This window comes from Rhinoderma darwinii, chromosome 11 (assembly GCF_050947455.1).
Source record: "Rhinoderma darwinii isolate aRhiDar2 chromosome 11, aRhiDar2.hap1, whole genome shotgun sequence".
NCBI classification, from domain to species: Eukaryota; Metazoa; Chordata; class Amphibia; order Anura; family Rhinodermatidae; genus Rhinoderma; species Rhinoderma darwinii.
In genome coordinates, this window is record NC_134697.1 from 8,430,841 (window position 1) to 8,502,929 (window position 72,089).

The window sequence follows — 72,089 nt, forward strand, 5'->3', positions numbered from 1 at the left end:
GTACTAAAAGAAACGGCAAATCCTCCCGCAAAAAATAAGCCCCTCACACCGCTCTACTGACGGGAAAATAAAAAAGTTATGGCTCTTGGAATGCGGAGAGTGAAAAGCGAAAATTAAAAATTAAAAAATTGCATTGTCCCTAAGGGGTTAAAGAGGTGAAGCTAAATGATGCCTAAATCCAGACCTAGACCAAAGGCATTGCCTAGTAACACCCAAACACAGAGATAACAGAAATGATTGATTAGCAGCAGTCCTGCCGCTATCCGTAAGGCTGGGTTCACACGAGCATGTCCGGTCCGTAAAGGACGGAACGTATTTCGGCCGCTAATCCCGGACCGAACACAGTGCAGGGAGCCGGGCTCCTAGCATCATAGTTATGTACGACGCTAGGAGTCCCTGCCTCGCTGCCGGACAACTGTCCCGTACTGTAATCATGTTTTCAGTACGGGACAGTCAGGATTAGAGATGAGCGAACCGGGACAACCGAACCCGATTTCGGTCAGAATATCGGGAAAAGTTCAGTTCGCAGCGAATCCGAACTTCACCGAACAGTCACTTATTCCCAAGCACTGTGGCGCAGCCTTATATAGTGGATCGAGCGGGTTCCCCAGCAGCATTTAAAAGAAACAGGATCCTGACCTGTCCACAGAGTTTAAGGCAGCACAGAGTATTTCAGGAGATGAGCGTGCGGATCTTGTTCGAGGTGGTGACTTGCCAATCATGTGAAGGTGTTATTGAGGATAGGAGTGGAGGAGAGGTAACAGACTGAGAGCTACGTAATGGTAAGAGCAGAGTTCACAGCAGCACAGAATATTTCAGGAGAGGAGCGTGTGATTGGCTGCAGAGGCCGCTGCAGCCTGTGATTGGCTGCAGAGGCCGCGGCAGCCTGTGATTGGCGGCAGAGGCCGCGGCAGCCTGTGATTGGCTGCAGAGGCCGCGGCAGCCTGTGATTCACTGCAGAGGTCGCGGCAGCCTGTGATTGGCTGCAGAGGCCGCGGCAGCCTGTGATTGGCTGCAGAGGCGGTCACGTGACGTGCGTGACCGCCACTACAGCCTGTGATCGGATGCAGCGAGCGGCGACATGGATGAAACGTCATCGCTGGAGGCCAGACAGGCGAAATGTAAGTATGAACGTATTTATATAATTTTTTTTATTACATTAAAATTTTATTTTCCGCACGCCGAGCATGTACTGTCAAGGTTGCTGAAAGGGTTAGTGCAGCCCATTAACTCTTTCAGCACCCTGGACAGTACCATGCTCGGTGCACGGAAATTACAGGTTCGGTCAGAACTAGTTCGGTCCGAATCGAACTTTTTCGTGAAATTCGGCGAACTAGCCGAACCGAACTTTTCATAAGTTCGCTCATCTCTAGTCAGGATATTAGGAGCTCTGCCTGTTGCAAAAATATAATAAATATTTCATCATGGGACAATCCCTTTAACTTATTAATTTCTCTGTAAGATCAGGCAAAACATAACAATTTCTTAATTGGAATCAATAAAATAATATCCCTGTGTTTAGATCTTGCCGTTAGATACCTGTTTTGGCGCCCCCTAGTGTCCGTTTGATTCCTTCTCCGGACAGCATCCCCTGTATTCAGCACAGAGTATTGGACCTAAAGATAACATGGGGCTAAGCGGCGGAGGCTCACTTTATAATAGTTTTCTTGTTTTATGTTTTGTAGAAGGAGAAGTCCTGCAGTTTTACAATACACTTTGTATATAGATTCCTAACACTTTTCAAGATCTCTGCTTGCTGTCGTTGTATGGAAACCCTCATTGTTTTCTTTCAAAGGGAGAACAATCTATCCTGGTCATGTGATGCTAAAATAAAACTCTGATACATTGTATTGTAATTGTAACACCTGTGTGTCCATCACATGACCAGGACAGACTCTGATCCCCTGGAAGTATACAAAGAAGGTTTCCACTTAATGACAACAAGCAGATATATTCAAAATCGTGAGGTCCAGTGTTTTAGAAAACGTACGATTTTTTTTTATTATAGAATTTTTGTTTTCAAATACTCCTTTAAAACTTGCAAATGTTAGATATAGTTTTATTTGAAATGATGTCCCATGTAATAGACTGGTATGATGTAGTGTTCTGCGGCCGTCACTGTTTTACGGGGCCCGTCATCTTTTCCATACAGAGATGAATTTGTTATTTAACTAATCTTCTCAGTTAAGATAATGATGTAGTGAAATGCTGTGCCATAGGATAAACTCAGCTCTGCTACATCTGTATCATATTGCTGCTGTTATGTTTTAGATGTAGGATGATGCACCAGCAATTATTTTACTAAGGACCATTCTGAAATCTATTCATCAGGCTACGGACAGCTGTCAATCACATTTGCAGTAAAATTGTGTCCATCAACAGGCAAATTGTGTCCCTTCTGTCCGGAAAATGATGCAAAATGAATCCCCAAGACCCCGCAATGCAACAATGTCTGATGTCACCTTCTCAACAGGGTCATTTCTATACATTTATCCTATAATAGCATGGCGCCCGCAGAGGAAGAACTGTGCAGATGTGTAAAAATAGGGTCGGGTTCAGCACCAGAAGGACCCGGGCAGATGCTTGGCCCACTGGACTGGAGGGGCCCATGACCATCGAAGTGAACATGCTTTGTTACAGGACACCCAAGGGTCCACATATACCATTCTTGCCAACATTTCTATCCTAAATTGTAAGTCACACCCTGTCCCGCCAAAAAATTCCCCCAAAATGGTCCAGGAATGGCCCTATTAAGGCAAATTTGTATAAACCCACACATGGATCCCCCACCCCAGTAAGAATCGGTATTGTGGACAAGTGTGAATATACCTGGAGCCGGCCCTCGGTTCAAAAAGTTAAAGGAGCCAGATCCAACTCCCCCACGCATGTTAGCGCTTAGATGTCATATGACCGTGTGGTTCTGCCCCCTGATGTAAATGTAAATTGCATAAGGATTCTGACACAAATGTTCTGGGAATGGGGCCTCAGCAGACAGTATCACACATGATGGGCTTAGATACAGGGCCTCAGCAGACAGTATCACACATGCTAGGCTTAGATACATGGATTCAGCAGACTGTATCACACATAATGGGCTTAGATACAGGGCCTCAGCAGACAGTATCACACATGATGGGCTTAGATACAGGGCCTCAGCAGACAGTATCACACATGATGGGCTTAGATACAGGGCCTCAGCAGACAGTATCACACATGATGGGCTTAGATACAGGGCCTCAGCAGACAGTATCATACATGATGGGCTTAGATACAGGGCTCAGCAGACAGTATCATACATGATGGGCTTAGATACAGGGCTCAGCAGACAGTATCATACATGATGGGCTTAGATACAGGGCTCAGCAGACAGTATCACACATGATGGGCTTAGATACAGGGCCTCAGCAGACAGTATCATACATGATGGGCTTAGATAAAGGGCTCAGCAGACAGTATCATACATGATGGGCTTAGATACAGGGCTCAGCAGACAGTATCATACATGATGGGCTTAGATACAGGGCTCAGCAGACAGTATCATAAATGATGGGCTTAGATACAGGGCTCAGCAGACCGTATCACACTTGGGCTCATCAATAAAGAAAAAGATCGAAGCAGCACTAAAAAAAACTTTGGTTTATTCATCCAACATACAGAGCCCGAGCAGTCAGTATCACACATGATCGGCTTAGATACAGTGCCCCAGCAGACAGTATCAGCAGACAGTATCATACATGATGGGCTTAGATACAGGGCTCAGCAGACAGTATCATACATGATGGGCTTAGATACAGGGCTCAGCAGACAGTATCATAAATGATGGGCTTAGATACAGGGCTTAGATCGGCTTAGATACAGTGCCCCAGCAGACAGTATCAGCAGACAGTATCATACATGATGGGCTTAGATACAGGGCTCAGCAGACAGTATCATACATGATGGGCTTAGATACAGGGCTCAGCAGACAGTATCATAAATGATGGGCTTAGATACAGGGCTCAGCAGACCGTATCACACTTGGGCTCATCAATAAAGAAAAAGATCGAAGCAGCACTAAAAAAAACCTTGGTTTATTCATCCAACATACAGAGCCCGAGCAGACAGTATCACACATGATCGGCTTAGATACAGTGCCCCAGCAGACAGTATCAGCAGACAGTATCATACATGATGGGCTTAGATACAGGGCCTCAGCAGACAGTATCATACATGATGGGCTTAGATAAAGGGCTCAGCAGACAGTATCATACATGATGGGCTTAGATACAGGGCTCAGCAGACAGTATCATACATGATGGGCTTAGATACAGGGCTTAGATCGGCTTAGATACAGTGACCCAGCAGACAGTATCAGCAGACAGTATCATACATGATGGGCTTAGATACAGGGCTCAGCAGACAGTATCATAAATGATGGGCTTAGATACAGGGCTTAGATCGGCTTAGATACAGTGCCCCAGCAGACAGTATCAGCAGACAGTATCATACATGATGGGCTTAGATACAGGGCTCAGCAGACAGTATCATACATGATGGGCTTAGATACAGGGCTCAGCAGACAGTATCATAAATGATGGGCTTAGATACAGGGCTTAGATCGGCTTAGATACAGTGCCCCAGCAGACAGTATCAGCAGACAGTATCATACATGATGGGCTTAGATACAGGGCTCAGCAGACAGTATCATACATGATGGGCTTAGATGCAGGGCTCAGCAGACAGTATCATAAATGATGGGCTTAGATACAGGGCTCAGCAGACCGTATCACACTTGGGCTCATCAATAAAGAAAAAGATCGAAGCAGCACTAAAAAAAACCTTGGTTTATTCATCCAACATACAGAGCCCGAGCAGTCAGTATCACACATGATCGGCTTAGATACAGTGCCCCAGCAGACAGTATCAGCAGACAGTATCATACATGATGGGCTTAGATACAGGGCTCAGCAGACAGTATCATACATGATGGGCTTAGATACAGGGCTCAGCAGACAGTATCATAAATGATGGGCTTAGATACAGGGCTTAGATCGGCTTAGATACAGTGCCCCAGCAGACAGTATCAGCAGACAGTATCATACATGATGGGCTTAGATACAGGGCTCAGCAGACAGTATCATACATGATGGGCTTAGATACAGGGCTCAGCAGACAGTATCATAAATGATGGGCTTAGATACAGGGCTTAGATCGGCTTAGATACAGTGCCCCAGCAGACAGTATCAGCAGACAGTATCATACATGATGGGCTTAGATACAGGGCTCAGCAGACAGTATCATACATGATGGGCTTAGATACAGGGCTCAGCAGACAGTATCATAAATGATGGGCTTAGATACAGGGCTCAGCAGACCGTATCACACTTGGGCTCATCAATAAAGAAAAAGATCGAAGCAGCACTAAAAAAAACCTTGGTTTATTCATCCAACATACAGAGCCCGAGCAGTCAGTATCACACATGATCGGCTTAGATACAGTGCCCCAGCAGACAGTATCAGCAGACAGTATCATACATGATGGGCTTAGATACAGGGCTCAGCAGACAGTATCATACATGATGGGCTTAGATACAGGGCTCAGCAGACAGTATCATAAATGATGGGCTTAGATACAGGGCTTAGATCGGCTTAGATACAGTGCCCCAGCAGACAGTATCAGCAGACAGTATCATACATGATGGGCTTAGATACAGGGCTCAGCAGACAGTATCATACATGATGGGCTTAGATACAGGGCTCAGCAGACAGTATCATAAATGATGGGCTTAGATACAGGGCTTAGATCGGCTTAGATACAGTGCCCCAGCAGACAGTATCAGCAGACAGTATCATACATGATGGGCTTAGATACAGGGCTCAGCAGACAGTATCATACATGATGGGCTTAGATACAGGGCTCAGCAGACAGTATCATAAATGATGGGCTTAGATACAGGGCTCAGCAGACCGTATCACACTTGGGCTCATCAATAAAGAAAAAGATCGAAGCAGCACTAAAAAAAACCTTGGTTTATTCATCCAACATATAGAGCCCGAGCAGTCAGTATCACACATGATCGGCTTAGATACAGTGCCCCAGCAGACAGTATCAGCAGACAGTATCATACATGATGAGCTTAGATACAGGGCTCAGCAGACAGTATCATACATGATGGGCTTAGATACAGGGCTCAGCAGACAGTATCATACATGATGGGCTTAGATACAGGGCTCAGCAGACAGTATCATAAATGATGGGCTTAGATACAGGGCTCAGCAGACAGTATCATAAATGATGGGCTTAGATACAGGGCTTAGATCGGCTTAGATACAGTGCCCCAGCAGACAGTATCAGCAGACAGTATCATACATGATGGGCTTAGATACAGGGCTCAGCAGACAGTATCATACATGATGGGCTTAGATACAGGGCTCAGCAGACAGTATCATAAATGATGGGCTTAGATACAGGGCTCAGCAGACCGTATCACACTTGGGCTCATCAATAAAGAAAAAGATCGAAGCAGCACTAAAAAAAACCTTGGTTTATTCATCCAACATACAGAGCCCGAGCAGTCAGTATCACACATGATCGGCTTAGATACAGTGCCCCAGCAGACAGTATCAGCAGACAGTATCATACATGATGGGCTTAGATACAGGGCTCAGCAGACAGTATCATACATGATGGGCTTAGATACAGGGCTCAGCAGACAGTATCATAAATGATGGGCTTAGATACAGGGCTTAGATCGGCTTAGATACAGTGCCCCAGCAGACAGTATCAGCAGACAGTATCATAAATGATGGGCTTAGATACAGGGCTCAGCAGACAGTATCATACATGATGGGCTTAGATACAGGGCTCAGCAGACAGTATCATAAATGATGGGCTTAGATACAGGGCTCAGCAGACCGTATCACACTTGGGCTCATCAATAAAGAAAAAGATCGAAGCAGCACTAAAAAAAACCTTGGTTTATTCATCCAACATACAGAGCCCGAGCAGTCAGTATCACACATGATCGGCTTAGATACAGTGCCCCAGCAGACAGTATCAGCAGACAGTATCATACATGATGGGCTTAGATACAGGGCTCAGCAGACAGTATCATACATGATGGGCTTAGATACAGGGCTCAGCAGACAGTATCATAAATGATGGGCTTAGATACAGGGCTCAGCAGACCGTATCACACTTGGGCTCATCAATAAAGAAAAAGATCGAAGCAGCACTAAAAAAAACCTTGGTTTATTCATCCAACATACAGAGCCCGAGCAGTCAGTATCACACATGATCGGCTTAGATACAGTGCCCCAGCAGACAGTATGAGCAGACAGTATCATACATGATGGGCTTAGATACAGGGCTCAGCAGACAGTATCATACATGATGGGCTTAGATACAGGGCTCAGCAGACAGTATCATAAATGATGGGCTTAGATACAGGGCTCAGCAGACCGTATCACACTTGGGCTCATCAATAAAGAAAAAGATCGAAGCAGCACTAAAAAAAACCTTGGTTTATTCATCCAACATACAGAGCCCGAGCAGTCAGTATCACACATGATCGGCTTAGATACAGTGCCCCAGCAGACAGTATCAGCAGACAGTATCATACATGATGGGCTTAGATACAGGGCTCAGCAGACAGTATCATACATGATGGGCTTAGATACAGGGCTCAGCAGACAGTATCATAAATGATGGGCTTAGATACAGGGCTTAGATCGGCTTAGATACAGTGCCCCAGCAGACAGTATCAGCAGACAGTATCATAAATGATGGGCTTAGATACAGGGCTCAGCAGACAGTATCATACATGATGGGCTTAGATACAGGGCTCAGCAGACAGTATCATAAATGATGGGCTTAGATACAGGGCTCAGCAGACCGTATCACACTTGGGCTCATCAATAAAGAAAAAGATCGAAGCAGCACTAAAAAAAACCTTGGTTTATTCATCCAACATACAGAGCCCGAGCAGTCAGTATCACACATGATCGGCTTAGATACAGTGCCCCAGCAGACAGTATCAGCAGACAGTATCATACATGATGGGCTTAGATACAGGGCTCAGCAGACAGTATCATACATGATGGGCTTAGATACAGGGCTCAGCAGACAGTATCATAAATGATGGGCTTAGATACAGGGCTTAGATCGGCTTAGATACAGTGCCCCAGCAGACAGTATCAGCAGACAGTATCATAAATGATGGGCTTAGATACAGGGCTCAGCAGACAGTATCATACATGATGGGCTTAGATACAGGGCTCAGCAGACAGTATCATAAATGATGGGCTTAGATACAGGGCTCAGCAGACCGTATCACACTTGGGCTCATCAATAAAGAAAAAGATCGAAGCAGCACTAAAAAAAACCTTGGTTTATTCATCCAACATACAGAGCCCGAGCAGTCAGTATCACACATGATCGGCTTAGATACAGTGCCCCAGCAGACAGTATCAGCAGACAGTATCATACATGATGGGCTTAGATACAGGGCTCAGCAGACAGTATCATACATGATGGGCTTAGATACAGGGCTCAGCAGACAGTATCATAAATGATGGGCTTAGATACAGGGCTTAGATCGGCTTAGATACAGTGCCCCAGCAGACAGTATCAGCAGACAGTATCATAAATGATGGGCTTAGATACAGGGCTCAGCAGACAGTATCATACATGATGGGCTTAGATACAGGGCTCAGCAGACAGTATCATAAATGATGGGCTTAGATACAGGGCTCAGCAGACCGTATCACACTTGGGCTCATCAATAAAGAAAAAGATCGAAGCAGCACTAAAAAAAACCTTGGTTTATTCATCCAACATACAGAGCCCGAGCAGTCAGTATCACACATGATCGGCTTAGATACAGTGCCCCAGCAGACAGTATCAGCAGACAGTATCATACATGATGGGCTTAGATACAGGGCTCAGCAGACAGTATCATACATGATGGGCTTAGATACAGGGCTCAGCAGACAGTATCATAAATGATGGGCTTAGATACAGGGCTCAGCAGACCGTATCACACTTGGGCTCATCAATAAAGAAAAAGATCGAAGCAGCACTAAAAAAAACCTTGGTTTATTCATCCAACATACACTACAACGTTTCACCCTCCCTATGAAGGCTTTTTCAAGTCAAGTGTGTTTAACCCTTTAATACCGAAGGTATTCTAAACCTTAAAGACCGAGCAATTTTTTAAACTTTTTCCATCGTCGCATTCAAAGACCTATAACTTTTTTATTTTTGCGTCGACATAGCTGTAAAAGGACTTTTTTTTTTTTTGCGGGACAAGTTGTCATTTTTAATAGCACCATTTTGGGGTACATATAATTTATTGATTAACTTTTTACTAACTTTTTTAGTGGGGTACTGGAAAAATAACAGAAATTTTGCCTTTTTTTGCGTATTAATTTTACGCCGTTTACCGTGTGGTATAAATAACATAATAACTTTATTCAGCGGGTCGTTACGATTGCGGCGATACTAAATTTATATGGATTTGTTTATGTTTTCCTACTTTTACCCTGTAAAAGCAAATTTCTTTCAAAATTATTTGCTTTTGCGTCGCCATATTTCAAGAGCCATAACTTTTTTATTTTTCGACCTATGCAGCTGTATGCGGGCTTTTTTTTTGCGGGACGACTTGTAGTTTTTATTGGTACCATTTTGGAGTAGATGCGACGGTTTGATCACTTTTTATCAAATTCTTTTAAAGGCAGGATGAACAGAAAACAGCAATTCTGGCGTTGTTTTTTTAATTATATTTTTTACGGCGTTCACCGTGCGGGTTAAATAATGTAATCGTTTTATAGTTGGTTTCGTTACGGACGCGGCGATACCAAATATGAGTAACTTTTTACTTTTTTTCATAATAAAGTATTTTGTAAGTGGAAAAAGTGGTCTTTTTTTTTTTTTTTTTTACTTCTGTTTTTTTAGTCCCACTGGGGGACTTTACTGTGCAAACTTTTGATTGCTATTATAATACACTGCAATACTTCTGTATTGCAGTGTATTATGCCTCTGGCACGGCCTTACAGGCAATTACTTAGGGCAGACCTGGGGGCCTAACAAAGGCCCCCAGGCTGCCATAGAACCCATCGGCACCCCGTGATGCACGCGGGGATGCCAGTGGGGTGAGAGAGGGAGCCCCCTCCCTCTAAAATCACTCAGATGTGGCGCACGCTATTGAGCGCCGCATCTGAGGGGTTAAATATGATCGGAGAACACTGCTAGTGGTCTCCGATCGTTGTCCTGTAGCACGAGGCTGTTACTAAGAGCCCGGGCTTCAGCAGCACCACGCACGATGCGGGGAAAGTTCTTCTGAAGTGCCGATGTGGAAACGCGTCGCTTCAGAAGATCTACCCTGAACAGCCGACGTAGAAACACTATACGCCGGTCATTAAGGGGTTAAACATACACGTGTATAAATAGGGGGCAAAGCCCAGACAATCAGTGTCACAAATCAACACAAAATAAATCGAAAAATGCTAAAATACACGATTATAAATATAAAGTGACCAGTGAAACAAATCTCATACTCATGTCCACAGTATTTGTTTCACTGGTCACTTTATATTTATAATGTTCGTGTATTTTAGCATTTTTCGATTTATTTTGTGTTGATTTGTGACACTGATTGTCTGGGCTTTGCCCCCTATTTATACACGTGTATGTTTAAACACACTTGACTTGAAAAAGCCTTTATAGAGAGGGTGAAACGTTGTAGTGTATGTTGGATGAATAAACCCAAGTTTTTTGGAGTGCTGCTTCGATCTTTTTCTTTATTGATGTGCATTATACAAGGGGAGGTCACCCCTTGTTTGGAAGCGTCGCACCGGCCTTATCAGGCGTTAACCACGGTGCTGCCTCTATCATTGACTTTTCTATACACCTGATGGGCTTAGATATAGGGCCCCAGCAGACAGTATCACACATGATAGGATTAGATACAGTGCCCCAGCAGACAGTATCACACATGATAGGATTAGATACAGTGCCCCAGCAGACAGTATCACACATGATAGGATTAGATACAGTGCTCCAGCAGACAGTATCACACATGATAGGATTAGATACAGTGCCCCAGCAGACAGTATCACACATGATAGGATTAGATACAGTGCCCCAGCAGACAGTATCACACATGATAGGATTAGATACAGTGCCCCAGCAGACAGTATCACACATGATAGGATTAGATACAGTGCCCCAGCAGACAGTATCACACATGATAGGATTAGATACAGTGCCCCAGCAGACAGTATCACACATGATAGGATTAGATACAGTGCCCCAGCAGACAGTATCACACATGATAGGATTAGATACAGTGCCCCAGCAGACAGTATCACACATGATAGGATTAGATATAAGGCCCAGCAGACAGTATCACACATGATAGGATTAGATACAGTGCCCCAGCAGACAGTATCACACATGATAGGATTAGATACAGTGCCCCAGCAGACAGTATCACACATGATAGGATTAGATACAGTGCCCCAGCAGACAGTATCACACATGATAGGATTAGATACAGTGCCCCAGCAGACAGTATCACAAATGATAGGATTAGATATAAGGCCCAGCAGACAGTATCACACATGATAGGATTAGATACAGGGTCCCAGCAAAGAGTATCACACATAATAGGAATTAGATACAGAGCCCGAGCAGACAGTATCACACATGATCGGCTTATATACAGTGCCGCAGCAGACAGTATCACACATGATAGGATTAGATACAGTGCCCCAGCAGACAGTATCACACATGATAGGATTAGATACAGTGCCCCAGCAGACAGTATCACACATGATGGGCTTAGATACAGTGCCCCAGCAGACAGTATCACATATGATAGGATTAGATACAGTGCCCCAGCAGATAGTATCACACATCATAGGATTAGATACAGCAGCTCAGCAGACAGTATCACACATGATAGGATTAGATACAGTGCCCCAGCAGACAGTATCACACATGATGGGCTTAGATACAGTGCCCCAGCAGACAGTATCACATATGATAGGATTAGATACAGTGCCCCAGCAGATAGTATCACACATCATAGGATTAGATACAGCAGCTCAGCAGACAGTATCACACATGATAGGATTACCCAGTCACTGCTCCTGAGTTGGGTCCTTTTCACCTCCGGGGGCAGCACTGGCTCCTGTTGCTATTCAGCGCCAAGACGCTATCTGCACCATGCATACAATGTCCTGACGACGGAAAGGCAGCGCTGCACCAGGAGGTGAAGAGGACCGACAGGAGTGGGGAGGGTAAGTATATGAAGTGACGGCAGCGGCGGCGACAAGTGCGGGACCTGGGATGCATTGGCCCCGTTTGACCCCCAAAGGACGGCCCTGGTAACAGTGAATACAGGGGGCACCAATATTTTCATATGAGTTTTTGACTTTTTACTGGCGGGCGCCTTTCATTTATAATTTCCTGTTTAACGTTCTACTTCATCAGAATTTCAGACATGTCTATGGCTCTGCCTAATGCTCCAATTGTTAAATCTGCTCCGTGTAATGGCAACGTATTTGTTCTCATCATTCGTTCTGCCCCAGGTTTCCTTCCATAATAGCAATATTACCCAACGCCCGGGGAACATTATTTTTCTTAATTTAAATATTAGGAACATTTTAATGTTTAATCTTTATGCACGACAATGGCTGCAATTGATAAGCTGCTGTATTTTACATGGGGCACCCGTTCTTTATTAATTATGTCCAAATAATATTTTTATCTTCCAATTAACTTCTTGGTCTTTTCTAGAAACCTTTTGTTGTAACTGGAGCTTTGGGAAATCAAATCAAATAGAATCTATGAAAGTCTCTATTAAAATGTTTTTTATCATTTCCTCTGAGAAATTAAATTGATCTAACTATCCAAATTCTAATTTCACATTAGAGTGCGCATTGTGACTGTAGTACATATTCCTATCACTAGGTGAAGTATTGTGCCTAAATGAAACTGCTTTCTGCTCTGTTTTGCTCGTGGACACATTTTATTTTTATAGCACACCCTGTGGTTAGGCATGGTACTGCAAGTAAAATTGTCATCAGATTACAAAAAATCAACACAGATTGCAATTAAAAACTGAAAACTGCTGCTTGCATAAAAATGGAACCCCTTTAAGGTAATATTTCATAGAACCACCTTTTGCTGCAATATCAGCTCAAAGTCTGTTTGTTTATTTCTTACTCGTTTTTTTTACTAGTTTTGAACACTATTTGGGAGTGATTTTCTCTCATTCTTCCTGGCAGATCACGGTACTTTTAGGGGGCCAAAAACCGCATGGCAAAGTTGCAGCAATTCGTAGTAAAATCGTGTGCATTTTTGCCGCACGGTTTTCAGCCACCCAGACAATACCGCCATACGGCCGCTGCGTGTATTGGCTCCCTAATAGCATAAAAATACTTGCTGGAACAATATGTGAAAGTGTCATTTATAATCCAGACAAATCTGATGACTTTTTAGGGGGTTAATACTTTTGCAAGGCACTGTATCTGTAGTACTGTATGTGTTTTTAGGTCTTGCCATATCATACAAAACTTTTTTTTAGCAGCTGTTTTTATTCCAATTCTCCAGAATATATTTTGATAGCCTCAAAATGTCATGAAATTTAATTACGTGTTTTCAAAGCACTGAATGGAAATGGATGGGGATTTTGGTTAAATAGGCCACATAATTAATATCGCACAAGTAACATTAACCCTCCTGAATTAAATGTGAACTTTGTCTAATACAGAATAAATTTAAGAGTAACTAAATATTCAATAAACTTCTGACGTCATAGGGACATGTCAGAAGATAGATAGATAGATAGATAGATAGATAGATAGATAGATAGATAGATAGATAGATAGATAGATAGATAGATAGATAGATAGATAGATAGATATGAGATAGATAGATATGAGATAGATAGATAGATAGATAGATATGAGATAGATAGATAGATAGATAGATAGATAGATAGATAGATAGATAGATAGATAGATAGATAGATAGATAGATATGAGATAGATAGATAGATAGATAGATATGAGATAGATAGATAGATAGATAGATAGATAGATAGATAGATAGATAGATAGATAGATAGATAGATAGATAGATAGATAGATAGATAGATAGATAGATATGAGAGAGATAGATAGATAGATAGATAGATAGATAGATAGATAGATAGATAGATAGATAGATAGATAGATAGATAGATAGATAGATATGAGAGAGATAGATGGATAGATAGATAGATAGATAGATAGATAGATAGATAGATAGATAGATAGATAGATAGATAGATAGATAGATAGATAGATAGATATGAGATAGATAGATAGATAGATAGATAGATAGATAGATAGATAGATAGATAGATAGATAGATAGATAGATCTTTGAGTTTTATATATATATATGTACTGAATTGTTAAACATATGGAGTAATTGAACATGAGGTCGAGCAGATGTGTTACACCTGATAGTCTAAATCTGGAATGATCCATGTTATATATGGAAATACTGAGTGTGATGAGCACAGAGCGTTTAAGTGATTAGCATGTTCACTTGGAAAAAAAGATTAGTAGACTCTGCATTAATCCCCACCTGTGCCCACCGCTGTATTTGCCGTATTTGCTGTATTCGCTGTATTTGCTGTATTTGCTGTATTCGCTGTATTTGCTGTATTTGCTGTATTCACTGTATTCGCTGCATTTGCTGTATTTGCTGTATTCACTGTATTCGCTGTATTTGCTGTATTCGCTGTATTTGCCGTATTTGCCGTATTTGGCAGATTAGCCGCTATGAACCTTTCCTTGTATCCAGTAACATATGTGAAATGCACGACTGTAAAATTATCTCTTATACACAAACATGAAGCAAATATTGAATTCTCCAAATTATATGAAAAATAGATTATTGAAAATGACAAAGAGGAGAAGCAAATAGTAATGATGATCATAGGACAGGGCGAAGACTCTTCTCTCCACGTTGGAGCTTCTTACATATTGCCGTCACTTGTTTGCTTTTTATCTATTCTCGTTTACTCCTTTCCGGAAAATTCTGTACATTTACGTCATCGTCTGACAGCTATTGTGCCCACGAGATCACCAGCGTGAGTAGCTTGTCCAAACCTGGCCATTGAAACCCCTGAGGCTCCCCCTTGACTAAGAGACTGAATTTGTGCCCCCGCAGGACTGGAGAACTTTTTTGTATGTTGCTTTATTGTGGTGTCATTCAATGCACACACATGAATACCCAATGAGCCAATATTTTTTTTTTTTACTTTTTGCATAATTTACCTCTAATAAAACTTAAAAAAGGAAAAAAAAACTATAAAAAAAAGGTATTAAAAAGTAACCCATGTGTCACTTTAAAAAACAAAAAACAGCACAATAGTTACTTTATTAGCTCAGTAAATAAAAATAGTTAGGGACGTTACACCACAACGTGCGCAAAATCACTAAAAATTGTCTGGTCGTTTAGCACCCAAAAAAACTGGTCATTAAGGGGTTAAACAACAATAGCAGCAAGTCTATGAAATGGTCGATTCAATTGCATGGGTCCTCCTAACCATTATATGTAACAGGACTAAAGAATATATAAAAGATACATCTGCTTGTTCAGCTAGAAAACAACCTATAAAGAGATATTCAGTAATTGACTACAAAGTAACAGAAATGAGAAAGTGAAACACGCTAAAGTGCAGGGTAGGGCATTCCATGCTCTAACTGTAAAGAACCCTTTCATATATTAATGTCCGAAGCGTCTTTCCTCCACACTTAATGAATGTCCTCTGGTTCTTTGAATAGTTTGTGGCATTAATAAATCATGTGTCAGTTCTTTGTATTGACTATATATATATATATATATATATACATACACATACATACTCGTTGAAGAGACCAGGCACTGCACGTACATCCTACATCCAAAAAGTTCTGCCGTTTTTACGCAATACTCATCAATAAAACTGCACCAAAAACTGCACGTGTGATTCCAGCCTTAGCGCTCATGCACACATGCGTATTACAGCTCCATACAATCTCCACATTTTATGGAGCTTTAATTTGGAGCCCATGGGCTCTATGATATCTCCAATACAACTGAGAGTTTGGATAGAGCTGTAATACGACGAGTTATATAAAGCCTAAATACAGAGTCTTAGAGGACCTCCGTATGCCATCAATTTCGTACAGAGGTATACACGTTTTTTTCTGTTGGATTGCATTTTAACGGCAAAAAAAACTTGAGACATGTTCCATCAGAAGGACATAAGAAGGCATTGCAGCTAGCGGAAATATCTCCATACATGCAGCACCCCAACAAAGCCTGTAAGGCAGCAGACGGAGGCTGTGCAGCTCCATACTAAGGATCTATATGGTCTCCATTCACTGCCATACAGACTCAGCCGGGTGCATTAACCCTCTTTGCCTGGACTCAGAGGGATATTTGAATGGGTGATGTGTAATGCTACATTTACATGTACCAATGGGTGGCTGCCCGCATTCTCCACCACGATAATATCAGCTGGTGGTTTTTACAGCTGGACCCACTCAACTGATCACTGGTAAGGGTGGGATAGAGTGGAATCTTTAGAGGAGGGGTTGTCCTGGTGGGATGGTCCCTTTATTAGTATTATCACAGATTAGAGACACTCTTACAATATTTCTATGGTCAGAAAGTCTTCCAGCAGCAAGAGCTTCCATACATTTATGTGTAGACCCTGGGAGAACTCAAACACAGTACAACCCAGACTAATTCCGCATCACAATCACCGTACCTGTCACTTTTCAGAAATCTGTATATTTTTTTTCCCTAAAATAAATTCTTCAGACTACCGTCCTACGTCAAACATCCGTCATGTCGTAGCAGTAAACAGACTGTTCAGGAAAGTGATTGATATTCTGCTTTCTGTAATAAGTGTAAAGTTAGAAAAGGAGCCAATCCCATAGCCAAAATATAAAACCTAGTTCTTCCTCATCCTGTCACCCCACAATACAGATAAACTCATCACAGACCTCATTGTAAGTTACCAGAGATTGGGCTGAAATACTTAATGTCGCAGGAGGCGGCACGTGTGTACGGAAGAGCAGATAACAATGGAATAGTTGAGGACGTTCTCCTAAATTCAGACACTTTTACCATTTTCAAAGAAAAAAAAACCTAAAAATTTCAACTTTTTTATATTTGACCTTTATGTATCTTTGCTGCCTTTCTATGGACACAGAGGTGAGACACGTGCGCTGCTGGAGGTCCTGCAGCTCCTTCTTTGATTTTCCACCTATTTGTATTATTTTCTTCACACCAGGATGTTAACTCTGTCACATGCAGCTCTGTCCTAACCAGCATTATTACATGGGTGGACAATGCCCTCCGTCCCCGTCAAGAAAACAAAATCTGCACACTCCTCTCCTAAAATACTCTGTACTACTGAGAGACCCACATTATGTAATGTTCATTCTCTAACCTCCCACAAGATAAGCTCATTTCTCTCCTGAAATACTCTGTGCTTCTCTTGATGGATCTGTTTGGTTACATAGTACTTTGTACATTTTGAACGATATACTAAAACCTAGCTTACTCTACCTGTAACTTCTTATAATGAACGTAAGAAACTGATAGATTAAAGAGGATCTCTGCTTTGGACAATCCCTAATTGTAAGAAGGGTCCCTTGACAATAAGCAGATCACAAAGTGTCCCCCTGCTGGGACCCCCAGCGATCGGTTGTCATCTATGGGGGAATTTGGCAGTAAGTGTTCAGTTTCCCTGCAGCGCCACCACAGGGGAAATTAAGTATTACACAGTGTGCATTTATATGAATGTGTTGTCTGTGTAATACAGGACAGGACAGGTCCTCCAGAGAGAGACGCTCTCCACTCTGACCAAGAGATGAGGATCCTGAACAGAGGACCCCCCTTTATTAATTCAGAGTTTAATAATAGGGTGTATGAAAACCAGACAACCCCTATAATGCATCAGCACATGGCAGAACCATGTGCAAGAGTCTGTATGGTAACACAATGTCCAGAATGGCTCAGTACTAAGGGGCCACAGTTATTTCATGTTACTCCCTCCCATGCTACATCAGGCACTATATGCTTCCAGGGGAGAATACCTCCATCCATATGACCTACCTTGGAACGTGCCATAGAGAGGTTTTTTCATTCATCCTAAAGCTGAAAACATGTCCTGCTAACACAGGATTTGTAGCAGATCTCTCTCTTGTGATGATTAGGACAGGTTTTTAGCCTCCACATGTAAACAAGTTTGTGTTCATTCATTGACAGCAAGCAGAGATCTTAAAAAACGGTAAGCAATTGAAACACAAAGTATATTGGAAAGTTTCAGTAAATTGTAAAATAGATTAACGTGTTTCATGACACAAGTTCAACACTTTCTCTAAGTTCCTGGCGGTATGTATTAACTCTTTATTGCCTGCTCCTGAAGAATAATGTCTGGAGGAGTTCATATAAGAAGGGCACAGTATAAGCAGAGGTTATTTTTTAGGATTACTGTACTCCTTTATCTGTGTTTAAAGACTGTCGGATCACAGCGGACCCGCAGAAAAATCCCCAGGATGGCTTTTCAAAATGAGCTTTTAGATTGATGTTCTGTCAGAAACTCAATAAGGGAGATGTCATCTGACACTATGAGCCATTTGGCAGGAGGAAAAGATTCACCTGGACACAGACAAAATCAAATCTTAAGAAAATCTATTTGGCCAGATGTCATCAATCATAGGAAGGAGTTCTCTATCATTCCTCCAGGTTTAGGTCTTTGTGTTATAACCAGAATGATAATGACAGCTCAATTATTAATTACACGCCGGGGTGGACTAATCATATATAGCACATTATATACAATAGTCACAATGACATATAGTCAGCCACGTGTTCCTGGGAATATAAAGAATAGAGGAAACATTGGGAGACGCTCGCCGGTTATATTACCACTGACCCTCAGACCCCACTGTCACCGGGACTGAATACCCTCCTAATGGCAAATTCTTTTAAAGCAGGTGACTCATGAAGACAATCCCTCTTATATACCCTATATGGGGCTATGGAAATCATAGAGGGGGTCAGCACCCCTCACTATTAGTCAGAGAGGAGATCTGCTCACCGGTGGTGGAGTTATAGGGGTTGCAGCGGTTCCAGTTGCGACCGGGCCCTGAAGCCGGGGACACCATGTCCGTCCAAAGTTACTGTAATCGGGTTCTATTCGGCTTCGGGCAAAGCGCTGGGTCCTGACATTCAGCGTGAGGACGTTGTGCCGCACACATAGCGTCATGGCGTCAAGATCCAGCACTGTGCCTGGAGAGGACTCGACTGCTGGGGCCCTGTATCTAATCCTATCATATGTGATACTGTCTGCTGAGCCAATGTATCTAATCCTATCATGTGTGATACTGTCTGTTGGGGCCATGTATCTAAGTCTATCATGCGCGAAACGGTCTGCTGAGTTGCTGTATCTAATACTATCAAGTGTGATATGGTCTGCTGAGCCAGTGTATCTAATTCTCATGTGATACTGTCTGCTCAGCCACTGTATCTAATGCGATCATGTGTAATACTGCCTGCTGAGCTGCCGTATCTAATCCTATCATGTGTGACGCTGTCTGCTGAGCTGTGTATCTAATCCTATCATGTGTGATAGTGTATGCTGATCTGTGTATCTAATCCTATCATGTGTGATACTGTCTGCTCAGCCACTGTATCTAATGCGATCATGTGTGATACGGTCTGCTGAGCTGCCGTATCTAATCCTATCATGTGTGATACTGTCTGCTGAGCTGTGTATCTAATCCTATCATGTGTGATAGTGTATGCTGATCTGTGTATCTAATCCTATCATGTGTGATACTGTCTGCTGAGCCGCTCTATCTAATCCTATCATGTGTGATACTGTCTGCTGAGCCGCTGTATCTAATATTATCATGTGTGATACTGTCTGCTGAGCCGCTCTATCTAATCCTATCATGTGTGATACTGTCTGCTGAGCTGCTGTATCTAATCCTATCATGTGTGATACTGTCTGCTGAGCCACTGTATCTAATCCTATCATGTGTGACACTGTCTGCTGGGCCATTGTATCTAATCCTATCATGTGTGATACTGTCTGCTGAGCCGGTGTATCTAATCCTATCATGTGTGATACTGTCTGCTGAGCCACTGTATCTAATCCTATCATGTGTGATACTGTCTGCTGAGCCTATGTATCTAATCCTATAATGTGTGATACTGTCTGCTGAGCCACTGTATCTAATCCTATCATGTGTGATACTGTCTGCTGAGCCACTGTATCTAATCCTATCATGTGTGACACTGTCTGCTGAGCCGCTGTATCTAAGCCTATCATGTGTGACACTGTCTGCTGAGCCGCTCTATCTAATCCTATCATGTGTGATACTGTCTGCTGAGCTGCTGTATCTAATATTATCATGTGTGATACTGTCTGCTGAGCTGCTGTATCTAATCCTATCATGTGTGATACTGTCTACTGAGCCACTGTATCTAATCCTATCATGTGTGATACTGTCTGCTGAGCTGTGTATCTAATCCCATCATGTGTGATACTGTCTGCTGGGCCACTGTATCTAATCCTATCATGTGTGATACTGTCTGCTGAGCCAGTGTATCTAATCCTATCATGTGTGATACTGTCTGCTGAGCCGCTCTATCTAACCCTATCATGTGTGATACTGTATGCTCAGCCACTGTATCTAATCCTATCATGTGTGATACTGTCTGCTGAGCCAATGTATCTAATCCTATCATGTGTGATACTGTCTGCTGAGCTGCTCTATCTAATCCTATCATGTGTGATACTGTCTGCTGAGCCACTGTATCTAATCCGATCATGTGTGATACTGTCTGCTGAGCCACTGTATCTAATCCTATCATGTGTGATACTGTCTGCTGAGCCGCTATATCTAACCCTATCATGTGGGATACTGTCTGCTTAGCTGCTGTATCTAATCTTGTCATGTGTGATACTGTCTGCTGGGGCCTTGTATCTAATCCTATCATGTGTGATACTGTCTGCTGAGCCCATGTATCTAATCCTATCATGTGTGATACCGTCTGCTCAGCCAATGTTGCTAATCCTATTCAGTGGCATAACTATAGCGGTCAGTCTTATAGATATACTGTCTCCGATAGCTATACAGACAGTACACAGTATAGAGACATTGCACTATATACTACAAGTATACACTACACAATATAGAGACATTGCACTATATACTAGGAGTATACACCACAATATGTATGTATATATATAGGTGTATATCAGGTTTACACTCTTCATGCTACAGTATATTTCCAGGAATGGAAGAATTGCCGCTCTCCATGGTGCTGAAATATTTCTGGTTCCTGAAATGGAATTTCTAGAGTTTCACTGGATAAAGTCATAAAACGCTCATTATCTGGCGACAGCTCCAGACAGGACGAGCCTTCAGATATCTAATCCCATTTCACAGATCACTGTACCTGGTTGTGTCGGAGATCCAATGTTACAGGAAATAACCTTCAAGCTTTCCTCTGCAGAGGCCAAAGATCCAGCACCCGTAGGACAATATATATATATATATATATATATATATACACACACACACACACACACACACACACACACACACACACGTATACATACAGACATTGTACAGCTATAAGGCTGAGATTCTGCGCTCATCATTACCTCCCTGCCCCTTACTGGAGATCACTATTTCTCTAAAGGATTATAATGAGCTCCATCCCCTTCCAGCAGTCGGGGTTAAGGTGAGTTAATGGAAATCGAGCCCATATTCTCCATTCCGATTCCTAAACGGCTAAGCAATGCTGCCAGTTCCAATTAAGGTGTAAATCAGACCAGGGAGAGAGCGCTGGCAACATCCCATCATCATTAAAAATTCATTTTAAATTCCTTCTAATAGCCGCGATCATCGTACCCCATTTAGCCGCTACTCTGGAGAAAGTTGCAAGTTTTGCTTTAAGTGCTCCAATGGAACTTGTATTTGGTAACGGAGATGCGGAGAATGAGGAGTCCCATCATTGCTGACTGCAGGGTGATCCATGGACGAGGCTTCACGGGGCTCTCGTTCCTGATGATGATTTGGGAACATTTTCTCGTTACTGTTTACTAGATTTGACATTTTTGTTCCAAGCTTTGGATTGAGGATAAGACTTCTGTAAGAATGCGGAGAGATCCGGTGGCTTCATAATACTCAGAACTTGTCCCATTGGGAATACGCAGTTTATTGCAGGTGGATCATTCTTTCCAGTCCTTTCCAGTTACCAAATACAAATATTTTCCTGCTCTATAACTACAGATGAGCAAATTTCCTGAAAAATCGTTTCGGGTCCAATCCGGTTCAATCGCCTGTCCAATTAGGTCTTGTTCACAAACGGCGTTTATTTTAGCACCGAAAAACATCACATTGACATCAATGGAAAAACGCATTTCAGTGCATACGACGCGTTTTTTTTTACGCGTGCAAAAAAAAAAGCGCTTTGCAAAAAACGCTAGCGTTTTTGACACGTTTACACATCGGGGTTTTTTAGCCCCATGTGAACAAGGCCTTACATTTGGTTCAAATTCACCGCAAATCGTAAGTACCTCGATTGCCTGTATATGACACTCTGAGGTCTACTAGGACTGTATCTAACCCCTTTCAAGATGTATAACGCCAAGCTAACTAGTAATGTCAAAGTAACAGCATCATATACAGATGTAGCCATCTTTATCTTGACTTCTAATGCTCATCTTTATTTGTAACCAAAATTCTGTGTTGGTTCATTTTTTATTTTTTTTTAAAGAGATTTTTCAGTTGGTCAAAGCTCCATTTTTCTGATACAGAGCTCCAAATCCAAAGTTTACAAAGCTATGGCTGCATGTATCCACCACTAGAGGGAGCTCAGGAGCTGACCATATACTGATTATGTAATGAAAAATAAGTAACTGGAAACCTTCCTCTGAGCAGATCATGGGGAAAAAAAGTCCAGTTAAAGGTTGTAATTCTTTCTGCTACCACTAGTGGGAGCTGTCTACATATGAATTTATTATTCAGTTCAATAAAATAAATATCCCTAGGCAGTGAGCTCCCCTAGTGGCAGCTGCAGGAAGACTGAATTTCATCATGTTACACTTTGGATGAGTGAAGGGAACTAAAATATTTGAAACTTTTTACATAAAAAAAAAACCAGAAACCGGAACTTTATACAAATTCTGAATCTATTTCTTTAAAAAATTAGATTATAGCACTCTTTCCTGCCAGGATCCCCACAAACTCCTGCACCATCCTAAACAATTTAATAATATAATGAGTTAAGTGTTAACCATTAAAGCACCATAGACCTCCAGAGATATTAGATATTAACGCCCATCCACCATGTATAATCTACATCAATACCCCCTAGACCACCAGGAGAATGGCATGAAATCACTAACCCCTAAGACCCCCCCATGTAAGAGGGTATGATGTCATTTACGTAGTAGGTTGGCATAGTCGGTGTAATCTGGGGTGTTTTGCGGTCTTCGATGTTTGCCCCTGTGTAGGAACACACCCTATTGTCAGGTGGTGTGGACTTTATTGATACATTTACAGGAGGAATAAAAGAGGAATGGTACAAAGCAGAGTTCTAAGAAAATGGTTATTTTGTGGGGAATACAAGGATTTACTAAAACAGAAAAGTCAGGGAAAAAAGAAAACACGTGTAATTTTCCACTACATGTACGACCGTATCATGTGGCTCATGATCCAGCGCTCATTTCACGGACCCTTTCTAAACATTTATCCTTCAGAATATTTAATAAGGTTGTAAACAGCGACCCCATTAAAGATTAGAAGAATAAATCTACGTCTTATCTTATGAATGGCAGTTATCTTGTCGAAAACACACTCAATCCCGCTTTAATCTCAGCGCTCGTCTTCCTTTGTAAATCACAACATGTTTATAGCGTATAAAAAGGATTTTACAGTTGCAGTTTTATGTGGTGTCTGTGCTGCACCAACGCTGCTACAATACAGGAAAGAAGCGTCTTGTGTGTCACGGTAATTTGCTATAGACAGCGGCGGACTCCACATTGACTAATGAAGAAATGTTTTTATTGTTCTCTGCAGAATTTCAAGGCAAGGATTTCGTTTCTCAATTCATAAAAGAGACCATGGAGTCTGTTGATGGAAAGGAAATCCTAGAAGGGGCAAACAGGCGTCCGGGAATCCTCGGTCCATGCGTCAGGGGCTATTAAGAGGATGGCGGATGAGTAGTTGTCATTGTTGCTATATCACGAGTGTTACATTGTTTCTACAACGTTTCACATGGATAAATATGACGGTATTTGTGACCCTATTGTAACCCTGCACTGAGATGGGATAAATCCAGAGGGTCTCAATAACTCAATCCTGAAGGGATCATCCCACAACAGCAAATTATACCAATCCACAGAATAAGTGATGTTTGATCGCTGGGACCCCCACCGAATGCAGGAACGAGGGTCTCGAGTCTCCTGCTGGAATGGAGCGAAGGTCACGCTTGCACGCTGATGCTTCATTCATTCTCTATGGGACTGACGGAGATAGCCAAGTACAGCATTGCTCCATTTATACAGGACACTCGGGACCCCCGTTCTCGTGATCGGTGGGACCACAAGCAATCCAACACTTATTTATTTTGATGATGAGTTTTTATGGTGGGACAACCCCTTTAATATCACTATAACGTATACTCCACAGCAGCAAAGGGCTTCTCAAAGAATTTCTGTGCCCCACTAATACAACCAAAATCCCCCTCCCCACAAACTCCTGATGGCAAAGGGGCTTGCGGGAATTTAAACTGTGGAAATAAGAGCCAAGCAAGGAAGGGCACATATTGTTTTCAGGGCAGGGGGTATAACCATACAGTCTTTGTGATCGGAAACAGGACATCATGAGCACTCTATGAGATCGCCAAGGAAGGGACGCGGGGGGGGCGGATGTCTATTGCTACCAAGTCCCTTTGATTTTCAGATGCCCCAACGCAGGTCTTCTCCACCACCTTTATGGATGGTCCTAGAACTAGGACATAGCAGTTCTATCGGTTATAATACAATAAAGGAGCGATACCAACTGGATGACTCCCTCTCCGAAGACCACGGTGGGTCCAGCTGCTGTAACTTTAGGCTGTCATTGCTAAGTAAAGTTACGGGTAACGTTCAGCTCCTGCAAAGTCTGTAAGACGACCCCCGCCTACCCTGTGTTATGTATAATACTGGTGTCTTCTTACTATTTGTCGGAGGGGTCTTTGAGCTCTCAATATCTAGGAGGGAGATAAAAGAGAGATACACGGCGCCACATGGTGCAGGTCACCAAAGCAATATTCGGAGACAAGGTAGAATGGTGGCAGATGCACGCACCTGATGATGTTGTGCAACCTCAGGGATAACCTTGGTGTGGGCAGAAAGCAATGTATAAATCAGCTGCAACTCAGTCCCGACCGGTAAAAAAAACAAAAAGCACCACAAAAACAACACATTTGGTGTATGATTGGAGCTCCTGATGAAGATGTCGATACAGAATCGAAACGCGTAGGCAGAATAAAGTTCTTATTACATTACTACCACCTGGCTTTTGTCTTATGTCAGTAGCGCTTTGCTTGGGTTTCTATTTTCTACCTCAACTTTGGGCTCTCTCCGGCACTTGAGTGCGGTGCGACTACAGCTGCGCCCCTGCGGATCTTGTAGAGTTTTTCACGTGCTAAGATAAAATCAACATGTCACTTCTTGGCTTGTATTTACATGAAAACCACATTGGGTAGTCACATGTGGATTAGCTCCATTAAAAAAGTTGAATCTTCATGCAGCTGCAGCAGAGATCCGAGGGTCAACCTTGAATTTTTCGCCGCAGATTCTCTTTCAAATCCACAATGGATTTTTTTCACTTGAAAAATCTGTTGCGTGGACATACCCTTAGTCTGCTCTCATTTTCTGGGTGTTGGTGCGTACGGCGTAAACGGTTTTCGAGTCTGGACATTCACTTTAAGGTTATGTTAACACATCGCGATTCGTTGCAGATTTTGGTGCAGATTTTAGAGCCAAAGCTAGAAGTGGATCCCGGAGGAAGGGGAAGTATAAGTTCATCCTTTATATTTCCCATTTGAAACCACGTCTGCACCAAAATCTGCAATAAATGGGAATTATTTGTAGTATTGGTTTTTGCTCCCGGTTGATCATGATCGGTTTTCCTTTTGTGTGGTCAGACATGGTATTGCATGTATAACGTATCAATGGCTTTAATATGAAACCTTATAATACAGCTATTATAATGCATGAACAATTAAAATCAATAGAATCTACAGTAAAATAAATAAATTAATTCATAAAGACGGGATCCATTCTACATTTGTAAGAAAAGGAATGGGGGGGGGGGGTGTTGCTAAATTCTAATACACCTTGAACATGGGTCAGCCGCACTTCAATAAACAGATTCCACATAATGAAGATAATGGTTGTATTGTAGCACCAGGAATATAAAGCTCGGATTATCTCCTTTATACACGACCTAAATCTCATCTGACTGTTGCATTGGACCAGAAGTAGCGCCGTGTATGAGCAGCTTATTATTTACATAAGAAACCTTTGCAATTTTGTTAACTTTCCTTTCGCCCTTCCCAATGATTCTTAAAGAACAACAGGGGAACAATAGCTACTAATCAAAATCTCAGTGTCTGTATTATTATGGAAATATCTGGCACTCTTGTAACTTCCTCAGGTTAATAGATCTAGAGTTTGTGAAGAATCCACATAAAAAAATAAACGGCAGGGAAAACTGATACACTGTGCTATGCAGTATCTAGTGCAGGATGTGTGGGGCAGGGACATGGCCAGTGACATATATTCCCCAGAGACAGACCAGGTGACTGTTATGGGGTTCGTGTTAGTACCTAACTGCTGCTACGATTTCGCAATACACAGTGATAGCGCTGTCTGCAGCCTCCTCTGGGTGCAGCTGATTGCATGTTAGCTGTATACATTTAAATTTTAGCATTTTAAGAGATATTCCCATCTTATAAAGTGATGGCATATCGCTAAAGAATGAAGGGGACGCAGCACTGAATCAGCCCCTTTAATGTTTATCCCTGCACGGTGGTGCCGCAGTCAACCACTATGCAAGGAACCACTTAATTGGGGCCAGCTGCAGTGCCTAGACCAGCTGCGTGGCCAGGAGCGCTCGCTACTGTGCCGAGAAAAATCAGAGCTACGACCCCGATTTTCAGGATCAATGAGGTTCGCGGAGGTTGGCCCCAACTAATAATCTTTAGAAGTTGGGGAAAAACACATAACATTAACGGTTAGGCCACACGTTGCAGATTTTTTCTGCCGCAGATTTCTTTGAAAATCTGCAGCAAAATCTGCAAGTTACATGCAGATTTTGCAGCGGATTTGCATCAGATTTCAATGCAAAGAGTGTCTTTTTGCTAAAGTTTTGAAAACCCATCCACATGTATTGTACTGAAAACTGCCGCATATTTTCAGTGCAGAATCCACACCAAAAACATGCAGCAATTCCACCAGGGCTGAATGTGGCCTAAAACAGTGGGATTTGGAGCTCTATGCGTGGAAACCAGAGAACTGAACTGTAGGAAAATATATTATAAATTACAATGGACATTAACTACAAAAATGGTGCATTTCTTGGAGCTCTTAGTGGCTCTTAACGCCCCTGAGCATAACGCAAGAATGTAAAGAGCACCAATAAGAGAATCCCTGTGTCATGCTCCGCCTCCGAAGTCCTGCTCTAGGTACAACAAAATGTATCAATTGTGCCTGGAATGTTCCTTTAAACAGGACACAACAAATCCCCAAAAACATTCTTTGAATACAAAAAAATACAAATGAGGTATTCGGGGTAGTTCACATCTGATTTTTTTGGCAGTGATTTTGTCTAGGAAACCGCGTTAGAATCAGCGCCAAGATAATCACCTCCTATAGATTTCAATGGGAGGCAGAGGCATTTTTTTTTACCAGACAGCCTTTGGCTCTAACGTTAGGCGTTTCCGCCTCTGTCCTCTCATCGAAATCAATGATAGGCAGAAAAAAATGTTTTGGTACTCATTGAGCATTTTCTGCCGCCATTTTTGCATTCCATTCCATAGGCAATAATGCAGAAACAAACATTTCAAAATCTGTCTCAAAATTTCTCAAGGAATTTTTAGGCAGATTTTTTCAGCCAAACAAAAAATGGCGCGTGAACTCCCCCTTAGGCTTTTAAGAAGGTCATAAAAATGTTAATTGGAAGTGAATATATAGAATGCATCCGACCATACCAGCTGTTAATAAAAGAAAGAAAATGCAAATGATATTATTTGATGTTGTATCTTAAAGTGTCAAATTTTACAATACAAATTAACACCATAATGAGAAAACTAATCACAGTCCATGAGCGTCGATGTCTGAAATAGTTCACCGTACTGGGAGTCAGGGAAAAGTGATGCATCCCAATTGCTCCAACAGAAAAAAAAAAAGTCATTTTGAAAAAAACAAAAAGACAAAAAAAAAACAATAAAAAAAAATCTGTAAAAAAATCTGTAAAAAAAATAATAAAAATAAATAAATTACTAAATTATAAAATCTCCAGAACAACAGATTTGCAACTTGTAGATATTTTTCCTTTACGTGCTAATGATCATTTTATTTAATTATTTTGTATAAACAGCAGACGGAGCCCGGCAGTTGTGTGTGAACCCCCGCTGACAACACCACTGATTGCTTGGAGTTGCTCCCTGTTAAGTGTTTCTGCTGTGAGTCTAGAAATGAGAGGGAATCATTGGGAGCTGCGCAGAGCGGATCAATTCTATTACTTAACCAAAGCTCCGAGAGGCTCATGATGATATTTGTTTTTAGCCATTACTGGGTAATATTTTTTCCTATAATTATAAATCAGTTACAAGCGGGACAATGGGTTGTAAATAAGAGGTCGTTGTGTAATAACTGGGTGTTTTTGCTTTTGAAATAGTTTCCTGGAACATCAATATTAGCGTGGGGAGAGTCCTTGGAAAATAAAATATATTTTAAAAAATATAATTCAAGAAATCATGTGGTCAGACGTTTGCCTAGAGAGCTACTAAACGGATTTCTAGGCCTCATGGTCACTCACGACCGTATAGTCTCCAAGACTTATGTAGGGAGTTATCATGGTACATAGAAGCCAATTTAAAGAGTCTCTGTCATCACATTATAAGTGGCCTATCTTGTACATGATCTGATTGGCGCTGTAATGTAGATTACAGAAGTGTTTTTTATTTTGAAAAACGATCATTTTTGACGGAGTTATGACCTATATTAGCTTTATGCTAATGAGTTTCTTAATGAACAACTGGGCGTGTTTTACTATATATGACCAAGTGGGCGTTGTGGAGAGAAGTGTATGACACTGACCAATCAGTGACCAATCAGCGTCATGCACTTATCTCCATTAATTCACACAGCACATAGTGTTCTAGCTAGATCACTATGTGCAGCCACATACACACACATTAACGTTACTCAAGTGTCCTGACAGTGAATATACATTACCTCCAGCCAGGACGTGATGTCTATTCAGAATCCTGACACCGCTGTATTGTTTGTGTGAGTCTGTGAGATTTACAGCAAGGCAAGCATAATCTCACGGGATTACAATGTAAACTGTCATTTAAAACGAGATTACGCTTGCCTTGCTGTAAATATCAGACAGACGCTACAGAAGTGTCAGGATTCTGAATAGACATAACGTCCTGGCTGGAGGTCATGTATATTCACTGTCATGACACTTGAGTAACATTAACGTGTGTGTATGTGGCTGCACATAGTGTTCTAGTAAGATCACTATGTGCAGAGTAAATGAATGGGGAGAAGTGTATGACGCTGATTGGTCACTGATTGGTCAGCGTCATACACTTCTCTCCACAACGCCCACTTGGTCAAAAACTAAAACACGCCCAGTTGTCCATTAATAAACTCATTAGCATAAAGCTAAAATAGGTTGTAACTCCATCACAAATGATCGTTTTTCAAAATAAAAAACACTGCTGTAATCTATATTACAGCGTCGATCACATCATGTACAAGATAGGCCACTTATAATGTGGTGACAGCCTCTTTAAAGGGGTTGTCCGGTTTCAGAAAATGTACGTGATTATTTTTTTGTATAGTGAAAAGTGCTAAAAATTTCCAATATACTTTCTGTAATTAATTTCTCACGATTTTTAAGATTTCTGCTTGTTCTTCTTCAGTGAAACATTCATTGTTTACTTCCAGTGGATAAAATTCTGTCCATGGTCATGTGATGGACACAGGTGCACAACTTGTTACAAGACACAGCTCTGATACACATACTATAGCTGTAACGAGCCGTGCACCTGTGTGTCCATCACATGACCTTCTAATGAACTGCGCACCTGTGTGTCCATCACATGACCTTCTAATGAACTGCGCACCTATGTGTCCATCACATGACCTTGTATTGAACTGCACACCTGTGTCCATCATATGACCTTGTAATGAACTGTGCACCTGTGTGTCCATCACATGACCTTGTAATGAACTACGCACCTGTGTGTCCATCACATGACCTTCTAATGAACTGCGCACCTATGTGTCCATCACATGACCTTGTATTGAACTGCGCACCAGTGTCCATCATATGACCTTGTAATGAACTGCGCACCTGTGTGTCCATCACATGACCTTGTAATGAACTGCGCACCTGTGTGTCCATCACATGACCTTCTAATGAACTGCGCACCTATGTGTCCATCACATGACCTTGTATTGAACTGCGCACCAGTGTCCATCATATGACCTTGTAATGAACTGCGCACCTGAGTGTCCATCACATGACCTTGTAATGAACTGCGCACCTGTGTGTCCATCACATGACCTTGTAATGAACTGCGCACCTGTGTGTCCATCACATGACCTTGTAATGAACTGCGCACCTGTGTGTCCATCACATGACCTTCTAATGAACTGCGCACCTGTGTGTCCATCACATGACCTTCTAATGAACTGCGCACCTGTGTGTCCATCACATGACCTTGTATTGAACTGCACACCTGTGTCCATCATATGACCTTGTAATGAACTGTGCACCTGTGTGTCCATCACATGACCTTGTAATGAACTACGCACCTGTGTGTCCATCACATGACCTTCTAATGAACTGCGCACCTATGTGTCCATCACATGACCTTGTATTGAACTGCGCACCAGTGTCCATCATATGACCTTGTAATGAACTGCGCACCTGTGTGTCCATCACATGACCTTGTAATGAACTGCGCACCTGTGTGTCCATCACATGACCTTCTAATGAACTGCGCACCTATGTGTCCATCACATGACCTTGTATTGAACTGCGCACCAGTGTCCATCATATGACCTTGTAATGAACTGCGCACCTGAGTGTCCATCACATGACCTTGTAATGAACTGCGCACCTGTGTGTCCATCACATGACCTTGTAATGAACTGCGCACCTGTGTGTCCATCACATGACCTTGTAATGAACTGCGCACCTGTGTGTCCATCACATGACCTTCTAATGAACTGCGCACCTGTGTGTCCATCACATGACCTTGTAATGAACTGCGCACCTGTGTGTCCATCACATGACCTTCTAATGAACTGCACACCAATGTGTCCATCACATGACCTTGTATTGAACTGCGCACCTGTGTCCATCATATGACCTTGTAATGAACTGCGCACCTGAGTGTCCATCACATGACCTTGTAATGAACTGCGCACCTGTGTGTCCATCACAACCTTGTAATGAACTGCGCACCTGTGTGTCCATCACATGACCTTGTAATGAACTGCGCACCTGTGTGTCCATCACGACCTTGTAATGAACTGTGCACCTGTGTGTCCATCACGACCTTGTAATGAACTGTGCACCTGTGTGTCCATCACATGACCATGGACAGAATTTTATGCACTAGACGTAAACAAAGTTTCCTACTGAAATTTTTTTGGGGTGAGAAATTAATGCAGAAAGTACATATATTGGGAAATTGTATGACTTTTCGTTAAATAAAAAGAAACAAATGTGATAAAGCCAGATAGCCATCTCCTCATAACCTTAAAGGGGTTAAGGCCATGTCCACACAGTCAGGATTTTCTCTAGGTCAATCTGCTGTGGATGTTGAAGAAATCAGTAGGTGAAATCCAAATTTCTGCAGTGGACGTGGATGAGCTTCAATATGATTTAATGGAGCTGATGCGCGACTTCTCTGTGTGGAATCTGAGCAAATAATGAACATGTGGAGTTTGAAATCCGCTGCACGCTCATTATTCTGCGCTGTTTTATTCCGGACCATGTGAATGGGACATAAAACACCCAATTTACGCAAATTGCCGGTGGAATGCCAGTGGATCCTTTGAGGTGTTGGACCCGCGCCGATCATACACTGATGACCTATCCTGTGGATAGGTCATCAGTTGTTCAAAAGTGGACAGCCTCTTTAAGTCATCTCAAGGACCCCAAGAGTGGGGGAGGCTGTGAGCTATGCTGTAGACCGTAGCGTAGCGGGCAGGTTATCAGTTGGTGGGTCTGTCTAAGCATGCCTCTGGATCGGCTGAGCCAGGTAATGGTAAGCTCCAGTAGTATTGGCATTTAGGTGGAGTACATAGTGTGCCAGGAACCTTTCCATGGATTGCAAGGATAGCTCAGGCATGCAGGAACTTTCTCAAGTCGAAAACATCAACTCAGCTCTTCCGCATTGACACGGTCAAATCTGCTACGCCTTTATTATATAGGATAATTAGATGTATAAAATACAAGTTTGCTATTTGGCTCCTACATGATAAAACAGACATCAGCACAATTTTTGATACGCATTTCCTTGGCTTTTACCACTAACAAGAGCAAAGAATATTTTCTTGACATTGAACTTCAATTTTAATTGCAGGTAAAAAAAATTGACCTTGGTCATGTTGTAAATACTTGCCAACAAATATCTTAAGAACCCGAGCTGTCTATGATAGGGAATTCATCTTCAACATGCAGAACCCAACTTGTCTAAACAAAGATCTGGGCAATTATCACTATTAAATAGAAAAAGAGCTTTGGATGGAGCGGGTTTGGTGGTTGACAGAGGTCCTCGGAGTTCACAATCTGGATGCAATGAGAATAATATCTGGCACTTGATGATTGTGCACTTAAACTGACCCGTGAAGTGAAGTCGATTGAACCCAACTGTCCTCCGCAATGAATGCAACAATACCCATGAATTTATCATACTCGAGCTGTATTATTGTGGTTTCGGCAAAACACTATCCAGCAGAGAAAAGAACAGGGAATGAAACGTTCCTTAGGCTTTTAATTCAATGCCCTTCGGCTACAATAGATGTTCATTGTCATTTCCATGGACACTTTATTTGCAGATGCAAAAATAAACTCTCTATGGTCCCATGCACACGGCCGTGCCCGTAATCACGACGTCAAAGCATGGGAGCACGGCTCGTAAAAAGCAAAAGATAAGACATGTCCTATTTTTTGCGGCAACTTTCTACAGCCCAGAGACCTTCCCGTAAAAAAATGGGAAGGTGTCCGCGGCAATAGAAGTGAATGTGCCGTAATTGCGGACCGTAATTACAGTCTACAATTACGGATGATTTATACGGTCGTGTGCATAGGGCCTGGCCTCATGCACATGGCCGAGCCCGTAATCACTGCCCGTGATTGTGGGCATGGACGGCCGACGGCGTCCGCGGACAGCCACCCGCATTTTCGTGCTCCCATTAACCCATAGTGGGGCTCAACCATTTTACTTTTGCTACATACGAATACAAAAACACAGCTTCTGAACTTTTTTAAAAAACTAGGCTTGAAGCAGGGCTGTAATTAGGAGGTAAGGGGTGCCAGTGTGGTGCCAACAAGCCACTTTGCCTTGGCCAGGATATTTAGCGCCTTTGTCCCGGTGAAGGAAAATCTAGCTCTACTTGCGGTGAGTTTTAATCCCCTGGGCAATTGACAAGTGATTTTTTTTAAATGGGTCTAAGCTGCAATACCAGACACAGCCGAAATACAAGAATTGAACTGTTTTTGGGAGTGAGAGAATCAGAGCCTTTTTCTAAATCTTATATAACCTGTTTAATGCTGATAATCTGTGCCAAAAAGGCCAGTGGAGAGAACAGTAATCCCATCTCAAGTGAAGATCTGAGTAGGGCGAAATTGGTTCCCCCTCATCCAAAAGTTCTTGGGTACTGTCCAGTTGGCTGACGGCTTAGTAAAATATTTACACCCTATTCCATTTGTAATGGTGACCAGCACCCCATCTCCGCCTCTTTATTAAAATCACTGGATAGTAATATGAGGATAGTAATATGACCTGCTCAATTATCAAGATCATCTGATGAGTGACTCATCTGAAGACAAGAGAGGACCAAACACTAGTTTGTCTGGGGTACATTGGGCCCACTGGAGGAAATGATTGAGGAACACTAACTTCTGTTATCGAAATACCCCAAGGTCATATCTTCAGTAAAGACTACTAGGCTTCCCAAAAACTGAAAAACTTCCTGGAGCTGATGTGATGGCCCACGGAAGAATACTTTTAAAGGGACAGACCATGCCAGGACCATACTCCACCATTTATGGTTTGGTTCTTACTGTGGCATCATCTTCGTTTTGAATCTTGGACCCAAGGTTGATCTGGCACGGTTTTTGATCTTATCCAAAAATGTTGTGATCACCTTTTAGATAATTTCTAAACGGATGACTTTTCACACTTTCCATCTGTCGGACTCTCTCTATCCAGGAGCAAACAATCAAACAATGAATTATACATGTGAATAACGTCAATGGATTTTGAACGGCAGACCAGAGTGTAAAATGGAATTTTTTGAAGTATATAAAAAAATAAACCACACAAGACCTCTTTTGTGTGTGTTCAGTGGGATGGGCATGGTGTGATTTTTGTATTATCAGGAAAATCTAGGAAAAAAATAAACAAAATAATTGGATTTTCTCCACATATTTCAGAACGGTCCCTCATTTCCTTCCCCATTCGAGCATTCAGATGGAATGCATGAAGATTTGGCCATTAAATAGCTTTTTAAATGCTTTTTCTCAGCAAACGGATTGATACAACAGCATGCTGAACACATTTGTCAAGGTATAAACACATCAGTTATTTCACGCTTATTTATTTAGTGCAATAATTCTCAGCCTCCTACATATTAATGGCCACAGGCTGCCTCTCTTACTCTACGGAAACCTGGAGACACAAGCAGCTTTCAATTATTTTTGTACCTTTTTGAATCACTGACAAAAAAGACAAGAGATTGTGGGGGTTATGTATATAAAAAAAAAGTTATACGATAAAAAAAATAGTGAAAAAAACCTCTGTAAGGATGTCTGCGGCGATGTGCACCGTCTTCATGTTCGAGCTACACAACTTTTTTTAGGCTTACAACGCCTCAGTTATTACTTTTTTAAAGGACCACTGGAAGCTACTAGAGTCATGTATAGTAACATACCAGGATTTTAAAATAATTTTAATCTGGTACCTTAAATTCTTATTTTTAAGGTCCTATGTATTGTGCATAAACCACAGGATATAACAAAATGGCTGGAAAGAAGTTGCCAAACCAATGCCCCCTCCGCTGACATCACTACCTGCTCTGCAGCTGTTGGTTAAAGCGGCACAGTGGTGGATTAAGTGGACCAAAGACAAACTTAGGGCCCCCCTTCCCCACCGGTGCACTGCCATGCCGTGTCTAGTCAACAGCACCTCTATGTGTTAAAAGGTTTAAAGGGGTTTTCCACAGGATAGGTGATAAATATCTGGTTGGTGGGGGTCCGACCACCGGTACACCTACTGATTCAGAGGACAGGATAACCTTTACATCCCTGTGTGCCCCATATGAATGAAGCGGTACTGCGCATGCTCGGCCACCACTTCATTCACTTTCTATGGGGCAGCTGGAGACAGCGTCTAGCAGACCCTTCGAAAATGAATGGAGCAGTGGACGAGTATACGCAGTGCCGTTTTATTTATATGGGGCGCACAAGGAAGGAAAGGTAAGCCTGTTCTCAGGATCGGTGGAAGTCCCTGTGGTTGGACCACCAGCGATCAGATAGTAAACTCCTATTCTGTGGATAGGTGATAAATATCTGTTATGGGAAAATCCCTTTTATTCTGGTTTAAAGGGTAACTAAACGTTCAAACGTCTGACATGTCATAGTGACATGTCAGATGTTTTGATTGGCGGGGGTCTGAGCCACTGAGACCCCAACCTAATGGCTAAAACAAAGTGGCAGAAGCGCTTGTGTGAGCCGCTTCATTCCTGTTTGGCTATTTCCGGAAATCGATGTGGCAGTGTACAGGCTCAATAGAAAACCTAGGAGCCCGTACACCGCTACATCGGCTTTCTGAAAAAAAGCAGAACAGAAATGAAGCTGCTCAGCGCTCACACAAGCATTTCTGCCTCTTCGTTTTAGCGATTGGTGGGGGTCTCGGACCCCCACCAATCAAAACTTGTGACATGTCACTATGACCCTTTAACAGTAAGCTCTTGCTTTGCATGCATGAATAAATTAACTACTGGCTGTTACTCTTCTCCTTGTCATCCTTACACTGTCATCCTATTGACAAGGGGAATGGTAACAATCAGATGTAATTTAGGCCTGGGCTACACAATGACTTTTTGTGGAATACAAAACCCTTCAATAAAAGTTAGACCCCAGACCAGACCCCCAAATGAATGGAAACCCCAGACCATACTCCTCAATTAATTCAGATCCCAGACCAGACCCCAAATTTCAGGTCCCTCACTTGGTCCATAATTTCAGACCCCAGACCAGACTTGTATACTTACCCTCCTTGCTCTCGAGCACGTCTTCTGATCCAGGTGCCACAACACTGGGTCCTGACACTGTTCAGCATCAGGACATTGTCTGTGCCGCCACACACTACACCCTGACCCTGGAAGACGTGAGGATCCATTGCATCAGCGCCTTGACCTGAGGAGGAGTCCAGGAGCAAGGAGGGTAAGATTACAGTCCATTGGATTAATCCAATAGATAACGGCTGGTTAAATGATAAGCACCTTGTGTGGCCATGAGCCCCCAGGAGCCTCAGACCCTGGTCAGCCCCCCAACATGCCCAAATTATAATTTTCACAGATGTTGCACCTCACAAACTTCCTGCCCTGCAGTTATTGGCTGAAACTGTTTCTCACAGACTTCCTGCTCGACCCGCCCCTGCTCTATTTTAGCTGATTCTCTTGCATTTGGACCAGAAAGCAGTGAGTATAATCTAGAAGGTAAAGGAGAGCTCTCAGCAACGTCTCCTGCACAGCCCAGTAACATGCAGGCATTTTGTTATTTCCTGCCGCAACTTGCATTTGAAGGATCAGAATGAAATAAGTAACAGCCCTGGTATGTTAAATGACCCTAGTCGTGCCCTCGCTGTGCCCACATAGTATAAAACAGTGCTCAGAGAGTAGCATGATTGCCTACATAAAACCAAACACTTTCTCGAAATACCATACTTTTGTCACACAGCATTATATAGTTCTCATATACTTAGTGACATACTTTGTCCGCATAGTAACAGTGCCAAAATAGTGCCATGTTGTGCCCACATAAACCAAAATAGTACTAATGGTTTCCTAAATAAATACAGTCTGTATTGTATAGGTCTACAGTCACCAGTGTGTACAGAGCCCTCCCCAATGACAGCACCGGTTCCCACTTAATTCTGCCTCCTTTTTCAGTGCCGTATGACTTTTCCAGTGCCGTGCAAGTCATAAAGCCTTTGCGGCCACAACCGGGGAAGCTGGTAATGTCTTACTTACATTATAAGTTAGGGCTCATGCACACGACAATAGCCATGTGACTACGGCATGGACGGCAGGAGTAGTGTCATTCACGGGCTAACCTCAATCACGGACCGTGCGCACACAGGAAGTGCATTGATTTTAAGGACCCCTTAAAATGACTTGTCCTATTTTTTTGCGGTCCAGGGTCCCGGACAATGCAGGGACCGTGGAAGCCACGGTCGTGTGCATTGGCCCATCGGATAGAATGTGTCCTATACTATCTGCAATTGTGGCTCCGCTGTTGCAGATAGTATGTGGCCGCAAACTAAATTAGGTCGGGTGCATGGGGCCTAAAGGTTTCTAAAAAAAACATGAAAAGTGGTCCCAGCGATTCCAGTTATAAGGACCAAAGAGATTCGGTACTTTACCGTCAGAATTATTCGACTTGGAGTGTATGAGAGCGCCACATCTTCCGTATTTGCGTTTTTTTCTCTCATAGACAGGTTGATACACGAGCCCCTCTAAGCATTGTCAACTGTGAATTTGTGCTGCCAAACAGTACTAAACAGACCATAAATCTGAACCTAATAGAGGCTGAATGTTCACACATGTGAGGCTGTATGGACAGTAATTGATACATTATAGCTGTTCAATATTAATGCTTTATTAGGACGCCAGGCCGGAGGATCACCATGACAGAGGAAATAATGAATGATAAACTGCGAATATTATTCTCTACTGCATGAGTCACTGTGCACACATGAAATCGTGGATGTTTTCTGTCATTGTGATAATAAATTAGATACTCTGTATTTTCACAGATTCTGGACAGCAAAGAAAAAAAAATATATTTCTAGTTATTTAGTTGATGCAGAGTCCAAATGGTGAACATCTATCAGTCATGCCTGGTAACACAGTAAGAAAAATGTGCTGTGTGGTTCTCGAAGAGTGTATCAAACATTATAGACTTAGATTCACTGCCTGGTCCTATTGAGCCCACACCACTTACAATATGTTTCTGTATGGTCTAAAGTATGAGTACAACCATCGTCAAGAAAAAAAAAAGTGTAATAGACGTAGTACAGCCAGAAATAGTGTGTGTAAACCGCATATTTTGAGTCTTTCTCCTTCTCTCTACTCCTTTAAGGAGATGCACCTTCTCTCTCTCAATGGGTGGGCAGGCTCTGTGATGTCAGAGCTGTGCTGTGTTCTTGGAGCCAATTAGACGTCTCCTTACTTTTGCTCCTCCTCCTAACTCACAGACACAGAAAAAGGAAAGAGCTGCAGTTGCGTCTCCCTCTTCCCCCTCCTCAATGTCTAGTACTTACTGTTTTACACAGAGTGGATATTTTGGTGACTGAGAAGGTTTGTGAACATTTGCAGAGAGCCTGTAGGCAGTAAAATGGGGATTACATGCTTCTGGAAGTAAAAAAGGATGCAATCTTGACCTGATAATATATATTACAAAGTTTCCTAAGTACATGTACACTACTGATTTATGCAAGAAGAAATACAATAAGGAGCAGGGGCATACTTAGTGAGTAGGCAATGAGCTCCCTTTGGTGGAAAATGCGGGCAAACAGAATTTTATAATGTAACTCCAGCTGTGTGAACATAAGCAGCGAATTTAGAGATCAAAAAAATAGAATTCTGGACCAATTTAGGTGAAATATAATGAAATTAATTATAGGCACATTTTCCTGCCGTAAACGACCTCTATAACCCTGCACCAGGAATATTAGGTGTTAACCAGGGTTACTAACATTCTATAAATTCCTCGACATTCTGGCATGTGGTATTTTGTCATCTTCAGAGTAGGCACCAACGTGATTGGAACCCCCCATACCTTTATAAATCCTGTGTTTACCCCAGGATAGGCCACTTTAAGCTTGGACCTGGGCATGCTCATCAGTGTTTCTTGTCCTACAGCAGTGGATACTAGTTTAACTCCGCATTATTACATCCATAGTGTTGCCTTCCTCGCTCTCCCAGATCCCCGACTTTTAGTCAAACACTCAGCTGGAGTGGAAATAGTTTACTAAATACCTACAGGACGTCTGTAATCAGAAGCAGCGGGAAAGTCTGTAACCCTCTACAAACACTTGTCAGCTGCAAGGTCAATAATGCCTGGAGGATATACTGAATAAATCCAGAGACAGGAACATTATGAACCAGGCACAACAAGAGACTATCTTATGGCGATCCTGAGAAATACTTCTATTCTAAATAGTATTTCATGTATGTATTGTATAATAATTATGATTTATCATACTTTATAGTCCATTCATCTTTTTTTTAGAATATTCTTCTACTACATAATGATGATAAATCTATCAAATAATACTTGTTGCTAATGATAACTGCCACTAGGGGTGCACAAGTATATTTTTTTGCAACAAGTACACTATCTATGAAGTGCTGGGGTTCTGAGTTCAAATCCAAGTGAGTCCAACATCTACATGGAGTTTGTATGTTTTTGCATGGGTTTGCTTTGGATATATTGTATCAGTTTTCTCCTATGCTCAGCTAAGTTGGTGAGGGCCACCATCCGACCTCTTGGACCCAAACCCTCTATCCCCAGCCACCCATTGGAGATATATTTTTTTTATTATTACCCCCATTAATCATGTTCCGAATAGAATAGAAAACAGATTTAAGCCCTTTAAGACTAGGGCATCCTATCAGATATTTAACTTACAGACATCTAATTGCGCTTGGTAAATTTGATCAGTGCCATAATGCTGAATGGAGCGGCAGGGGGCAGCAGACATGGGATCTTGTGACTGGGGGCGGGGGGGGGCAGCAGACATGGGATCCCAGTAGTCGATCACCACCAATCTAACAGTTAGCACTTATTCAGTGGATTCGTGATAATTTGTTACAGCAGAAATACCCCTTTAAAAATTGCATTCAATTTAACTAGAAGGAAATGTTTTTAATAAAAAAAAAAAGTCTTATTTATTCAGGGTTTTTTTTTGTTTGTACCAACCATAATTAAGGACACCAGTGAGTATACCAGTAAACCAAGTGAAGAGTCGTGGGAATAATCGTGTCATGGCCAACCTATAAGAAACAGAAAGAGTGGAAGTGACGAAAACGTAGCGAGGAGGCACTGCTAAAATGGGAATAGCAACATTAAAAAGTATAGCAATAAAATATAACAATAAAAAGTATAACTAAGTATAACAATAAAATATAACAATAAAAAGTATTACTAAGCCGCCCAAAGTATTTTTTAAAATAATAACCCATGTAGCGAAAGCTGCTTGTAACTCCTCTTTTGGTTCTCTTCCCGTCTGTGCCCGTATTTCCACATTGAGGGTTAGAACATTACAAAAATAAGCAATTTCTCAGTAAAATCAGAAGATGTGGCTATTTCTGCAACGCTGCCTCACATTGGCCACAAATCGGTCACTACGTGTGTTCTCACACCTAGAATTGTGTCAGCTGATTAGGAACTTCTATCACTGTGCAATAAACCACAAGATGTTGCTGGAGACAAACCGCACACTTGTGGATATCAAGAGTAGGTGCCGCAACATCATAAAACTATTCTTACTGTGGTCAGAAGAGCATCGGTGGAGGTGAAAAAAGTACCGGACTTGTCATAATGTCTTCTAGTGTGTGTATTATCGGGTCAGCGAACTTTAAATTGAATAAAGTTTCCCCAAATATATTATGTTGCACAATGTTTAGCTACGACACTATAAGCCGTTCTCACATTTATATATATATATATATATATGTATATATATATATATATATATATATATATATATTGATATAGTGTTTCCTGTGTGAGAATGTCCTAGGATTAATGGAGGTCATTCTCATGCAGTAGACGGAGTGGGAATGAGCTGTAGTAACAGCCGACCATCTCACGTTGATATTGTAGTCAAAGTGTTTGAAATGGCCAAAAATAAGGGACCAGGGTTAAGCTTTGCTACTACTGGCTCATTGTATATCAAAATGACTCTATATTTAATAAAGTTTCACCACATTCATTATGCAACATTTTTCAAAATATGCCTGAGACGCTGGACAAGAAATGCTGTAATGTACAAGTGATATTACTGATGCATGAGTCAGAGTCTGGGGCTAATACATTCGTTAGACTAATATTATAGCTAAAATACCATAAAAACCTGCAGAATAAAGTACAATTAAAAGTAAATTGAAAATTATTTAATCAGACATTTCATCCACTGCTGATACACCCAAGTGACTGAGATTCTATCTTGCAAATAGGTATTTGACAATAATGTTCAGACCTGGAGCTCATTCTCATTATTGTGGTCCACATCCAAAATATCTCTGCTGTGTGGTCTTCAGCATAGTATGAGGAGCCCTAGAGTGACGTCTTCAGAATATGAATGCCAAGGGAAAGCTGCAGGATGATCTTAATATTCATGCTCAACCCTTGGCATTCAACATGTGAGAATGACTGGAGGATGACACAGGTTATTATCATGCCTTGTCTCCAGATATCATTGATGCAAGGGCGTAGCTGTCAACATTATTAATGGCACATGGTAGATGGTGGTACAATTAGCAGCAAGACTGCTGCTAATCAATTATTTCTGTTATCTGTGTTTGGGTGTTGCTAGGCAATGCCTTTGGTCCGAGTCTGGATGTGGTCATCATATAGCTTTGCCTGGTTAATTAGGGCGGAGTACTTTATTTGGGCCTATATATACATTTCAGACCTGGATTACTCAGGTGATATTTATACTGTTTCTGGCATGTGCTAAAATCTTTCCAGAGTCTAATTGGTGACTATATTCTTATCTATGTGTTTGTTTGTACTGTGTGACCTTTTGGTCCTCTTAGAGATCTAGTTCTTTGTATTTTGGTTTTATGTGTATCCTGGGATCAGTAGTCCCACTGGTTTGTTTGCCTTTCCAGTGTGTTTGGTCAGCTGTTGTCTTACCCTGCTATGGGATAGTATTCAGATAGGGTCAGTGATTGCTGTTAATACTTGTCCACTGTCTATTCATCTGTTAACTGCTTGAAAGCTATTCATCTGACCATCCACTACATTTATGCATCATCTTGTACCACCTTCAGTATTCGGTTCTGCTTATCCACTGGTGATTTACTTCTGCCTTTTGTTTTCTGACAGTATTGATGCGTGCTTCACCCATGTGATAGCGATTATCTGGTATTGCGGTATTGAGCACCACCAGTGGCGTAACAGATAGGGGCACTGTTACAGAATTTTCATTGGTGCTCAGAAAATTCAAGTTATGCATCTGCTTTGATGTGAGACTGACCTGAGGATACCTTAGGTCATTCTCACTTAATGGAAATACTGTTGTGCATGAATAAAGTAGAGTAACACACGGCCAGCTCATACTATACTAAAACGGCAGTAAAATTGTGTGAAATAACTAGGAGTGAATCTTTATTTCATTATACTTTATGCTACTAGAGACTGGTCAAAACTTGTAGCACTAGATTAGAATAGAAAGAGCAGTAGATTATAGAAAATGATCCAATCCTATATCAATGCACCTTTTTATTTTTTGGCAAAAAATCGAGCAGTATTTAGAAGTCATATAAGAAGTGAATATAATAGCGCCACCTATAGGAGAAAATGGGTGCTGAGATTTTAGGTATTAGGCTATAGCTGGGTTGGTAAAGGAAGAAGCAAGATTTTTATATTTTAGACATAATGGGATGTCCGGTTAGAAAAGCTTGTCTCTTTCGTAATCCTCTAAGAAACAGCGATATTTTATAAAATGTATTGCTGTCATGTTACACTGATCTTAATTTGAAGGATTGACAAAGAACTATGACTCCCAAATGGAAATGGCAAAGTCACTTAGAGAATGTCTATTCTCTACCGGTGTCTTTTAAGAGACTTAATCGAACACAAGAATTTAGCCGACTTGTTCTTTTGCTATTTTATTATGTAGTTTTTGGCATAAAATCTGCAGAAGTGGCCGTTCCCCGTCAATATGCTAATGAAAATAATAATTTAATAACAGCTAACATAAAAGAGATGCATGGATTCATAAACCACTAATGTCTAGAAACGCTATTTCGGTTCTAGGACATTAACGTTACACTCAGCTTCCTTCCAGAAATACAGCAGTCAAACCTGAAATTACAAGGTACAACGTCTTAAAATATTTGTAATACCAGAAGCTTTTAGGATCAATGAAGTGCTGGACTATTAGGTATTCCAGACCACAGAAAGTTTAAAGATACAGTACAGGTAAAATGGATACACTGTGTTAGGGCTCATGTACATCGCAGAGCCAAATGCACTGCCGAACCTCCTTCATCGGGCACCAGATCTATATAAATAGTCTCCCCTAGAAGCAATGATTTCTTATACCATTATACATATGGCGTCCGATTGAGCATGCCACAATTTTTGTTTCTGGCGGTTTCATACAGAATCTGTAGATGTACATACAGAGGAACATTAGAGGTTACATGGACCTCTATAGTAGAAACAGAGCCGTAATACCGCCACGTACATAAGCCATTATACCCAGTGCATGGCCTGAAGGGGTGGAGCGTGACCTCTCTATCTAGTGTCCTTTGAACCCCTGTGTCATGCACCACCCACTCAGATCCTGCACTTGGCGTAACACAGTGTATCAGATTTGCCTGGAGTGTTCCTTTAATAATCCTTATGTGTGTGATCTTCTGCTCTACATACTGTATGTACAGATGTAGTGATGTTTAACTTGACGTTAAGCGCGTTAAATACACACTGGTAAAAAACTTTAACGTGTCTTTTCAATGAATTTCAGTTGCTTAAAGCATAGCTAAATGTTCGACAAACTTCTGACATGTCATAGTGACATGTCAGAAGTTTGTATTGGCGGGGGTCCGAGCACTGAGACCCCCACCAATCGCTGGAACGAAGCAGCTGAAGCGTTCGTGTGAGCGCTCAGCTGCTTCGTTTCTGTTTGGCTTTTTCCGGAAAGCCGATGTATCGGAGTACGGGCTCATAGACTTTCTATTGAGTCCATACACCAATATATTTATTTCCGGAAAAAGCAGAACAGACACAAAGCGGCTGAGCGCTCACACGAGACCTTCAACTGCTTCGTTCTAGCGATTGGTGGGGGTCTTAGTGCTCGGACCCCGACCAATCCAAACTTCTGACGTGTCACTTTGACACGTCAGAAGTTTGTCGAATGTTTAGCTGCACTTTAAGGAATAAGTTATCACACTACAGAAAATTATCAGTGTCAAAATAAGTATTGCTACATTTGTATATCCAATGTTTTACCAGAAACAGTTACACAATATCATTACAAAAAAACAAAAAATTCTAAATATCCTTAATTTTTACTTTCATTTATTTTGTTTTTATTTTATGAACTGCAAAGAGGAGTGCGGAAAAAGACAGCAACTCCAAGCTATAAAAAAAACAAAACAGATCCAGTATACCAAAAATCAATCAATGTAATCAATCAATCAATCAATCAATCAATCATGCGTGATCTATGCGGATGGATAGATAGACATTTTTTTTTGTTTTGTTGCCTTAGTTTTTTTTAAGCCATTGAAGCTTATGCAAGAGACGCACTCCAAACGAGCGCCACAGTAATTTTCTGCCTCCTATTAATTTAAATTGGAGGTCAGAGGTGGAAACCACTTGAAGACCATCAGCCCCCACTCACAGTAAAATTACTATTAGCCCCCCACTCCCAGTAAAATGATCAACAGCCTGCCACTCACAGATGCCCCCTGTAGGTAGTGCCACACAGCCCCCTTGTAGGTAGTGCGAGATTCCGCTCCTTCAGGGAGCCACAGTGGCGCCATGTATAGGATGGGGGGGTACCATCTACGGAGGTGGAGGGTGCCATCTACAAGAGGACTGTGTGGCACTACCTACAAGTGGGTGTGTGGCACTCACCCCCTTGAAGGTAGTGCCACAAAGCCCCCTTGTAGTTAGTGCCACAAAGCCCCCTTGTAGGTAGTGCCACACAGCCCCCTTGTAGGTAGTGCGAGATTCCGCTCCTTCAGGGAGCCACAGTGGCGCTATGTATAGGATGGGGGGGGGGTACCATCTACGGAGGTGGAGGGTGCTATCTACAAGGGGGCTGTGTGGCACTACCTACAAGGGTGTGTGTGGCACTCACCCCCTTGAAGGTAGTGCCACAAAGCCCCCTTGTAGTTAGTGCCACAAAGCCCCCTTGTAGGTAGTGCCACACAGCCCCCTTGTAGGTAGTGCCACACAGCCCCCTTGTAGGTAGTGCCACACCACCACCTGTAGGTAGTGCCACACAGCCCCCTTGTAGGTAGTACCACACCAGCCCCCTTGTAGGTAGTGCCACACCAGCCCCCTTGTAGGTAGTGCCACACCAGCCCCTTGTAGGTAGTGCCACACCAGCCCTCTTGTAGGTAGTGCCACACCAGCCCCCTTGTAGGTAGTGCCACACGAGCCCCTTGTAGGTAGTGCCACACCAGCCCCCTTGTAGGTAGTGCCACACCAGCCCCCTTGTAGGTAGTGCCACACCAGCCCCTTTTAGGTAGTGACACACACCCACTTGGAGGTAGGGCCACACAGCCGCCTTGTAGATAGCACCCCCACACCTTCCTTCCTATACATAGCACCACTTTAGCTTCCTGAAGGAGCGGAATCTCCCTGTGACAGAATCCCCGTCCACAGCGCTGCCGACGCAATGACCAAAGATTAAACTCCAGGAGGAGCCCCTGACGTCTCTGTCCGTATATAGACAAAGATAAATGAGATAAGATAAGATATATTTGACTTTTTAACCAAATAGGAAATGGCAAGATTTCTTTGTACCTATAAGAACTTGCCAGCTAATAAAGTAATGTCATTACAGCACCACTGATTTAAACAGGCAGTCTCTGCTGTGATGACAGGCGTGTACGAACAGGGAGAGAGGAGAAAAGATGAGAAGCAATTGTGATGTGAGCTAGCAGGCTTGTACAGATAGGGACCATGACCGGGATGCAGCTCCACTGTATCTGTAACATGGCAGACAATAAACAAACAACTTACTGTAAGGCTAAGTTCAGGTTTATCTCTCTTACGTCAGAGGAAGAGATGATCGAAAAATTCAACTGAATGCAACGGTTCCGTTAGAATTACCATGGATTTCAATGGTAATGCTTTTGTTTCCGTTGCTTAACATTTGTTTCATTTTGCTAGGTTTCATTTTTTTTCGCAGAAACAAAAGTGCAGTCTGCAGAACTTTTGTTACCGTAAAAAAAACGGAAACCTAGCGAATGGAGACAAACGGAAAGCAACTGAAACACAAAAATTACCATTAAAATCAATGGTAATTTTAATGGAACCGTTGCTTTCCGTTGAATCTTTTGATCCTCTCTTCCTCTGACGGCAGAGCGGTGAACGTGTACCAACGTTACAGTGAAAGAAGCCTTAGTGAATTGTAGCAACAATGGCTGAGGTTATAGAAAAAGCTGCTATACATAAGGATCGTTGTTGTTCACTGGAAGTACTCTTTAATAACCTTTACATAATGCTCTACTAATTGAGGAAACTAAATCTAGAAAAATGCCCCCTTAAAATACAGATGTAGCCAAGATTACCTTGACTCCGATAACTTGCTGCAGCGCAATATCACAACAAAAGCCATTGAAAAGCCACTTAAAAAGTCAAGTTAAAGTTTCCTGACACTGTGTATTGAATGTGTTAAAAGTCAAGATAAAGATGGCTACATCTGTATGCTTCAAATAAAATGCAACAGCTTTATTGAACGGATAATGAAATTCTACCTAAAAATGTACAACTTGCAACATACCCCCAAAATCATATATAAAATAAATAATAATAATATATCAAATAAATAATAATATATCAAATAAATAATAAAAATATATAAAATAATTAATAATAATATATAATAATATAATAATATATAAACTAAATAATATATAAAATAAATAATAATAATATATAAAATAAATAATAATAATATATAAAATAATTAATAATAATATATATAAAAATAATAATATATAAACTAAATAATATATCAAATAAATAATAATATATAAAATAAATAATAATAATAATATATAAAATAATGAATAATAATATGTAAAAAAAAAATAATGAGTTTAAAAATTATATTAAAAATTCTGTGCCTTTCCTAAGTACCAAATTACCAGTGTCTATAAGAGGTTAATATTTTTGCTTTTCCACAGTGATATGAAACCAGGACCTCTATCACAACAATACAGCCGACTTTTTAGTAAATTATGAGGGATTGAAATAGTGACAACAATCTTCTGCAGAGTAAGGTAATTAGAAGCAACATTGACAAGTCCCAGCCAGGGAAGCGTCTCCCATGCTGCTGTCCTCACGCAGCTTCAGCTTCTTCCCGCACTGCCTGGGGATTCTAGTAATGACATGTAGATAAATACTTAAAGCGCGGCGCTCATCATTCTTGCAGTACACAGAAAACTTCTTAAACAAAGCAACTGACACAAAGACATCAGTTGTTTACGTGACGTGATCTTTAAAAGAAGGATAAATGAGGAAGCAGACATCGGAAAAAGAGAATAACATTTTTAAAAAAATATTCAAAATGTTTATGTTTTTTAAAAATGCTGCACCTGTTAAGTAATAATTCAATGGGTATCAGCAGCACTAGCTTTAAATACATATAAATAGGTGGGTGCATGGCTTAGGGACACTGTCCAATGGCCCCTCGATGAACAAAAAAGGGAGATCAGACAGCACTTATTTTTGGAGCGCTGTCTGATCTCCCATTTTTTGTTTAGTAATAATTTGGTCATCACTTATTTTCCTTATATTCGAGAAAGGGTGAAGCTTACGCTATGTTCACACCTGCGTGGGGGCTTTCCGCATCAGAGCATGCTGCGCTATTGTTTCTGGTAATCTCTGCCGGAACACAGACAACACATTAATATGAATGGACACTGTGTAATACTTCATATCTCCTGTGGTGGCGCTGTAGGGAAATTAAACACTTACAGCCAGGTTTCATCAAAGATTATAGGTGATGACTGGGGGTCCTAGAAGGGGGATACTTTGTGATCAGCTTATAGTCAAGGAACTCTTGTGAGGACAAACCCATCAATGTAACTAGAGGTTTTTTGGAAACTTTACCTGCGCCTAAGATCATTGTCCTTTACCTTCACCTAATACCAATTTATCTCTGGGTTGTGTCTTTATAACGTTTTTCTGATACCTTAGTGACAAAACACTGACTATTAGGTCCAAAGGTGGATCCATCTCTGAAGTTGTGAGTGGAGTCGATACCTTTCAACATCGACAGCTATTGTGTCAATATTCAATCTTCTTAGTGTGTCATATAAAATTAGGTCATCAATCCTGAGTGGTGATGTCACTACTCCATGAGGATGGCCTCCAACTCCTTCATCAGAGCTCCCATTCTTAGAAATTCCTTGAAACGATCCCAATTCTTAAAACTATAAAAGCTCAAGTGTAGTCCAGGGGTAATAAGAGAGCTGTAGGTTAGCTGCATTTTTACAGATTTACAAAAGAGTTTGTGCTCTATAGCGTTGTAGGTAAAATCGGTTAGTAGTAGAGATGAGGAAATCCTGTGCAGCGTAGGATCTCACCTCATAGAGGTTGCCTTGTCGTGGCAGGTGGCCTCAAACAATTTGATCAAAATGTGAGCGAAGAAAAACACAGACACACACACACACACACACACACACACACGCCAAAAATATGTTCCCATCCCCAGAGGCGTAGCCAGGTTCTCCAGCACCCGGGGCAAAGATTCGGTTTGCGCCCCCCCCCCCAACCTCTTTCCCGACATCCTTCCCCCTTGTCATGTTTCTTTTCCCTAACAATCAATGAGGTGTATTTTTTTTTCCACATTTTTGTTATGTAACTCGAGCATAAAGCCATTTGTACATTTTACAAGCAATATAGTTCTATATAATACACCAGAACCAAGCTCATTACATATATACAGCACCAGAACAAAGCTCATTACATATATACAGCACCAGAACAAAGCTCATTATGAATATACAGTACCAGAACCAAGATCAGTACATATATACAGCATCAGAACCAAGATCAGTACATATATACAGTGTGAGAACCAAGCTCAGTACATATATGCAGTGCCAGAACCAAGCTCAGTAGATATATACAGCACCATAACCAAGCTCAGAACATATATACAGCTCCAGAACCAAGCTCAGTACATATATACAGTGCTAGAACCAAGCTCAGTACATAAATACAACACCAGCACAAATACAGCTCAATTTAGTGCAACCCCTGCAGTATAGGTTTGCACGAAATTGTATACAGCTCCCAGAATGGCCCAACCAATGATAAGGATATGCTGGGAGTTGCTGTTTCACAAAAAAAAAATCATACCACCCATCATCTCGCTGCAGATCATACAGTTACTACAGTGCTGATTAGAGGCAGAATAAACATTTACATTAAGTGACTCACCGGTGACGATCTCAGATTCTAGTTATTTTTCTCTTTTTTGTCCATCTGGTCCAGACCTCTATGATGACTTCTCCTGGCCACAGCCCATTTCTGCAGTTTGCAACTCAGATGTCTTCAGCTTCTCACTGTTCAAACATTTCCGCACCTATAAACAAAGATACAGTTGTCATGGTCATCTTTAATTATAATATCACCAAACACTGTGTCACACACACACACCGTGCCCCATGTAGATAGTGCCCCCCCATAGAGCCACCTGTGGATAGTGCCCTACATAGATCCCTCTGTAGATAGTGCCCACATATAGCCACCCCTGTAGATAGTGCCTACATATAACCACCCCTGTAGATAGTGCTCCAAATATAGCCCCCTCTGATAATAATGCCCCACATGTAGCCCCCTGTAAATAGTGCCCCACATATAGCCCCCCCTGTAGATAGTGCTCCACATATATCCCACCCCTGTATATAGTGTCCAACATATAGCCCATCCCTGTAGATAGTATCCTACATATATCTACCCCTATAAATAGTGCTCCACATATAACCCACCCCTGTACATAGTGCCTCACATATGGCTCCCTCTATAGTGCTCCATATATAGCCTGCCCCTGTAGATATAGCTCGTACCTGTATACAGTGTCCAACATATAGCCCACCCCTGTAGATAGAGCCCTGCATATATCTCCCCCTATGATTAGTGCTGCACATATAGCCCACCCCTGTATATAGTGCCTTACATATAGCTCCCCATATAGTGCTTCGCTAAAGCCCACGCCTGCATATAGCCCCCCCTTGTAGATGGAGTCGACCTCTGTATATAGCCACCCCCGTAAATAGAGCCGACCTCTGTAGATAGAGCCCCACCTGTATATAGCCCCCCCCCTGTAGATAATATCACACATTTTTATTAGGATACAAAAAAAGCAAAGCTTTACATACTCACCTTAATCCCGTTCCCGCGCCGCCCGGTGGCAATGCAGACCTGCTCTCTTCTGAGCAGGTCTGCTGGGGTTAAACGACACAAGCGGCGCGGCGATGTCCTCGCGCCAATTGCGTCGTTGAAAGGCGCTGACTGACAGGGCAAGTCATTCTGTCCTGCTAATCGTACTTTTCATATACGCTATTGCGCTTGCACCTAGGAAAGGCGATGATTGGCAGGGCACTATGACTTGCCCTGTCAACCGGCGCCTTTCAACGACGCAGGCGGCTAGATTTTAGCGGTTATCTGCTAGATCTGCCCAGGTCTCCTGTGTTAGTATTATCTGCTAGATCTGACCCGGTCACCTGTAAGTGTTATTATTATCCGCCAGATCTGCCCTGGTCACCTGTAAGTGTTGTTATTATCTACTAAATCTGCCCCGGTCACCAGTAAATGGTATTATCTGATAGATCTGCCCAGGTCCCCTGTAAGCGTTATTATTATATGCTAGATCTGACCTGGTTACTCATAAATGTTTTTATTATCTGCTAGATCTGCACAGGTCTCCAGTAAGTGCTATTATTATCTGCTAGATCTGCACAGGTCATCTGTAAGTGGTATTATTATCTGCTGGATCTGCACAGGTCACCTGTAAGTGCTATTATTATCTGCTAGATCTGCACAGGTCTCCTGTAAGTGCTATTATTATCTGCTAGATCTGCACAGGTCACCTGTAAGTGCTATTATTGTGAAGTAGATGTGTATAGGAGCTACAACAGCTTTTCTATGAAGAGGTAGACCACGCAAACTCAGGGTGGAGCCGTGAGTGCTCCTCCTCTTAAATAGTACACATGAACTATCTGCCAGGTATGGTTCTTGGAGCGTAGTATTCCCAGGAGATACCGTCAGTACACAAGCCTGATGAAGGAACATAGGTCCAAAACGTTGCTACAACTGTAACATGCTCCGTCCTAATGGAACTAATAAACTAAAGTTGCATTCACTCATTTCTGGGGTGATGTTCTATCCAGATATTGTATGTTTAACCATCCCAGGGCAAAGCGGAGCTGAACGTGCACACAGCGTTCCACAAAAATGTCAAGAAGTGAGTGCAGCCAATGCTCTTCTCAAATTCTATAGAATAAGATAATGGTTGGTCCATTGGGTCAATCTTGACTTTATTCCACCACTTTGACAACCATTAAAGTGCCATTTACTTGATAAGTCGAATTCAGTACATCTTTCCACTCTATTAAAACCGGCTATATCTTTAAGAAGCCTTGTGATGGATCACTGACATTTTCAGCAGTTTTTTACAGATCCGAGGTTTCATTGGCCCTGAAGGAAACCATTTGTCAAACTGGAAATTTTTATTAAAATCAGTCACGGGTGCTGAAGGAGCAGGACACACGGAGTGTGTGGCTGTTTTTCATTATAAGCCAGTGATTGCTTTCTTTGTTTCCCATGTACAGTAAAACTCAAAGTTTAATTAATATAATCTAACAAATCTGTCATTTCAAAGCAAATATTAGATTTCTTTGCATGTAGCTTTTTAATGTATTATTCAGCATCTCAAACTGACTTCCTGTTATTAAAAACACACATAAGCCGACACTATTACCGAAAAATAATAGAGCAGTAAAATGAGATCCAAGACGCAGTAATACAGAGGACGCCTCTGCTAGTGAATATACGAGGCGGGGGGCATAGCAGTAAATCCCCCCAGAGTCTATGGAAACCCTTAAAGGTGTTTTCCCATCTCATAAAGTGATGGCATATCGCTAAGGTATTCCATGATTTACTACACTGTGGGGGTCCTACTTCTGGGACCATCACCAATACCGAGAATGGTGGGGCCGTGGTGCTGGTTTAGCGGTGCACCTTCACGGTTTTCCTGCGCAGCCGGGGTCCTGGCCACCAGTTGTGCAGAATATTGCATTCCAGTGAATCGGGATACGCTGGTGGCAGGGAAGACATTGAAGCAGTAAAGCGGACCCTCCCTTTCCAGAATCGGTGGGGGTCCCAGAGGTCAAATCCCCACAATCAGAAATTGATGGCATATATTACCGGTATACCATCACTTTGTGAAATGGTAAAACCCTTTTAAAGTCAGAACATTTTTGCTTATTTTATTATCCACAGAATGTTTCACAAAAATTATGTTTGGCCTTTAGTTTTGTTTTTACCCCATACATAATGTAGGTGGATTTTCTCAGATGCCCAGCTGGCCGCACTGATAATTACTCATAGTAGTCACTGATGTGTATATGGTGACAAATCTATAAAGCATTTTTTGAGGGATGAAATTTTTTTTTTCCAAAGGGGCAAAAAAAACAAAAAACTTTTTCCATATACTAACTTTTAGAATCCTTGCCTGTTCCCTCGCTGTCAATGATGGAGTCCCTTATGGCATTGATTTACCTGTGTGTGTGATGACATTTCATTCATTGGTATGAAATCACGTGAGTGGGCCGGCCAGTCATGGCCCACTGTAGTGACGTCACTATGATAGACATGTCACTGCAGTGGCTCACCTTTGGCTGGCCCACTCATCACGGTCATCATGCAGGAGGAGTGTGATATGGTGGGAGACCCAAAAAGCGTCTGTGAAGGAATGGAGAATAATTCTAAAGGTAAATATAAGAAGTCTGTTATTTTAGCATTTTGGCAGAATTATTTTTTTTATATCCCACAAATTAATTTTTTAGTCATACTCTGTGCATAGTAGCTCTCCTTTTTTTTCCCCACAGGGACCCTTAAAACTCCATACCAGCGGAGGAGAATCAGTATCTTCCAAGAGCGTATTCATACTTTTTCCACCAAAACAATATAATTGTCTACATGGTTTCAAAAGAAACTTTTTAAGGAATAAAAAAAATATTGGAATACCTGCTTTACAGGGGATATTTTTGAATCAATAGACATTTTAAGCTACGGTCTCCCTTGATTTGCTTCACAAAGCCTCCATCCCTATTCACATATAAAACATACGTGTAGACGAGATCTTGCTTTCCGGCTTTTTTCCAGAAGCAGCTTGATTCTTTGTGTATTTTTCATTGCTAATTTTTCCCACACAGGTGCAACTCGGACGTGTGAATCTGTCCATAATAAGCAACTGCAGCAGTTACCCCACCTGTTCCAACCACAGCCCAGGACAACGTTGTCTTCTCTCCCAGAATGTCTAGTAGACCCATGAAAAACAGAGAGACCTCCTAGACTCCAGGAAGAGTAGGTTATTCTTTTGCACCATCCAGTGGTCCTAAAATAGCAGCTCCGTGGGGTCACTAGAATCTATTTTCATACTCCTTGACCCTATAGGGCAGGTTATTTTTTTAAAATAGGGTAAGAAAACCACCAGTGACCACACCACAGTGTTACCTTCAAGTGTGAGGAAGCCACTAAACATCTCAGCTACAGAGCTTGATACTGTGGCCACTGTCCCCATTTTTAATACCTTTTATGTCCACATCACTCCTGGTCTAGTGGGGTAATAATAAAACATTACACACGAATATCATGGGTGATAATAAGCCTTCTGTTCTGACTTTATCATATGCTTTAAAGACTCTTCCCATTGGGTTTGAGTATAATGCATTACTGTCTATGGAGGGGGGTGGGTTATTAATGACTTTACTAAACTTTTGTGGCGTATAAAGTTGCAAATTATGGTGCATGCTCCATTTGTGCAATAAATTAGCAAACTTTTGCTGTTTTGCGCTTCACATGCAACTTTTTAAAAGTGGTAAGAAAACGTGGTGGGGTTTAGTGGTAGGGACGTGGCCTTCAGCAGACCGACAGATTTACTATCATTTACACCAGAAATAATGAGACATAGATTTGATTTTGCAGCACGGACAGGCAAAGATGCCCAGAAGCACGCCTCTTAATAAATTTGAGGCATTTTTCCCCAGCGCAGATCAGTATAAGGGTATGTGCACACGACCAATTTTCAGGCGTAATGGGGGCGTTTTACGCCTTGAATTACGCCTGAAAAGATGGCTCCAATACGTCGACAAACATCTGCCCATTGCTTGCAATGGGTCTTACGATGTTCTGTGCAGACGAGCTGTCATTTTACGCGTCGCTGTCAAAATACGCCGCTTAAAATGACTGCTCTTCAAAAGAAGTGCAGGACACTTCTTGGGACGTTTTTGGATCCGTTTTCTCATAGACTCTATTGAAAACAGCTCCAAAAACGGCCGTAAAAAACGCTGCGAAAACGCAGTGAAAAACGCGAGTTGCTCAAAAAATGTCTGAAAAACAGGAGCTGTTTTCCCTTGAAAACAGCTCCGTATTTTCAGACGTATTTTATTAATCGTGTGAACATACCCTAAGGGTATGTTCACACAGCCTATTTTCGGCCGTTTTTCGGGCCGTAAACGGCTGAAAAACGGCCGAAAAATCGGAAGCAGAACGCCTCCAAACATCTGCCCATTGATTTCAATGGGAAAACGACATTCTGTTCTGACGGAGCGTTTTTCGCTGCTTTTTTTAGGCGTAAAAAAGCGGCCGCGAAAAAGGAGTGCAGGACACTTCTTGGGATGTTTTTGGAGCCGTTTTCCATAGACTCTATTGAAAAAATCTCCAAAAACGTCCGTAAAAAACGCAGCGAAAATCGCGACTGGCACAAAAAAACGTCTCTTTGATGGTGATACGACTCTTCTTCATGTGACCGACCCTGTTGTACTCACTATATTACAGCTCCTGCTTGTACACAGAGTACAGCAGGTTCGGTCACATGATGAAGAGTCATCAGAAGATGGTGCAACTGGACTTCCGGTCCCCCGCCAGCGCTATAAAAATCTATGAAAATCTCAGAATCAGCGTGACGGGGTACCAGAATGTATATGAGTGAGTGTACTCACATACTGCAGCCACTACACTGCTAATAATTTTTGGTCCCCACATAATCCTGGATCCGCACCTGCAAACATGTGTGACACAGTGCAATATATACCCAGAGCCTAGACTCCTCTTCTACTGATCCGGTCACTGATGTACCGGCTTACTAATGAACACAAGCAATGAGACATTAATACTGCAGTGAAACATCAATCCCGGAATGAGACATCAATACCGGAGGGTCCCTTACAGCTGTGTAATATCCTCCATCTGATGTCAATGCTCTTGAGAGATATACTGTACAGAAGATAAATATCTGGACTTGGCTGTACATATGATCAACCGTACAGCAGTTCAAGTCATTGTCAACTATAGCTCGATGTTAAGTTTTTTTTAACCTAAACACTAATTACAATATTGCAAATACATTTCTCCATCTCGGACAATAATTACAGTGTAGTATATAATCCATGCACAAATGCAGCCGAACTCTTGTCAAAGACGCGCTAGAGCACCTTGAATTCCCTGGAGAACAGCGTAGGATCCGCTACCTCTACCTACAACATTAGCTTCCGACCAAATATAAAATGAGACCAAAGAATGATGCGACGGTTCGTGGTTGGGCAGGAAGTGGGTCAGTATGGCAGAGGAGAGTGGCGTCCGCCTCAATTATCAAGCTAGATCAGCATTAGTGGGTGGCTGCTATCAATGTCGCGAACCAGTGGCGTAACTACTGCTGTAGCAGCCATATCAGCTGCTATGGGGCCTGTGGTATGAGGGGGCCCGTGCCGCCAGCCGGCACAGCCCCCACCCCATGCCCGGTAGCGACGCCACATTCAATAGTGTATGTGTCCTTCGGACACAGATGCTATTGAACACTATGACAGAGCAGGGAGGTATCTCCCTGGTCTGCCATAGGCTACTGTACACAGTGGTGTAGCTCTAGGGGTCACAACAGTCGCAATTACAACCGGGCCCCTAAGCCTGGGGGCACTCGTAGCCACACAGCGCTGACCGTGCTCGTCCCACTTCCTGAATGCTGGACAGCATTCACTCTGCCGTGAGCGGCTCGGCGCAGGCAGTCGCGATGTTGTGATGTCATCGCTATGGGGGGCATTATACTGTGGGGCAGCTATGGATAGCATTATACTACGGGAGCAGCTATGGGGGACATTGTATTTTGGGGCAGCTATGGGAGCATTAATCTGTGTGGGAACAGCTATGGATGGCATTATACCAGGGGGGGGCAACCATGGGGGGCATTATACTGTGGGGACAGCTATGGTGGGCATTACACTGTGGGGACAGCTATGGGGGCCTTATACTGTGGGGGCAGCATTATACTGTGTGGGGGCAGCTATGGGGGCATTATACTGTGGGGGCAGCTATGGGGGGCATTACACTGTGGGAGCAGCTATGGGGGCATTATACCATGTGGGGTGCAGCTATGAGGGGAATTACACTGTGGGGGCAGCTATGGGGGCATTATACCGTGTGGGGCATTATACTGTGTGGGGCAATATACTGTGGGGACAGCTATGGGGGCATTATACTGTGTGGGCAGCTATGGGTGGCATTATACTGTGGTGGTCAGCTATGGATGGCATTATACTGTATGGGGGCATCTGTGTGGGCATTATATTGTATGGGGGATTTGTGTGGGCATTATACTGTATGGGAGCATCTATGGGTCAGTATACAGTATGGGGACATTATACTGTGTGGGGGGCACTATGGGAGCATGATACTGTGTGGGCTGAACCGGGTGTGTATGCTCAGGGATTGGGTGGGATTAGAATCGTGGCTTAAAAGAAAAAAACATTTGCTGCTGTGCGCCGCATCGATTGTCCCTCTTTGTGATACTTGAAAGTGTAGCATTGTCTACAGGGGGGGGAGGGGCTGTATAGCACTGTATGGGAAGGTTGTGTATCCCTGTCTACAGGGGGCGCTGTATAGCATTCTACAGGGGGGTCTGTATAGTACTGTCTACGGGGGGGCTGTATAGCACTGTCTACAGGAGGGGTCTGTATGGCACTATTTACTGGGGGGCACAGTCTACAAGGGCGGGCTATGTGTGGCACTCAGGGGAGGGGGGTCCAGTCAAAAGTTTGCTATGGGGCCCAGTGTTTCCTAGTTACGTGACGTGAACGCTTGTCTATACATCATGCAAGAGTTTTGTCTTCCAACTCCTACTGACAAAAATGTGTAGGGTCGCAGTGTGATAAAGGGTAGATAATATTTAGGGGAATAGTGAGAGCCTCTTGGCTTTGCTACTACTAAGACTTTAGGGCAAAATCCTCTACTGGGTTTTAATAGGCTCTGTTTATATCTATCGCCTCTCTTTGGACCAAGCACCGAACATTGTTTTTTTTAATTATTATTGTGAAAACAACAACTCCTGGCATAATCCTTCAGGTCATTTTTGGAGCTATAGTTTTACATGGTCCAAAATTACATGGCAAAGGCAAACCTGATTTTGCAATTGCTCTCCGTAGTAAGCTTGCTCTGGTGCTGTATTTAAGTACTGAGCTTGGTTCTGGTGTTGAGTTTATGTACTGAGCTTGGTTCTGATGCTGTATATATTTACTGAGCTTGATTCTTGTCCTGTATTTATGTACTGTGCTTGATTTTGGTACTGTATATTTGTACTGAGCTTTGTTCCGGTGCTGTATACATGTACTGAGCTTGGTTCTTGTTCTGTATATATGTACTGATTTTGGTTCTGGTGCTGTACATATTTACGGAGCATGGTTCTGGTATTGTATATATGTATGAGCTTGATTCTGGTTCTGTATTTATGTACTGAGCTTTGTTCTGGTGCTGTATATATGTACTAAGCTTGATTCTTGTCCTGTATTTATGTACAAAGCTTGGTTCTAGCTCTTGATATTTAACCAGTTGTTAAAAAATTTAACCCTATGTGTGCTGGCTCTTGGAAAGTACTTCTTCCGGAGATTCATGTATATAGGGTGAATATAGCCTTAAAAGTCCCTTCCTTTTCACATGATGCAAGCCCATAGAAACTGCAGCTGCATCTCCCTCCTCCCTCTGTTCTATTTACTGTATTACTCTACATGAATTTTGGGGGACTAAGGGGGCTTCTGAACATTTACAGAGTTCCTGCAGTTTTACTACCATACAGGCGGCGCGAGGCTGTGCATGATGGCAATTTTCTCAAATAAAGTATATTAAAAAGTTTCATATATTAACACGTACTAAGAGTTAAAATTATAATAATGAGTATTATTGACGGAAGACACCATAGATGACTGAAATAACTGGTAATCCACATCATTTCACCAGTGTGTTATATTATAATGTATTTGCAACATTCTCTCAAATTTCCTATAAAAATTACTATAAATTCATCTGTCCAATCCTTTTACGCTTCCTACCGAGTCTCATGAGATGTGAGTCTTGACCTTTCGTTTGAAATAAAGTATTTGTCCTTTGTCTGAACAATTAACCATGTTAGAAATGCTCTTTTTGCCTTCAGAAGCCGTTGTCTCCCATCCTTCCCGATTTCTGCTGAGCCTATTCCAATGGAAATGCCGGCAGCATCGGCAGGATTATTCCCAAGGATGAAGTCTTCTCTAATTTAATTCACACGCAGTAAAGCAAAGTGTAATGATGAGCAGATGTCTGCAGGACAATTCATTCGTAAATAGGTTTCAGAAAGAAGCACTGCCTTCCCTACAAATATTGATTTAGTTAATAGCCAATGTCTTTGGAAGCACGAAAAACGGCAGTAGTTTAAGAAGAAACTTGGTTTCAATCATTATAAGTTATAATGTATCACGGCAAACCCATTCACATCAACAAGGTCAATAATGAGTGAGATTTAGCCACATGAATGTGTTGAGCCCCGTTCACATTGCGTTTGTGCCATCCTCAGAGCGTATATATTTTTAACCCCTTCCCGTCGTAAACAACTTTCAGATTTTAATTTTGCTTTTTTCCTCCCCACCCTCCAAAAGTCATAACTTCTTTATTTTTCCGTCGGTATGATCCTATGAGGGCTGGATTTTTGCGGGACGAGTTGTAGTTTTTTGCGGCGCCATTTATGGTGCCATGTAATGTACTAGGAAACAGGAAAAAAAATATTTGTGGGGTAGAAAATGAAAAATACAGCGATTCCTCCATTGTTATTTGCGCTTCGTTTTTACGGAATTCCCTTTGTAATTAAAACAACATGTTATCTTTATTCTGCTGGTCAATGCGATTACGGCGATATTAAATATATATCGTTTTTTCTTTATTTTACTAAATTTACAAGTAAAAAACTAAGTGTAAAAAATAGAATTTATTTTGTGTCGCCAAATTCCGAGAGCCGAGAGTTTTTTAAGTGGTATGAGGGCTTATTTTTTGCGGGATAAGCTGTAGTTTTCAATGATACCATTTTGGGGTTCATACAACGTTTTTAGCACTTTTTATTTCATTTTATGTGGGAGATGAGGTGACCAAAAAATAACGATTCTGGCATTTACTATTTTATTTTTTTTACGGCGTTCACCGTGCGGGTTAAGTAATGATATATTGTAATAGTTCAGACTTTTACGGATGCGGCGATACCAATTATGTTTATTTATTTATTTACTATGCTCTAGGGGAAAATGGGAAAAAGGTTTTTTGTTTTTTTACTTTTTACTTTTTTATATTTTTTTTTGACACAACAAAAAACAATCACTTTATTTTACTAATTTTAACTTTTTTATTAGTCCCCCTAGGGGACTTCAACCAGTGATCATTGGATCGGTTGCACGATATACTGTAATACTAATGTATTGCAGTATATCATATTTCTGCCAGAGGCAGCGCTTAGTAGGAGCACAAAGATAGCGGACCTGGAGGCCTTCATTAGGCCCCCAGGCAGCCATAGCAACCATCGCCACCCCGCGATTGCATTTCGGGGGCGCGATGAGCTGCTAGTGGGGGGTCACCCCTCTCTTTCTAACTATTTAAATGCCGCGGTCGCTATTTACTGCGGCATTTAACAGGTTAAAGGAGCGGGGTCGCGCTCGTTATTGTGAAGAGTTGGCTGTAACATAAAGCCGACACCCGCATCGTATGGAGCGAGTTCACTCCATGAGCCCGTTCTATACTTCCCCTATCCGGCTATGACGTATGGATATGTCAATGTAAAGGATCTGCCAGACACAGCTTCTGTGTCGACGCCCGTGGTTAATCAGTCTGCACCTGCTCCTAGGTCTGATAGAGTGACTCGATCTGCTACCACTCAGGCTGGTAGGCTCAGGAGTGGGAGAGCCTATCACAGCCTGGCCAGACGGTTCTAGCTCCCGCCCTCGGTCTATTTATACCTTCATTTCCTGCTTGTCTTTGCCTGTGATTCTTTCCTGTTTCCTGGCTCTGCTGCTCCTGCTATCATTATTGACCTTGTTTCATTTTGACCCTGGCTTCACTGACTATTCTCCTGCTCTGCGATTTGTACCTCGTGCACTCCTGGTTTGACTCGGCTCGTTCACTACTCCTGTTGCTCACGGTGTTGCTGTGGGCAACTGCCCCATTTCTCTTAGCTTCTGTGTACCCTTGTCTGTTTGTCTGTCGTACACATATTGAGCGTAGGGACCGTCGCCCAGTACGCCGTTGCCTAGGACGGGCCGGGCAAATAGGCAGGTACTGAGTGGCGGGTAGATTAGGGCTCACCTGTCTGTCTCCCTACCCCGTCATTACAGTCAAATGTCGGGAAGGGGTTAATAATTTGGATTGTTTCGGACACGGTGACACCAATTATATTTATTTTTGTTTACATCATTTTATGTAAAAAGTGGGAAAATATTTTTTTATGTTTTTTTTATTTATTCATGGAATTTTTTTTTAACCCATTTCGGCACCATGACATACATCTATGTCATAGCGGGAGAGGGGCAGTATGAGTTGAGGCTCACGCTGCATCCGTGAAAGTTCTTACTATTACAATATAATGCTATTAATCCCGCACGGTGAACGCCATAAAAAATTAATACAAATGTACCGCCAGAGTTGCTGTTTTATGACCATTTCTAATACCATAAAAAATTGAAAGAAAAAAAATAGTTGCAAAAGTGTAAATATTTTTTTAATATTTATTTTATTATTTATTATTTTCGGAGAATACATTAGTCTCACCCTGTCCACCTAATACAACTTTGTCATTCTCTATCTCCCATGTAACCTCTGTCTTGGGTCATGACCAGAAGCATCGGACATAAATTAAATTACCACATTTCATCAATTTCAATTCCGTCCTTGTAAACACTTTCCGGCCGCTCTAAGCTACAGACGCATACAAATGCTCAGCCGTTCCTCGGGTCCACTGAACACTGCGCCAAATAGTCTGGAAGGATCTAATTTACTGTAATAATGAAGATGTGGTCAATACTCACACCAGTTACGCTGGATAAACAGTGGGAACGAGGAAATCCTCATGTTTCATGAGGTCTAAACATTGCAGCACTGAGTATAAAGGAGCGCAGAAGTCTCAACAAGGGAACGTGAAATCTTCATCAAGTTATTACATATCGGACATTTCGGTTTTTATCGAGACCATGACCTTTGGCCTCCACAGATCAGCCCGTGCTCTGCTATTCTAGATATCATAGTAAGTACTGGTATTTAACCTCTACCTGCAACCATGTACGTGACGGGGATTATGCGGCGTACAAGCGCTTTGCCTGCGCTATTACCCGCTGGGCGAATGCAGTGATTGACAGCCGCCCCCCACAACTAATGGGCAGGATTGGAAAAAAATCCCTTCCTGGCAATTTAACCCTTTTTTCACCGCGACCAATGCTGGTGACATTGCTGATAAAGGTAAAGGGCTCCCTTTAATATCTGCCCGGCACTGCCATCGCCGATTCTGGTGTTTTTATACTTGCAGCCTGGGGCCCTAGCTAAGACCCTCAGGACTGTCTAATATAAGTCTCTGTTAGGGTATACCTAAGGTATGCCCTAACAGATGCCTGTGCATTTTACATGTAAAGACATATGACATCTACAGTTTATAAGAAAAAATATCAAACGTGAAAGCCCCATAATGGATCTAATGTTTTTTTTTATTAAGTGAAGGGAACAGCGGTGCATTACTTTACACGGTAGCTACAAATGTAACGGCACATGCAAGTACGAACGGAGAAGAGACCCATGCAAACAATGAAGAGGCTGCGGCGCTTGTGCGAGTGCCACAGCTCTTTCAAACAGCTGATTGGCACGGGTGCCGACAATCGGACCCGCACCGATCTAATAGGATAGGCGATCAATTTTAATAACCCGAATGACCCTTTAAATTGTCTGTGCTCTTAAAAAAAGACTTGTCCCAAAAAAAAAAAAAAGCCCTCAAATAGGTAGACATAAAAATACATAGAATAAAAAAAATATTTGCTAACAGAACATAAGGAGGTAAAAATGAAAAATATCCTGTGGTCCCAAAGCCAATATTGGCTTGGTCCTTAAAGGGGTTAAGGAAGCAAACACGACGGTGGAATCCACTATCCCGGAGGACATGCAGTGAGTTTCACGCAATGGACCACGCGGTGTGAAAAACAACGCATGTCTGAATAGCTCTCATTTACATATAGCACTCATTTACATTAATGTAAATACGCTCGTGTGAATAAGGCTTAAGAGGATTAAAGAAGAGGCTGGACGCAGCTGCAGGCTTGAGGGAAGCCGACATGACCGTCCTGGTAGGGAAAGGGTTAATGTTAAGAGGTGAGGGAAAGGTGAAGAAGCTGAAGGAGGGACGGGGAGGAGCTAGGGGGGACGGGGGGGCCGTTACTGCGCTTCCCGCTGTTTCTCGGCATTGAGCCGGAAGCAGCGGGAGGAGTAGTACACAAGAAGCAAAGCTCCCCGTTGCCCGGCTTTTTAGTATGGCAGAGGCCCTGATTTTAGAGCGGCTGCGTGCCGCTGCTGTGCACCACGGTCCCGGATGGCTGGAGGAGACCGTGGCTGCATTAACGCGGATCCCGGACGCCGTTTCGCCACGTCGGGCACGGCGTTCGGGGTCTGTTGTAAGGGACAGGCTCCCCTCCCCCGGCCCCCCTACGAGCATGGCTATGGCGGCGGGGGGGGAGCCGGCAACAACCGCTCCTGCGCTGGGCAGGCAGAGAGCGGTAGCAGGGGTGACGGCGATGCAGGCTGTGTCGACCCGTCCCTCTCGGCGGTCCCGACCTCCAGAGCGCCTGAGTCCGGAGGTAGTCCCGCGGACACGGCGTCGCAGAGGGAGCCCGATCCCGGACGCTGCAGGCCAGGCAGCTGGGAGGACCGCCCCTTCCCAGGCCCTGCGTCCTGGCAGGAATCCCAGGCCGCGACGGGGTCCGGCGGTAAGCAGGGAGTCGCAGGCCGGGCTCCCTGTCACCCCTCCCCCATCAGATGGAAGATGTCAAGAGCAAGGTACGGCCGCCCCGCATGGTGATGTTCCGGCCAGGGGGCAGGCTTCGTCAGGATCGTCTAGACGGACGACTAGATCTGCAGCGACGTCGAGGCAACAGGTCCGGTCGGAAGTCTGGGTCCCGGCGGTCGGGCGGCAGGTTGCCGGCCCATCGGTCAGCGCGTCCTCATCCCCTTTCCGAAGAGGTCGTTGGGAGGGACAGTCGTCGGCGAGAGAAGAACTGGAGGAAGGGGAACTGGACGTCTATCGTCGAGGTCAGGATGGTCCGGCTGACGGGAACACAGCGCCTGTGCAGCCCGGTGAGTGTATAACTCCTTTATTGTCTTATCCAGCGATTTTTATGTCGGGTGTCGGCGGGGGGGCTGCTAGCATAGCATCGGGGGCCGGTAGTGGCGCGGGCGGACGCGACGGAGCGGGTCTGGCAGATTTAGCGGGTTGCTTACGGGAGCTGGTGGGGCGCCTGGATAGGGCCGCGGCGCCGGTAGTAACGGAAGTGTCCCCTGCGGTAGTTTGGGAAGGCTCCAGGGAAGTGGGATCGTTGCAGGCGCGTCCTGTGGTGGCGGTTAGAGAGGCGGTCGCGGTGTCGGTGCAGACTGAGGCACAGAAGGACGGCGATCGAGTGCGCATGGACGATCGTGCTCGGGGGGAGGTGTATGTTTGTTTTGAGGGTCCGTTGGGAGCGCATTTAAAGCAGGAGGTGCGTGATCGGATCTGGAAAGATGAATATGTTGAAATTTTTTCTCTCTTGCCGCTGGCTAAATTCAATTTGGATAAGAGCAAGCGGGATGAGAGTAAAAAGGACGAGGAGGAACGGCGGCGGTATAGGCTTATCCCGCAGACGTTCGTTAATTGGTCGCAGGCGTTCGCCATATTGGCTAGTGTGATAGGGGAAAAGGCGCCGGAAAATTGTTCGGCGTTATTTTGTTATTTTGATGCTATTGGGGAGGCTCATAGGGCGTATGGGGGTCAGGCGTGGCTGCGATATGATGAGCAATTCCGTCAGCGGAAGGCGGTTCGGCCGGCGATTCGGTGGGACCAGAAGGATATTGCTCTCTGGTTACGGGTTACGGTTCCGGTTAGGCAGCCCTTTCCCGGGAGCGGTGGCCAGGGAGGCCAGACTAGTCAGAGTGGACCAAGCGGCGGGGGAAAGGCGGGGTTTTGCTGGCAATTCAATGAAGGCCAGTGTAAGTTCGGGGCCACGTGCAAGTTCAAGCACGTGTGCTCCGAGTGTAATGGTGCATCACACGGGGCGGCAAAATGTCTGCGTAAAAAGAGGTCCGGGAACCAGCACGGGGCTGGTCAAGGGGGTGTCGCCGGTGAGGGTGGAAAGGATGGCCCCTTATCTAAATGAGTATCCGGATAGGGCGGCGGCTAAGTTGCTTTATGAAGGGTTTAGTGTTGGTTTTGTTATTCCTCCGCCTCCTTATGAGGTTCCGGTTACGCGGAGAAATTTAAAATCGGCTTACGTGCATGCAGAAGTCGTGTCGGAAAAGTTGTTAAAAGAAGTTTCGTTGGGGCGCATGTCGGGGCCATTTGTGGAGTCGCCGGTGAAAGATTTAGTTGTGTCCCCTTTGGGTATTGTCCCTAAACGCGAGCCCGGAAAGTTTCGTTTGATTCAACATTTATCGTATCCCAAAGGTTCGTCGGTAAACGACGGGATTGATCACGAGTTGTGTTCCGTAGTTTATACCTCATTCGATAAGGCGGTGGGGTTAGTGCGGGCTGCGGGTCCGGGGGCGCTGCTAGCAAAAACCGACATCGAGGCGGCGTTCAGGTTGTTGCCGGTGCATCCAGAAAGCCAACGGCTGTTGGGCTGTTTTTGGAATGGGGCCTTTTACGTGGATCGGTGCCTTCCGATGGGGTGTTCTCTTTCTTGTGCATACTTCGAGGCGTTTAGTAGCTTCGTGGAGTGGGTAACGAGGGGAGTATCCGGGGTCGATTCGTTGATCCATTACTTAGATGATTTTTTGTGCGTTGGCCCGGGGGGTTCGCCGGTTTGCGGTAACTTGCTTCATGCCCTGCAGAAGGTGGCGAGGGATTTTGGGATCCCTTTGGCGCCGGAAAAAACGGAGGGCCCGGTAGCGACGATTTGTTTCTTGGGAATCGAAATTGACTCGGTGGCAATGGAGTGTCGGCTCCCGGCGGATAAGCTGGGTGCTTTGAGGCTGGAGGTGCGACGGGCTTGTAGAAGGAAGAAAATGTCGTTGAGGGAGCTTCAGTCGCTGCTGGGGAAGTTGAATTTCGCCTGCCGGATTATGCCGATGGGGAGGGTGTTTGGTAGAAGGTTGGCGGCGGCAACGGCGGGAGTGCGGGCGCCGCATCATTTTGTGAGGCTCAAGGAGGAGCACCGAGCTGATCTTCAGGTTTGGGATGACTTCTTGGGCCAGTACAATGGTCGCTCGCTATGGATGGCCCCAGCGCAGGATACGAGTGATCTGAATATTTTCACGGATGCGGCTGGGGCGGGTGGCTTTGGAGCTTACGGGGGAGGTCCGTGGTGCGCAGGTCAATGGCCGGCTAGCTGGGTGTCCAGTGGATTGACGCGGAATCTGGCCCTGCTCGAGCTGTTTCCCATCGTGGTGGCGGCTACCATTTGGGGGGACAGGCTCAGGGATAAGAAGGTCCGTTTTTACTGCGACAACATGGGTGTGGTGCTTGCCATTAATAACATCACGGCGTCCTCTCCTCCGGTAGTTCAATTGTTGCGACATTTAGTGTTGGTGTGTTTGTCGCTGAACGCGTGGGTGGTGGCGGTGCATGTCCCGGGTGTACGGAATTGTGTTGCTGATGCTCTTTCTCGCTCGCAGTGGGACCGGTTTCGGCAATTGGCTCCGGGAGCGGAACGTATTGGTTTGGCGTGTCCGGATCATCTATGGGATCTGGTATCGGTCCCGTAGAGCAGCTGTTACAAAGGTCTTTGGCGGGCACGACGTGGAGGGCTTATGCTGCTTGTTGGAGGCAGTGGGAGGAGTGGGTAAGAGAGTTGGGTGATGTCAATACGGATAGAGACAGGTTGGTGGCACTTTTGTATTGGTTAGGGGATGCCTGGGAGGCGGGGTTTTCAGTAGCGAAGGTGAACCGGTTTATATCCGCGGTGGCGTTTGGGCTTAAGTTGCGGGGCTTGCGGGATGTATCGAAGGAATTTCTGGTATCGCAGGCTTTGAAGGGGTTGCGCAGAGGTAGGGTGGAGGCGGATAGTAGAAGGCCGGTGTCGTTTGCTTTGCTGGGCTTGTTGGGTGGTTCATTGGCATCGGTATGTCGTTCTTCAGATGAAATGGATTTGTTTCGGTTGGCTTTCTCGTTGGCGTTCTTCGGAGCATTTAGAATAGGTGAGTTGGTGTCGCCAAGTACTAAACAGGCAGGGGGGCTGAGATCTGGGGAGGTGAGCCTTTTTGCAGATCGGTTGGAGGTATGGTTGCGTAGATCAAAAACTGACCAATTAGGGAAGGGAAAACTGATAGTTTTGTTCGCTCTCCCGGGGTCGGTCATGTGCCCAGTAGAGTGCATGCGTGGTTTTACAAAAAACAGGGGGTCTCCAGATTTGCCTTTGTTATGTCATGTGGACGGGTCGATCTTGTCCAGGTTTCAGTTTGGAGCTGTTTTTAAAAAATGTTTGACGGCGGTTGGGGTTGCGGCAGGCTCATATTCATCTCATTCCTTCCGGATTGGCGCAGCAACGGAAGCAGGGCGCTGGGGGTTGGATGATGAGGGGGTGAGGCGTATTGGTCGTTGGGAGTCTAAAAGGTTTAAGTCCTATGTCCGCCCCCATATGTTGTAATTTTGTTGTTTATGCTTGCAAATGTATATGGTGGTGCCTAACTGTGTTTTCCGTTTCAGATTCGCCTCCTTGTCTGGTGTGGTTGATGGGTCATTCGTACGTGCACTGGGGGGCTTTGAGGGCGGACGTCCGCCCGGATGGTCGCCAGTTGCGCATCCCGCGACAGGATGCGGTTGTGCATTGGCTGGGGTTTAGAGGTATGTCGTGGAACAGGGTGTTGGCGGAATTCCAGACATATGTGCGGCTTGATAGGGTTCCGGAGGTTTTAGTGTTGCACGTGGGTGGGAATGACTTAGGAGTCCGCCCTTTTCGTGAGTTGGTGCGGGATATCAAACATGATTTGTTGTGTTTGTGGGTATCTTATCCCAAGTTGGTGGTAGTGTGGTCGGACATAGTCCCAAGGAAGCATTGGCGGTTAGCTAGATCGGTGGAGAGAGTCAATAAGGCTCGGATAAAAGTTAACCGGGCGGTGTCCCGTTTTGTGGCAAAGAACGGGGGCATTTGCGTGAGGCATAGGGATTTGGAGTCAGGATTGGGGAATTTCTGGAGGAGTGACGGGGTTCATCTGACCGAGGTTGGCATTGATATTTGGAGCTTGGCTATAGCAGAAGGCATAGAAAGGGCGGTGGTGGTGTGGAGGAACTCACAGGCTTAAGGTGGTCAAGGCCTGTTTCGCGGTGGCGGGGGGAGTCCTTGAGGCCAGTCAGTACAAAATGGTGGGGGGGTCGCATCGGGGGTATGCGTCCCCCAAAAAAGGTACATGGTTGAAGACTTCATCGGGTGTTATCCCTTTGAAGTGGTCTTCTGGTAGAAGGTATGTCACTTGAAGGCTTCATCGGGTGTTATCCCTTTGAAGTGGACTTCTAGTGGGCGGTATATCACTTGAGGGCTTCAACGGGTGTTATCCCCTTGAAGTGGACTTCTAGTGGGTGGAGCCATCTGCAGAGGTGAACGGTGCTTCCGAGCTGGTTTACGGCTGGAGGTAATTAGTGGTTTGCAGATGGCTAATTCGGTGTGTTCTTGAAAGGAACATCTGAAGGGGCTTCAAGGACTTCCTCTGCTCGGGTTAATGTTAACGTTTAATGGTTATTTATGATTCTGACCCATGTTGGGTCATGTGAATTATTAGGAGGAATTCTCTGGTGGATTCCTAACTAGTTATCCGAATGTTTCGGATTTAAATTGTTTTTATAAAACTGTGAAATTAATAAACGGCTGCTGTGGCCATTTCACATCCAACCTCGGTGTCATGTGTCGTTACTAAATGGGGGTGGGGGATAGTATGGTTTAAGGTTAACACACGACTCTACCTAGGCAGGTCAAGAAGAGGCTGGACGCAGCTGCAGGCTTGAGGGAAGCCGACATGACCGTCCTGGTAGGGAAAGGGTTAATGTTAAGAGGTGAGGGAAAGGTGAAGAAGCTGAAGGAGGGACGGGGAGGAGCTAGGGGGGACGGGGGGGCCGTTACTGCGCTTCCCGCTGTTTCTCGGCATTGAGCCGGAAGCAGCGGGAGGAGTAGTACACAAGAAGCAAAGCTCCCACCCTCCCACCCTTGTTTTGTTACTCCTTAGGTCTTCTGTACGTCCGTATATGAGCGTTGTGTTTTATTTTGTGTGTTTATTTAACATGTTTTTCTTTTTTCCGGAGTAGGTTCTGTTGTCATGGCAGCTGGCGGGGGGAGTCCTTGAGGCCAGTCAGTACAAAATGGTGGGGGGGTCGCATCGGGGGTATGCGTCCCCCAAAAAAGGTACATGGTTGAAGACTTCATCGGGTGTTATCCCTTTGAAGTGGTCTTCTGGTAGAAGGTATGTCACTTGAAGGCTTCATCGGGTGTTATCCCTTTGAAGTGGACTTCTAGTGGGCGGTATATCACTTGAGGGCTTCAACGGGTGTTATCCCCTTGAAGTGGACTTCTAGTGGGTGGAGCCATCTGCAGAGGTGAACGGTGCTTCCGAGCTGGTTTACGGCTGGAGGTAATTAGTGGTTTGCAGATGGCTAATTCGGTGTGTTCTTGAAAGGAACATCTGAAGGGGCTTCAAGGACTTCCTCTGCTCGGGTTAATGTTAACGTTTAATGGTTATTTATGATTCTGACCCATGTTGGGTCATGTGAATTATTAGGAGGAATTCTCTGGTGGATTCCTAACTAGTTATCCGAATGTTTCGGATTTAAATTGTTTTTATAAAACTGTGAAATTAATAAACGGCTGCTGTGGCCATTTCACATCCAACCTCGGTGTCATGTGTCGTTACTAAATGGGGGTGGGGGATAGTATGGTTTAAGGTTAACACACGACTCTACCTAGGCAGGTCATGGCTGGGAACAGGGGCTTATCTGATCCGTGACATTGGAAGTGAGATTCTTCGCGATCACCCTGATGTGCAAGAATCTCCTGAGGGAAATACTTACAATGAAGGGTTAACATTCTTAAAGGGAAGTTGAGATATTTATTATTATATAGGTGACATTGAAGGCACACACATCCTTCCTGGATTGTTTGCATAGACAGTGCAGCAGGGTGTGTGCGCTTTATATCAGCTGCAACGAATGGCATTAAATAGACAGAAAAGTGTCCATAGACCAATACAGTCTCCAGGAAGAGATGGAGTAGATCAGAGAGTAGCAGGGGAGCTGCATACAGAACTTTTTCTGTGAGTATAGTAACATACAGTTTTACTATCCTGCCTTATCCAAGCTTCAAACAGTACAATGGAGACGGACCCCTTAATGATAATGAGATGGCTGTGCTGATACAATCCCAGTCTATAGAGTGAAGCCGACAGATCAGCTACAGAAAACTGGAAGTGTCAGCCTATTGTGTGTGATCACGTGGCCAGTGTAAAAACTGCAATAATATATATATAGATTTTATTTTTTTTAACGGATGATCACATAAAATAAAAAATAACTTAAAAACAAAAAGTTATAGTAAAAACCTGATTTAGATTCTATGTCACTTTCTGATGTTACATTCCCTTTAGAATCATTGTTACAATGTCAGCCGCACAATAGACGTCAGCGGTTTCCCTGTCCTCGGCCCCGATTCATCCCCAGCATCCGTCTGCCGGCTCTGATCAGATAGAAGTAAACGATGAATTCAAACCGGAGCTTTTAGATTAAATGAGAGGAAAAAATCAAAAGCTGCCATGATGTAAATGTGTAGATACAACAACCTTCAGGAGATCTCGCTGCCCCAAGTACAACATCAACGGAGCAGATAAAGGAGCACGAAATGTAGGAAATGAAAAAATACTATATGCGTCTCGCAATTCACCCTCTTCTTTAACACGTTAATTACCAAGGCAATTTTTGGCAAAATGTTACATTTTAGAAAGCTGCATTCTAAGGCCCCCTGCACACGGACGTAGCCGTGTGTACGGTCTGTGATTATGGCACGGACGAGCCGCGGATGGTCACCCGCAGATATGTCCTATTTTTTGCGGGTCATTTCTACGGCACGGACGCTTACCTGTAAATATACGGGAAGGTGTCCGTGACCCATAGAAATGAATGGATCCGTATTTTTTATCCGCAATTAGGCCTCATGCACACAAACATATTTTTTTCCTCCTGTAAATATGGGTCCTTGGTCACACGTATTCGACTTGTATTGCACCAGTATTTACGGGCACGTTTTCGCTGCAAAATTGCACTGCGCTAATCGGCAGCCCCTTCTCTCTATCAGTGCAGGATAGAGAGAAGGGGCAGCCCTTTCCCTAGTAAAAGTAAAAAAAATTCATACTTACCCGGCCGCTGTCTTGGTAACACGTCCCTCTTTCGACATCCAGCCCGACCTCCCTGGATGACGCGGCAGTCCATGTGACCGCTGCAGCCTGTGATTGGCCTGTGATTGGCTGCAGCCTGTGCTTGGCCTGTGATTGGCTGCAGCCTGTGCTTGGCTTGTGATTGGCTGCAGCCGTCACTTGGACTGA